At 41.9% G+C, this 72089-nt stretch overlaps 2 protein-coding genes across 5 annotated transcripts in view; one reads left to right on the top strand and one right to left on the bottom strand.

Annotated features, from left to right (window-relative positions):
- prss12 (serine protease 12) overlaps window positions 1–18228 on the top strand; it is a 20953-nt gene extending 2725 nt beyond the window's left edge. The window contains exons 3-13 of one of the 2 annotated variants that reach the window (XM_046414437.1): window positions 701–873; window positions 1092–1236; window positions 1840–2018; window positions 3037–3178; window positions 3273–3493; window positions 5972–6113; window positions 9154–9359; window positions 10029–10107; window positions 10784–10906; window positions 14412–14707; window positions 16934–18228. In XM_046414437.1, the coding sequence (XP_046270393.1) occupies window positions 701–873; window positions 1092–1236; window positions 1840–2018; window positions 3037–3178; window positions 3273–3493; window positions 5972–6113; window positions 9154–9359; window positions 10029–10107; window positions 10784–10906; window positions 14412–14707; window positions 16934–17265 (2038 nt within the window). In that variant the 3' untranslated portion in view covers window positions 17266–18228. Of the gene's footprint in view, window positions 1–700; window positions 874–1088; window positions 1237–1839; window positions 2019–3036; window positions 3179–3272; window positions 3494–5971; window positions 6114–9153; window positions 9360–10028; window positions 10108–10783; window positions 10907–14411; window positions 14708–16933 lie in introns of both variants that reach the window. The other variant, XM_046414429.1, reaches the window with a different exon arrangement.
- Window positions 18229–21485: 3257 nt separating this feature from the next.
- On the bottom strand, window positions 21486–61093 carry ndst3 (N-deacetylase/N-sulfotransferase (heparan glucosaminyl) 3). 3 transcript variants are annotated; one of them, XM_046414410.1, is made up of 16 exons: window positions 60545–61093; window positions 58930–59021; window positions 57498–58794; window positions 48296–48383; window positions 47092–47246; window positions 45601–45786; window positions 39747–39875; window positions 31809–31991; window positions 31232–31328; window positions 30185–30308; window positions 29431–29605; window positions 28660–28830; window positions 28339–28448; window positions 24942–25044; window positions 23795–23905; window positions 21486–22670 (listed from the first exon to the last, which is right to left on the bottom strand). In XM_046414410.1, exons 3-16 carry the CDS (start codon window positions 58494–58496, stop codon window positions 22641–22643), a joined length of 2661 nt encoding a protein of 886 aa, XP_046270366.1. In that variant the 5' UTR covers window positions 58497–58794; window positions 58930–59021; window positions 60545–61093; the 3' UTR covers window positions 21486–22640. The 3 variants fall into 3 exon arrangements, with proteins under 3 accessions (XP_046270366.1, XP_046270357.1, XP_046270374.1); XM_046414401.1 differs by lacking the exon at window positions 58930–59021; XM_046414418.1 differs by lacking the exon at window positions 58930–59021 and having other exon boundaries at window positions 21486–22675; window positions 60545–61092.
- Window positions 61094–72089: the final 10996 nt, after the last annotated feature.

The following is a 72089-nucleotide window of genomic DNA, read 5'->3' as shown; positions in this document are numbered from 1 at the left end:
TAGCTATTTACCTTGTTACCAGCTTTCTTTCTGGCTCTGTGTCTCTCTCACACACATACACAAGTGCAACTGCGTCTTATGGTTATGGTCTTATTTGCCGGGTCTTGAAGGAGCCTGTAGGCAGATCATACATACTGACGGTGCTTATAAGGCCGGGAGTAGTCAGTTGAGAAAGGGTCTGATTTCCCTGGAGAACAGAGACGTTCTGTGCGCTCAGTACACATGTTGACACTAAAACCAGCGCTGGCATGCATGGTGACATGAACACATGCCCGTGTGTGCAGATTCACACAGGAGTCAATGGATGTCCACAGCGGAAAGGAAAGAGGGCAAATGTCAGCCATGCGTCAGCTGGAGTTGTTGGTGATGACTTTCACATGGCCGATTATTGAAAGCTGTTGGGTGTAAAACTGCTGACCGTATTGGCCCCGGAACGGCAGATCATGAACATACAGATGGCTCAAAGTTACTGCTGCCAGGCTAAATGACTTCTTTTCTGCACTGAGATGTCACCTTTATTTATTTATCTCAGATGATATAAAAAAACAGAAGTGTCAAGCAACTAGCATTTAGGTTTAGGTTCTTCTGAAGTGTTTTAAAAGTCTTAGTCAACACCTCTTATCAGAAAAGACTGGGTTTGCTGTTAAAGAATATTTCAAATTAGTAAAAGTAACTTGTTTTGCTTATTGATCTCCTGCAGGGTCTCGGGTCGAGCACGCACAGTTCCCCTGTTTCGTCCTGGCACGGCCAAGCTCCACTGGCGGGCGGTCCATTGCCAGGGAGAGGAGCCAGACCTGCTCCAGTGTCTTAAGACTGCCTGGAATGGAGGGGAGTGTTCTCAGGCTGCAGCCATCACCTGCACCCAGCAGCAAGGTAAGCACCCCTCACAGGGAATTACAGGTCTGCGACATATGAATATGATGAGATCGGATGCCTCTAAAAAGCTACAATTCTACAATAGTCTCAACTGTTTACTTTAAAATGAAAAAAAGTCCCTGCATTTTGTGTCGACCTGCACAGAGCCTTTGCATCTGCCTGCAAAGAGACTATGTGTGAGTGTGTGTATTTGTGCTTGTGTGCTTTTTCAGTAGCAACGCTCCCTATACGGCTGGTGGGAGGTCGATCGCAGACAGAGGGCACAGTTGAGGTCTTCCATGCGGGGCAGTGGGGTTCCATATGTGATGACCAATGGGACGACAGTGATGCAGAGGTGGTGTGTCGACAGCTGGGGCTGAGGTGAGGGGGCACCCACCTACCCACACACACACACACACACACACACACACACAGATATTAATGCTCATATTAGCTTTAATTCCAGCTAATAATTAGCTTTAAGGAAGTCTGCTCTGTGTGTGAGAAAGTGAGGAAGATGTGTGATAGAAAGATAGTGAAGCTGAGATGAGTTCATGTGGGTGTCCAGCCGTCTGTCTCTCCGTCTCCAAAAGTATGAGAAGTATTCTTTCCATTCGGACACACAGCGAGAGGAGCAAGCAGTAAAGAACATCTGGGGGTCAGATAATGAATCAGGCTCATTGTTCCTGCATGAATTCTAGCACCACAGAGATATGCATATTTAGCAACTCTACATTCTCTGCAAATGTTCCTGTGTTCCTGTTTTGTGGTTTTGCAATGTTTATGTATGCACGGATGTGTGTGGCAAGCAATTTCTATAACACTGATGTGAAGTGCCATAGGTTTATTCCATCCAATTTCCGAATTAAACAACACAGTATCACACACCTGGTATTTTATAAGCCGAGGTCAGTCAGTATTTCTGTTTTTGATTGTATCAGAACTGGAAACCAAACTCTTCTCTACCTTCTCTTTTCTTTCTAGTGGTGTTGCAAGGGCATGGGGCCTGGCACATTTTGGCAAGGGTACAAACCGTGTGTGGCTGGATGAGGTGCGCTGCACAGGCAATGAGCTCACCCTGGAGCAGTGTCCAAAAAGTGCTTGGGGGGAACACAACTGTTTGCACTCTGAGGATGCAGGAGTGTCCTGCAACCCTCTTAGAGGTGTGACAACATGTGCATCAGCATCCGCAACCCACAATATTCACAATGACATGCAATGGAAATGCACACGTATTTTGCATGCACTGACAGGACTGGGACATGTGCGTGCGTGCACACACACACACACACACACAGAGTGTGCTGCCACAGACACCCATTATAAATACAAAACTATTTATTGATACCTGCAATATTCATCTATGTAAATTATTACATAAAACTTACTTTTTGTTTAAACTTTTTCACTACTTCTGTTTTTGATTTGTTTTGTTCTGTTTTAAATGAAAGTAGAGAGGCCATGCAAAATTTCTTTGTCTCTCAGACATTTGTCCAACACAGGTGTAGCTGATAACATCAACAATGGTTGCATTCCATATGCATTTTTTGGTGCTTGAACCAGTCAGTGTGGTGTGCACACCTTGTGCACACAGAGTTACTGCAGTGCCTGAACTGAGTAGAACAATTGTTGATGATCTTAGCCACTCCAATCCTTTCCCTGCTAAATGTTTTTTGTCCTGTAAATATTGCAAATTGATTTCAGAGAGAAAAACCAAATGAAAGACCCCCTTGAGAAAGGTGGAAACATCACCCCACATTACTTCCCTCTTAGAGTCAGTGAGACATTGAAGGGGGAGCTTTGAGGAGAGTTCTTGGTGACCAGGCTGGGAAATTCAGAGACTGATCGTTGCTCAGCCTGAGCAAACAATGTGGGAAAGGTTCTGTGCAGTTTCACCGCACACAAAGAGAGGAGTAAGTGTCTGGTGTGTTGCCAGGTGACCAGTTTGTGAAGGCAGAAGTCTTAAGGACTGGACACTGTGCAGACACTGACTAAGAAGAAGAATTTTTTTATGGCTTCATTGTGATCAGTAACAATAGCTTAAAACATGCAAGAGCATGATTATCTGTCATCTATTTGGGATTTTTTTTTATACAATGGAAAGTCATGAAAATATGTTTTCAGCCATGTCTTCATTAGAGAGGGTGCTGCCTAACTCTCTGTCTTTCTCTGTCGCTCCAGATGGTACTGTTAGGTTGGCAGGGGGTGAAGTCAGCCATGAAGGACGTTTAGAAGTTTTCTACCGTGGTCAGTGGGGGACAGTGTGTGACGACGGCTGGACAGACTCGAACACTCAGGTGGTGTGCAGACAACTTGGTTACAGGTAATTTGAAGTGTTCATGCCACCAGACAAGCACAGGCACATGCAGGCACTGTACTGCAATGAATGTCTGCATGTGTGTATGTCGAACTTGCAGATCAGGTGAGACTCTCCTTTCTGAAGGACTAGACATCACCCCAGTCCCACGCTTCGGGGTGGGGTCAGGGCCCATTCTTTTGGATGATGTGAGCTGCACAGGGAAAGAACCAAGTTTGCTGCTGTGCAACAGGAGGGAGTGGCTCCGTCACGACTGCACACACCACGAAGATGTTAACATCGCATGCAGCCCTGAACACAATGGAGAGAGTTTTCCATCTAGTAAGACATTGACAGACACTGCTTTTAATGTATGGGCACAAGTAGATGGTCATTGTTTTTCGTCACCAGTCACCATAATGTTATTTGAAGCCATAGGGTGGTTTGTTACAACAACACACCTGGGAATGTGTCGTCCATATGGGGGCGTTTGAGGTTAAAGGTGGGAGGCTTGCAAATTAGTGAGCACATGTGTGGGCGAGTTTTAAACGTTTCTGGTCAGTGTTTTGGGATAATTGGTCGTGGTGCAGGTATTTGCCTTTGTAAATGGTAACGGTATTTGCCAAGTAAGAGCCCAAAAACTGCTCTCAAAATTTAGAAGTAGTCTCTTTTGCTTCTTTTAGTCCATGTTAATGATTCGATAATGTTGATCATTTGATCTTGGATGGATTTTTTTTTCTGTGTTGCCATTGCTGAATACTAATCTTCCAGCCACTTTGAATTAGGGTTCAGACTACAAATTGCTGTATTTTATATTCATACGTCACATAATTTGAGACTAAATTTCAGCCTTCATTAATTAGCAGAATAAACATGTATTTCTAGTGACACTAGTGAGATCAGGGAAAGTTTTTTGTGAATCAAACAAATCTGAATTTTTTTTTTGCAAAGGTCTTTGTAATAATAACGATTAGAATACAAATTAAGACTAAAACAATGACTGTAGCCTAAGAGCACACATACTTTATAGACATACACTGAAGATCAGGAAAAAAATGATTAAAGTCTCTGTGCATTTCCCCCCCACGTCATAAATGTGTAAGGTGATCTGAAATCTGTTTCTAAGATCTCTGCCAGACTCAAAATGCAGTCGACTGGATCTCAGTTTACTTCAAAGAGGAAAGCCAACATTCTACAAGAGGCAGACAGAGGAGGATTTGAGTCATGCTAACTCTGATAGGCACAGCTGTTAGCTGGCTTGCCCTTCCTGAATAACCGGGCCACTTGTAAAGTCCACATAATTAAATGGACCGCCTATAAACCTTTACCTAAAGTAAGTCACTGTCACGCCACTATTCCTCACTACAAGATTGTGACTACCAGGCATCAGTTGGTTTATTAATTTTATGTATTTTCTTTTTTTTTATTAACTCCTGGGATCCACACAAAAGACAAGACATCCACAAATCACATTATGAACAATCCACAATATCAACGAAACAAAATAAAAGAAGTGAAAGTAGTAGTTCTCGCACATTCATAATGTCACCTCAGTAACTGCTAAACCATCACAGAACACAGTGTGAATGGAAAACTGCACTCCACGCCTCTTTATAAGAAGAGACAGAAGGAATCAGTTGTGTTAGTACATGCTAAAAGCTGGAGGAAGGGTTTAATGGTACCATTAATCAAGCTTATGTCTATAGCCCCCAGACACCAATAAAGATGTGTGAGGACGGGGCTGTATGGAACCAGTAGCGGCTAAGATTTCACCTCACACTTTATAGAACTGTTTAATTCTCTGCCATGTGTCTTGATGTTGGATGTAAGAGATACAAGTCTATTAAGTCTGGTGAATGTCACAGAAAGGATACATCATGGCTTTTATATCATGTCAGAAGTGATGATCATTTGGGTTTAGGTAGCTTAAGGTGTTTGGCAAGAGGCTGAGGGACAATCGCACCCCACACCCACTAAAGAATTATGTCATTACTATACACTGTCTGTGTGTGTGTGTGTGTGTGTTTGTCTGTGTGCTTTTGTTTGAGTGTTTATTTGGGTATATAAATCCCCCCCACCCAACATGCCACAGGCAGATTAGTTTAGGTTGTTTTTGGAAAAGGAGAAAAAGCAGTCACTCTCTCTTTCACTCCCTGTTGTGCCAGACCATCACAGGGTTATAACAGAGCTGCAATGTAACATTTGTGTGTGTGTTGAAAAAGCGGAAACAACAATGTTTGTGTTTTTAAGTAAAGGGACACAAGATGCTTTCTTAATAGCCAGCACCAATTAGGGAGTAAACATTCCAACAATTAACTCTTCCCCTTCTTTATCTCTCATGCCTACAACTATAATGTCCCACACCCAACACTTGAATGTGTGTGTGTGTGTGCGTGTCTGTGTGTTTGTATGTGCATGTCTGGGCATTTGTGTGCAGACAAACAATGATGGATTGTTTTAACCTGAAGCCCAGGCTGATTTGATTAACAGTGTGGGTGAAAACCATTTGAGAGAGAGAGAAAGAATAAGAGTGTAAAAATGTTCTCATAGCGACAGGAGTCTAACAACTTAGCCTTATGGACATACAAGTGGTTGCATGCATGAACACAGATGTTCAAGCTACCTCTTCTGTAGAGGACATGAGTCCACATGCCCCATTCACTAGACAAGTCAGCCTGGAAAATCAGGTTTTATCAGTGAATATGTGCGTGTAGTGTCTTTGAGTATTCCTAGCCTCTGGGGTTTTGGATAACTTTAGCCAGCAAGAGTGAGTCTATTGTTGTTGTGAGTGTTTTTTGCGTGTGTATGTGTGTTTCTCAGGTGTGCCAGTACGGCTTGTGGGAGGAGAGAGCCCGAGGGAAGGCCGGGTGGAGCTCTATCTGTCCGGACAATGGGGGACGGTCTGTGATGACGGATGGACCGATCGTGACGCTGAAGTCGTGTGCCGACAGTTGGGATACAGGTATGTGTGTATCTGCAGAAGTGTTGGAGAAGCCTGTTTGATAACAGTGTGTTTCAAAGGGACATGGAAAAAACTCAATTAGAACAATGACTTGCATGGAGTACGAGCAGGATAGATGAAGGTGCTGGAAGTGGCTGCTTCCACACACCGTTTACTGGTGTAGGCTCAAATGGGAGAAGATTACCCATGAGGTTTAGAGAGAGAGGGGTGTATGTTACATCTAAAAACAGTGATTATTTTCATCGATTGGTTGATGATTGGCTCGTTATTCATTATCTCTCAGTTAATTGAAAATAATGAAAAATACCCTTCAGTTTGCCAAAGCTCAAGATGACATTTGACTGCATTTCAAAAAGTTGGGATTTTCAACAAAAATTCCATTGGATACAGTAGAAAGAAAAGATATTTTATAGTCAAATTGACAAACTTTAATTGTTTTTTTGTGAATATACACTCATTCTGAGTTTTGATGCCAGAAGGCTATATGTCGAAAAGGATCATTCTGTTTTTATTTACGTATGTTTTCCACAACGTCCCACCTTTTTTTTGGCATGAAGGTTGTGTTTAAATTTCTTATTGCCAATAAAAGGCGAAGAAGACCTGCAAATATTTATTTTAAAGTAAGTGGTAAATTTATGGCAACTTTATTTCAAATCTGAGATGATGAAAAGAGCATTAACATATTTGACAATTTTCTTTCAATCAACCTAAATTAATCAACAAAGTGTTTTAAGTCCGATGCATTTTCACCTTTTCAATATTTTACAAGAATTTCAGATTGCAATATCTTTATTTATTTTGATATGAAGTTGAACATATACAATATGAGTGTGGGTGCATGTGCACCAGGAAACTTGCAAAGAGAGTAACATTCTTTCTTTTCCCTGTTTCCCTCTCTTATCCTTCTCAATTTGTATTTTTGTGTATTTTCAGCAGGATGTTGGGATGGATGTAAAATGTTTGGGAAAAATTCACTTGTGAGCTGTGGCATTGCAATGTGATCACTCTATACGTTCCACTCACTTAAGTGAATCCAGACTGGCTACTCTTTTTTTTTGCAAAAGCAATCACCACTTCTCAGACTTGGCATCTGTCTTACTCTCACTCCCACTCTGTGTCTGTCTTTCATCACTCTCCATCTCTCAGCTCTTCTCTTTTTTCACTTTGCACCTCATCATGCACAAGTCCAGTTATAAGCTAAACCACAGAATGCTTGGCTTTGAATCATTAAAAACAGCCTCTATTTTCTGAATTAATCTTTAAAATTTGTGCAGTAAATTTTTTTTAGCTCTTCTTTTGAGCCCTTGGTGTGTTACCAGCTGCTTTCATTAGAGGCTTTAGCTGTGCTCTTTTTGCGGGGCCAAGGTAAACATCCAATTAAAGGGCAGGCCATTCGTGCAGATGACCCATTCACAGCGACAGATATGTTGAGGCGAAGCAAACTACCTCATCTCATTCTGTCTGTGTCCCATTGTCTCTTCCCTCTGAGACGCCGTCCCATTTTCCAAAACATTCCAAAGGGGTGGCAGGGGAAAACTGTAGCAAACAGTCTTCATTTTCTCTCACGTGACTCCTCAATGAGGGACACTCACCTAATTTTCTGTGACCCAACCGTTTGTAGATGAAAGTCACATCTGGAGTGGATAAGCATAAGAGTATGAGGGGAAGCGTGTTGGAGGCATGTAAAAGCCATGTTAAGATCATCATTCTGTCTCACACAGGGTGTGGTGAAAGCCTGTTACACACACGGCAGGTCCCCAAGGGTTAGAGGTGGCTCTGGTGGTGATAAAATAAAATATACGCAGACACACACACACACACACGCGCTATCACACAATTCATATTCAAAGTCAACAGTTTGACCCAGAATGGGGACTCACCAGAACCTGGACAATGTACACACACACAGACACACATGCACGCATGGGAAAAGGTTTTCAACATAAAACTGCAAAAAATAATTTATAGTCCAATTGTATATCTTATACACTGAAATGCAAACAAATTCAAAAGCAGTCACAAATTAAAAAGATATATGACAAGAACAGCAAGACTTTTTGCTTAGATTGAGGAATTTTTTTGAGGTTTGTTTAAAACTAAAGTAAGTAAAGTGTCTGCATCTTATTATCCATTCACACACCTTGGCTGCGTTCTTTCTTTCATCCCTCCTTATCCCAGGGTTATCCTGAATTTTAATTGTACAAATGATGACAGAGAACACCTTTGAGCATTTAGTATTCAAAGGGATGATTGCAGATTATGTTTCATTTTTGACTAATGTTGTGTTACTGCATGTTGCCACAGAAACACACCAAGCAGGCTTGATGTCAGTCTCTAGGCTTAGTTCCAAGTGACTTGGAGGGTCTCTTCTGCATGCTAAATAGTGCTCAGGGAGCTATTTGAGAGGCGGACACAATGCTAAATGTCTCAATAAGAGACATGAGATTCCCTTTGGATGAGTACGGATACATGACCTGCCACCCATCAAGCCCCAGGGACGCAACATGATATCCTCTCAGCTGGTTATCTATCAATCTTAATTAAATTCATAGTTGCACTCCATACATGCACACACACACACACACACACACACACAGCCTACAGGCCTCTGTGTGTGTTAGTTAGCTGCTAATTAAAGTCAGAGGTGAGATCATGATACAAATACTGTTGCTATCAGAATGTAAAAATGCTTTTACTCGCCTTGCGTCATGGCCAGAGAATGTCAAACCATAACATCTACACTGACATGTCATGGCCACATATACGCTTTCATACACACACACAGGCAGTGCGGGGAGCACATGTCTCTAGTGTGGGCCTTTCTCCACCACCTGCTAGTGGAGTTTGGAATTTAATTTAAAATTTTAAGTAGTCAGTCAGCTATCAGTTTCTAGGTGAGGAACCTGGGTCCATTTTTGGATTGTTGTATCTATATAGTAAATTAATGTTCTGAAGGTTGGCGAACCAGTTTCTGCTTTTATTGTGAAACACTTTGCAACTTGGCAGTGGCAGTGAAATATTTTCTGTCCTTCATCCTCAGTGGGGTGGCAAAGGCCCGAGTGATGGCGTACTTCGGGGAGGGGACAGGACCCATCCACGTGGACAATGTGAAGTGCAGCGGCGAGGAGCGTTCGATAGCAGACTGCATAAAGCAGGCACCTGGCACCCACAACTGTCGCCATAGTGAGGATGCTGGGGTCATCTGTGACTACGGTGAACTGCAGCCCAGCTACAAAGAAGTCAAAGGTTAGTTTTTTGGGTGTTTTTTTTTTTTTTTTCATATGTGGCTCTGAAAAAATGGAGGCCCTGCGATTTATTTGGAGCATCCGCAAGTGCATTGAGCATGCGTGAGACGATAGTGTGTTTAGTAAACATTTCCAATATGTCATACACACTGAAAAACAAATGAGAAACAAATGACGCATCAGGAGGTAAGATTTTGAGGGGAAGGCAGGAAGGACTTCGGTGTGTGTGTGTGTGTGTGTGTGTGTGTGTATCCAGATGGTGAAATGGAGAGAGCGATGTTATTGCTCCATCCTGTCTGTCACACATAAGGGCAAACTCACATCATGCTATCCATTACCTGCACACATGCTATTACTTCCATTTCTCACGTGCACATACTGCGGAAAGTCAAACCAGTGCAGGAGAGTGTTTAGTCTCCTCAGTATGATAAATTACATCTTCTGAAAAAGCATAGCATAGCATCACATAAGCAGAGACCGAAATTTATTTAATTTATGTCAAGTTCACATGTGGTGGCAAAAGATGAATTTCAAACATTAGTATTTTTTCGATCAGTCTAAATATTTAATTAGAGCAACATCTGAGCCTAAATGTATGGTTTAACAATCATCACCCTCCCACACACTCTCGCATATACACACCCAATGGTTCCTCTTTTGTCTCTGTCAGACCCTGTCAACTCAATTTGTGGTCTGCGGCTCAAACAGACTCGCCAACGCCGAATCATAGGAGGAGAAAACTCTCTGAGGTAAGCTGGAGGGGACAGGAGGGATTAATGAAAGCGCAGAGGACGCCTGTCAGAGACATATAGAATAAGGACTATTGGACACATTTTCAAGTCACTAAGTCTTAGATGGAAAACAGCTGATCTGAATCTTCATTCAGAGATATCCATCTGTGTGCACTTACAAACGTGAACATGCACTACATGTGGCTAAGTGAGTAAAAATGTCAGCATTGATGTCAGTATGTGAGTGTCTCAACTACCAGGAATTAATTTACATTAAAGAGAAACAGGCCTACATGGCCCACATTAACAAAGTAATTCTCTGGTTATGAATGTGTGAGTGTGTGTGTGTGGGAGACAGAGAGTGTTTGGGATAAACAAAGAGAAACACAGCATTTCTGCTTATTTGTATACAACCAGGAGCATGTGGTTGTATTTATGGGTAGTTGATGTCCTGCAGGTTTACTTAAAATTGCGGCATGTAAACTAATTCTGCCAACCAGATATGCTAATGTTTACCATCCTCCAAATAATTATACAAGATGTATTTGGCTGTATTTGGCTGTTGGCTACCTGTTTTGGGCTCCGCTCAGCAATCAAGACGCAGTCATTCCTGTTTTATGTTTTGTTTGTGTGTGTGTGTGTGTGTGTGTGTGTGTGTGTGTGTGTGTGTGTGTGTGTGTGTGTGTGTGTGAAGGGGTGGCTGGCCGTGGCAGGCTGCGATTCGTCTGCGAGGATCTCGAGGAGACGGGAGGCTGGTGTGCGGAGCGACTCTCATCGACACCTGCTGGGTCCTCACTTCGGCACACTGCTTCAAGAGGTCAAACACACGTACTCACACTGACAGCACTCACACACTTACAGTAGGTATGTGTTACAGTGTGAAAGCTGATGTTATTATTATTAATCTCATACAGCTGGTTTGGTATGGACCTCAAGGTTGACAAAAACACTTCAGGTAAATTTATTTTCAAATTTCATTTTCAGGTAAAAATATTAAACAATTTATTCGCACAAAATAGAAAAAAACAAGACAATGTAAATGCCATACAAACTAAGATTACAACAAGAGTCAGTCCAGCCAATTAAAACCAATTTACAGCCTGACTGTCAGGAAGGTTCTTCCACTCTGGTTAGCAGTCCAATATGCTGCCTATATGGACAGTAAGGGAATATCTGACACACAGCCAGCCAGGAAATAATAACATTCCTTCACTTATCTGTTTACTCAGTACACTTCATGCGTCTTCCCCGCTCATCCTGACAACCACTCCTCTCCTCGTAATGACCATGACGTTCCACATTACATGAAAGGCAAACAGGCGGCACTCTGCTCACATGTTAAAATGCACTCTAAAATCACTCAGAAAAATACAATTAATTAAGACACATGGGGCAATTAAAACAATGCAGTTATTCAGTGCTCTAAACCCACTTTCAAAGCTGTTTTTCCGACAGACACAAACACCTATGGCTTTTATACTGTGTGTTTGGAGTTTTGAAGTTATCTTCATTCATGGAAATGTGGGTGTGCTTATGCATACATTTTCCTCTGCCTGTAGTTTGAGTTACAGATGAGCTATGCAGTATATTTACCTCCTCGATATATTCAAGTCCGACAGAGGCATGAGAACCTCCGAAATGTGAGCGGTAATCAGTGATGTGGTTTGGCTGTGGTGCAGACAGCAAGGAGACGCAGCCAGAGTTACTTCGTCTCAACTTCCTCTGCTCTGGGGGCCTCCACATGGCAGCACCAACATGAAATCCATCACCTAATGCATACAGCAGAAGGCAGGGGAAAGGCTTGTGCACACACACACACACGTACACACACACAGCTGAATAGACACACTTGGCATATTTGTGAAGACTTGAGAAACTTGAGGGCTGTGAGAGCACTAACCCTACAGTCTGCATTTGACATCTATAAAGCACATGTCAAGTTGTCAGGCGGTATTCTAAGATATATCTTTTAGTTACGTTACTAAGTATTAGTTCCAAGCTTTGGGTTTGGAAGGAAAACCAGAACTGCAGCAGCTCCACTATTATAAATCATCCGCTTTATTTCCACATTAAAGAGAGGAAGGGCCAATCCACTAAATCCTTTCCACCACCACATCTTGAGCCATTCCCAGGCCCCTTGCACTAACAAAGTTGTACTGTACAAATGCAGGAACCTCTGTTTTGTAATGTGACCCTTCCATCTTCTTCGTTTATGTGACGCACACAGAAAACAGAACGATGTGCTCGGCTACAGATTAGGACCACTTGGAATGTTGCAATCAGGATTTCTTGGGCTGATTAATACAAACAGTGCGATTAGTTGACCACTAGTGTAACTGCAGATTGATATAATGAATTGACTCTCTGCTATCAGTGGTGAGTCATTTAAAACCGCACAGTATTCACTACAGTAGCCATAATAATTAGTCTCAAATGTGACAGTCTGAATGTTCAACAGATTTTTCTTCAGGCTGCGAGCCAGAACATAAATGATGGTTTTGTGCAGGCAAAAATAATCATATATCTGTCACTCATCTACTGCTTCAGGCATTTGCTTTTTATACTGAACGTCTTTTAATGATTGATTGCAGCCTGTGAAATTCATTTGTCAGAGCCAGACTGATGATATTCTACTGATTGCTGCAGAGTGGCACATGATGAATAATTATTTCTGATATACTTCTGCTTCTGTTTGTCATTGCCCACCACATATTAAGACGTGATGAAATTGTGAGAGCTATTTTTAGCCGTACATGGGATATTTGTTAATATGGACATTGCAAGCAGACGAGAAAGGTCAGACACAACAAAGTAACACCTGATCACAGATCAGTCTTCAGAGCTTCGACCTGTTAACTCCAGCTATGACAGCTTTGAAAAGCAATTTGCTGCAGCCAGAGCTCGCAGACCAAGGCGGCACTTCCGACTTTGCGGTGTCACCTTTCATATGCGCTGACCAAAATAGGGTGATACCCACGCAAGCACACACATGCACATGCACTTGCACACACACACACACACACAGCAACAAGCAAACAGACACACTAATGCTGTCACACAATACACAGAAAATACATCGACAAGCTGTCATACCCGCTTCCGATCGTTTTAATTTTTACACAACAACATAAGATGTTATCCCCTTTGCAACTGCCAGACGTAACTGACAGGATCACATTACCTTTTCTCTCATCCCATTACAGATTAGTTGGTTCATAAAAACTGACCTCAGGTCAGCGGTCACATGCTGACAACATATTAAACCTATTTATTCCTTGGAGCTATAGAGCTGGGAGCTGGCCAGCAGTCACAGAACTCCCACAGATGTTTTTTTTTACTGCTTTTAGCAACACCACCAATGTGTGAAAGGTGTCTCAGATTTTGTCTTTCATCCAGAATCAAACATGGGATTCTTGTACCCAGTGAGTCATTCTAGCTCCTGTCGTGTGTGTGTCCATGTGTTTAGATGGGTATGTACTCTACATAGTTGAGTGGCCAACATGTCTCTACTCTGCCAGGAACGTTGTGGCATTCCCAGGTCAGATCCTCCGGAAACAGTCTACCAGTTGTAACTGGACACGGAGACTTAGCTCAAACGAAAGGCCTCCTTCTTTCACTCCTGTCCTCTTGCTTCCCCTCTCCCCTCCTCCTCCTCCTCCTCCTCCTCTCCTGTCTTTGTTCCTGACTTACCCTGCTCCTCTCTTCTGCTCCTGTCCCACTCCATTTCCAAAAAGCCAAAAGAAGAAACGGAATGTGTGCAAAACACTTCATTATGTCAACCTGTGCGTGAAAAAAAGCATAAACACTCAGACACGGTGACAGATTTATTGTTATCATGCTTGCCTAAACTCTGTCTCTGTCCAAGTTTCCATTTTGTTTAGCCCCTAGAACCAGTGCAAAAGCATGAAATCTTTTTTTATGATTTAAAGTGCACTGATGGAACGCAACGCATAACAGCATTACAGCACTGTTGTGCTGAAGGAGAAAGTACAGCAGAGGAAAAGACATACAATAGAAACACAATCTTTAATACAAATTTTAACTAAAAATAAACACAAAATTTTAAAACAAGGTCACAAAAACTGTAGATTGTTGAAAGAAATGTACTTCATACTGATTAGTGAATACTTTTTCCATCTCTAGATGACCTAATACTGAGGTAACCCCTACCAGAGCTCCAGAGCTCATAATTTTACTGCTCATGGTTTAATGTATCCCCAGCGGGCTTGTTCCCCCCCCCCCCCCCCCCCCCCCCCCCCACACACACACACACACTTTGTGTAATGGCCTTTGTCGATTTATCCGTCTGTTCCTCTCTGCAGATATGGAAACAGCACCAAGCAGTATAAAGTCAGAGTGGGAGACTACCACTCCCTCGTCCCTGAGGAATACGAAGAGGAGTACGCCGTTGATCAGATTGTCCTCCACCCAAGCTACCACTCCCACAGCAACGATTACGACCTGGCTTTGGTTCGTCTGTCACCTGGGGCTGTGGGCCAGATGCCGGGAGAGTGCGTGTCCTTCAGTCGTCATGTTCTTCCCGCCTGTTTGCCCATGAAGAAAGAGAGGGTGCTGAAACAAGCCAGCAACTGTCACATCACCGGCTGGGGTGACACAGGTGAGGATGGATGTGTGTGTGTGTGTAGAGGGGAGGTGAGTATGGTGGCTCTTGGGGTGCAAAAGAGGACATCACTTCATTTCATTTGTGTTTATTTAATTCCTCATGTGCTGTACCATTTATGGCCAGGGGGAAGGACCTATTAGTTAAGGGCAACACAGAGAAACTAAGATTATTTTATCTTTAAAGTAAGCTCCAGTATAATTTCAGTTGGTGCTTATTTATACTTTTTGATGTATAATGTTAATTTCGACAAACTTTATAAGTCATGTGCCATGACGAGGGATATTTTATGTCTCTGTGCTGGATGTATTGTGTTCTTGGGGTGTCCCTTCATCCTGTCGGGAAGGAATTTCTTCAAATTTGGCACAAACGTCCACTTGGTCGCAAGGATGAATTGTTTAGATTTTGGTGGTCAAAGGTCACTGTGACCTCACAAAACACATTTTTAACCATAACTCAGGAATTTATAACGTAATTCTGACAAAATTTCAGGCAAATGTCCAAATGATGAAGTGATGGCATTTACATGTAAAAAGTCAAAGGTCAATTTAACTGTGTCTACGTCATATTGTTCACAAACATTATTATCATTAGCATCATTTAACAACATAACTCAGGGACAGACGATCAGATTGTGGCCACATTTCACAATCTGAAGCAACCACATTTGAATTTGATTTTAAAGGGTGATTGTAAGGTAGAACATACTTTACAGTTAGTAAAAAAATAGAAGGTTATTTAAAAAGAAAATCACAGCACTCAGTCTGTTGTACATTTGCACAGACAGTAAAACGATCATGTGCTGTAACCACAATAATAATCCTACCAAATGTAAGTTATATTGAAAGTCAGGTGCAAATTCAGATAAGAGAGAGGAGAATCCTCTGCCAATAATTGCACTTGTTTCACTTCATGCTCTCTGTCCATACACGCACATGGACACATCTGTTAGTGATCTTTAAATCACATGCTGATGTCATTAATCATAGCAACTTAGTCACAAAGGGCTACAGAAGGTCACAGTACATGTTTATGTAAAAACACGTACTCCCTGATGAAATGTCAGTGTGTCTTTTTTCCCTTAATGTTGGTCAAATTCACATGATGAGAGTGTGAGTGTGTGGGTGAGTGTTTTTTATTAATGTTATTCATGCGTGATGACAGCATGCACACGCGTGTGTGTTTAGAGAGTGTGATGCTGTTAAAATTAAGGCTGAATGTTTGCTTTGTACAGCTGTTTGCATTTGGCAATGCATGCAAACAAATCCTGCACATGCATAGAGCCCTAAAGCGCTAAATCCTCTCTTAGACTCTGCCAGAAACTTTGAAATTGATTAACTTCTAAATTAGATCCCTCTAATGCCTGAAAAGGTCAGACAGCCTTTGATAAGAATGTAAAAAATACAGTGGATTTAAGGGGAATCTGTTGCCCACTGGCAAAATATATATTTTGAACAAGTCATGCACATGGGGAACAATGTGTGCTTCACATTAACAAATGTCAAAACATAATGATTAGAAAAGATTACAATGCACAAAGGACAGAACTGCCCGACATTGATTTTCAGCAGGTATGATGTTTATTCTCTCAGTTTGGTTTATTAGCCTGCTAATATTAATTAACACTTAACACTAAGTCCACCTGAGGCTGATGGGAATGCCATTTGTTTTGTAGGTTTTATGTCATGAACATACAAACACATGTATATGATGAAAAGGAAAATGTGATCTTATGATGGCACTTGATGAAAAGTCAGGGGAAATCAAAGTTCAGTTCATCTCTAGAGACCATGAACAAGCTGTACCAAATATCACAGGAATCCAGACACGTAACTCTGCACCAAAAATGTCATCCTGCTGTTTGTTCCAGAGCAGGAGTCTTCAAACGTTTTCAAGTACTCCAAGTACTAAACAACTAAACCAGCACCAATCAGACCATGAACAACTATTTGATAACATTTTTGCTTTTATATGTTTGTATGGGTTGGCACTGTGGCATGGTGGCTAGCATTGTCAGCAGTATAGGAAATGGATGGATGGATGTTTGCTTGGCTGAAACACAAATATTTAATTTCTTGGCTGCAGAAAGTAAAATTTATTATTTCAATCTGCAGTCACCCCGGTGGTCAACTACGCAGGCTCTGGCCTTTTACAAGTAAACACAAAGATGCTCAGATTCACTCTTCTTAACCTCTCGTCCTAAACTTTTTCCCGCTTTCTCAGGCCGCTCGTACTCCAAGACCCTACAGCAGGCGCCCCTCTCCTTGCTTCCCCGTCGTCACTGCCAGCAGCATTTCCACGGCGCCTTCACGAGCCGCATGCTGTGTGCCGGCAGCGTCCAGCCGGAGAGGCGTGTGGACAGTTGCCGTGGGGACAGTGGGGGCCCTTTGGTGTGTGAGCGTCCAGGAGGGGGTTGGGTGGTTTACGGGGTCACATCCTGGGGCCATGCCTGCCGGACACAACAGTCCCCTGGCGTCTACACCAAAGTATCTGCCTTCAGTTCCTGGATACGCAAGGTGATTGGACGTGAGGAGAGAAAAGAGAAAAAACGATGAAAGGTGACTGACGAACTGAAATAATTGACCTCTACATCACAGAAATTGACTCTCAAAGACTTACTTGACTGGTCAGGCGATGCTATGACCTGATTATCCAGTGATGTAAGTTATAACTTGACTTTCATACAGAGAGGACAAAAAAAAAAAACTCTGGACTATTTCTCCTAGAAACTTTATATATATATATATAAATATATATATTGGATGACATGTCTTTGCTCTCATTTAGGTCATTAGCACTTATTGATTTAATATTCTCACGAGTAACAAGATTTTGGATGGCGTTAAATCTCAACTCAAGCAAATAGCATAACTTAACAATCTTTTTGTTGTCTCTTGTGACATTTCACAGTTGTCTTTTTTGGCTTGCTTTTGTTACATTGTAATTTATGATATGAAATGTGTTATTAAACATGTTGAAAAGGGACCACAGTGTAAAAGCAAACAACCAATGTACATGCATGCACTCATGCATACACCGAAAATGACGGCTTGACATAAATTGACCACCAAAATTCCTTCCTTAGGCACCTAATGCATGATATTCAGTGCTCTGTGTTAAGAAGTCTAGTCATATTGACACTTGCCTAAGTGAAATATGTCTTTCATTCTCATTTCATTCTTGCTGGAGTAACATTTCTGCATTGCATTCTTTGTTTTACTGAATAAAAAGCACATATCAGGTCTTAGTAACCACTCAGGCTTTTCCAGACAGTATTTGTCCTTGTCTCAGTGATACTTCACATTAGTGGAGAAAGGAAGAATCAAAGCACAGAACTGATTTGTAATACTGACGCTGTTAGTTCACGTTATCAGTGGGATGGTTTAGTGTTGCAGAGGTCCGGACAACACTGAAGGGAGACAATCTGCTACACTTGAAAAAACTTTCTTATTTGGTGTTTACTGACTTTGTTATGTTTTGATGTACTGTAACTTTTCCTCATAAAGGCAGATTTTATATAAAGTCTCTGTGTGTTGTGTTTAATCAAGACATTTAAAAAATAATTTGTTTATGTAAAAACATGTCGGTGTTTCTGCATATACCTTCTAAGTGGTTGTTGCACTTTGTATTACATGTTCTGTAATTCTCAAACATTTGAAACGTGGAACTTCCAGATCTCTTTCAGGTTTGTTTTTGACAACAAACTGTCAAAGTGAGCACCACCATGTCAGACAATGTGTATGCACACGCACACACCCACACACAGTGCATGCAAAGAAATGGCAGCCACTTTCTGAGGTTGTCCTCATTTACAAGGCAAACGAGTCATCCTGACTCAACGCACATTTGTGAACTGGGACCAACTGTTACAATGAGAGGCTGCATGAAATCTTGGCAACATAAATAAAAATATTCTCATGTTTCCAGCTTTGTCTTTTGCTCCTTATGTGCTTCAGAAATATGTTCAGTTAATTTTTGCTTAGCATATTTTCTTTCCTTGCAAACCAAACACGTCCATCCAGTAAAGTATGTTTTAATATCAACAGAATAGCACCATCGTTTGGTTAAACCATCACATTAAACTGAATTCTACAGCTCTGTACAGATGAATGTTTCCTGCAAGAGTGAAAATTGTATCTCCAAATAGTGTTTTTTTGTTTTATTTATTTAGTTATTTTTCACGTTTTGTGCTTACTTACTTTCCACTCACATACACATCTATGGGAGATTATGATAAAAATGCCTTAAAATGTATATCATAATAAGGCAAGACGGTGCTTCAATTTATATTGAAAGTAATCATAATAAGAATTAAGTTGTCTAGCTTTGAAGGTGGTGATTAATGTCATTTCTGCCATGGCTCTACTTTCACGATTTCAAAATATTCCATTACTGAGTAATTTATGAGCCAAGTTGCTAAAAATGAAATGCCATCATGCATTATTGTCTTTGTATCTCTGAATCCTTTCTTTTTCACCATCATAGACTTTTGAATAAGCACAGTGAACACAGCAGATTTGAATCAAAACTGGATTTTACGTCAAGATGCGATGGTTGCTCAATGGTACTTGTGCAAATGTACTTTTGTACACACAAAAACATAGGCAGATAATTAGTTTAACTAATGAGTCCAGTAGGTACAAAATGCTGCGGGGAGAATTTTTAATTCCATAATGATTCTTGTTTTTGTTCTTGATCTTGCTTCAAATCTGATCAAAACCGATTGTCACTGCAACGAGCCAGTTGTCCTTCTTGTCTGAGAGTGCCCCCCTGTGGTCATTCTCATGCATTGCAAAACATAGAAGTCCAGTTTTATATTGTAAATATTTTTAAAAATCAAACATCAAAAGCTTTATTATTTTCAGTGTATAACAACATTGTGATGGAAGTCCTATGAGTGTCATTACATTACAAATCATGGGGGAAATAATTGCATATTTCTTGAATTAGATGTGAAATTAAAGTTCAAAATGCTCATACTGTCAGTTATAGAACTGTCATGCTAAGTTTTTCATGTCAGCTGATTTTGATTTTTCAATCCATTCAGATAAACAGAGGGAACGGACAACATTGCCTTTTTTCCGTCTTCTACTTTTTTGTATTCGCGCTGAACCTCCAGCTGCAGCTCTATGCACTAATGAGCTTAAATTAGATGTCACCAGCAGAACAGAAGGTCTCATTACACACGCATAATTTATTTCTACTCATATCTGATTCCGTCCCTTAAAGTCTGGCAACACTTGGGAAAACCAGTTGGGAAAGTTCTAAGGATAATGATTAAACCTCAGTGAAAGTGATCTCATGCACATCAAGTTGGCAGCTAGAAAACTTCCTCCTCAACAAGCTGCTTTGGAGGGCTTTTCAGACTTGGGGTTTGTGCTGTTGTGTTACTACTGATTATATCTTGATTGAAATGCCTGCGTTGGAGTACACAATCCCAAGCCTATTTTTTTTGTCAACAGTGATGTAGTTTATAATTGAATATTCCCTCAACAACCACATCATTACACTCCTTTCTTTGTGAGCCAACTGTGTGCTGTTACACACAAAACTGAAAAAATGTGTAGACTTAATTAGTAAAAACCCTGCCTGATTTACAACTATTACCTGCCCGTGTAAAGTCTGCAATAAAGATGAAATCCTGTTGTAGCAGGAGCACCTGAAATTATTTTATCCCTTTACACAATCAGTTCTGGCTCCTTGCAAACACATGAGGGACTGATGCAGGGATAAACCTGCTGTAGAAAAAGGCAACAATTTATGGGATGTCATATATTTCATCCATACCTGCCAGAAAAGGGTTCATCGAGTTGAAAAAAAAAAGGGACTTGTTTAAAAGTGGTCAAAAATTGATCTTCAGTTCAGTTCTTTTATTTCTGCCTTAGTGGTAATGAATATTTTAATTGATTTCTCATACAGTGCAGTCTTCCAGTCTGATCTTCCAGACCTGTGTGGGCAGTGGTGTTTAAACTCCCAAGGTGTAAATCTGACCGACTCCATGGCTAAGTGTCATACCCTGTTGCTTCGGTAATGTCAAGGCCCTCTATCACATCCGAGGTTTATTGCAAATGTTCTACATTTTATGATCACAGAAAAAGAAAAAAGAAAAAAAGGCAGTTTGACAAATACGATCACATCCAGACATTCTCTGCAGTAAAATCAAACCCCCTCTAACACTGACTGGTATCTGAGTACCATGTTGTAAAGTATAAAACATAGGTTTGCATGTTTTTTAAGTCAATCTGAAAACAATGTTCAGGTGTACCTTATGAACATGGATTTTATCCCTCCTTTCTTTACACAAACATGTGCACCAACCTCAGTGTTAACAGATGTCAGCAAGTGGCAGAATGTAGAATGCAGAGCAAATAGGGTGTGGAGTGTGTGTTTGGTATTTGGTCGTTTGTCTTTCACTGTCTTGTCAGATTTGTCTAACAGCACTCTCTATATTTTGCATTCTGGCGCGATGTTGTGTGAATGGTAAAACTATGCTGTTTAAACAGAAGTCAAGTCACAACAAAAGGTAGCTTATGATCCTTTCTAAACAGAGCAGGTCTAGACCGCGCTTGTTACATTATTGTGTGGCGGTTCAGTTCCCAGTGACCGGCAGGCACACATTCTTCAAATCATCGTCTGTTATGTTTGTCATTAGAGGATAAAAAGCCTACTGTCAACCATTTAAGCCAAAGATGATGGGATGTGTGTGTGCAGGTGTGTCCCTGCAAAATATGGTCCATCTGTGATTCTTGGTCAAACAAACAAACAAACAAACATCTTATGTTGTCAGTCATATTGGTTTCTTTAATTTTGGTTTCTGTGTTCGACATTTAAGGGTTTTTTTTTTTTTTTTGCAAACTGAAGTTTAACAACGTAGGCCACTGGTTTTAAAAAGAAAAAAAAAAGAGGTTGAGATTTAAATGAGACCAAAAAAAATAAAATAAAATAAAAAATTGTTTGCAGTTACAGAAGCTACTTAAAGGGTTTTGGAATTAAGTGTCATATCCATTAGGCTCATTTTGGTCAGTTTTCCTTCCCACAAACCCACATCTCCTCCGTCCTGGGCAATGAAATCATCAGCACTCATTCTCTGTTAAACAGGCACAGCGTTCTCCTTCATGGCTTGTCACAACGAGCAGGCAATCCATCTTGGCTAAGTAATTCATTTCCAGTCTGTACTTTCCAGGGAAAACCTCAAGTGACATCTTGAAGGGTGAACAAGGGTAGCAGATCTACCAGAAATTAGCTTCAAGTTAACCTACAAAACAATAAGGAGCTATAATGGAAAGTATGAGCCTGTCAGTCACCCTGAGTCTATGCACTTACCCTTCCTACTTTTTCATTCTTACTGTGATAAAAAAAACCAAAACAAACAAAAAGAAAAAAGGTAAGACCAAGACACAGGGTGCATTTTTTTTTTGTCTTGGAGATACATGAAACAGAACTTGTGCAAAGTCATCTCTAAAGGAACCGTACAGCTGACCAGCGCTGTTCTGGCATCATAAATCAAAGGTGAAAATAAAATGATAATAATAATAATGATGATGATAGTAGTAATAGCCACCAAAGTCACTGCAGGTCTGCACAAGAGTTCACCACAGTTCAGAACAGGGTTTGGCCATCAAAGACTTGGCAAATGCACCGTGTCTTCCATAGTCCTGTGCTTCTTCCTGTTGAGTCCCCCTTTCTTCAAGGCTGTCTGAGTCATTTCTCCATCCATCCCTTCATTCATTCATCCATTCATCCATCCATCCATCTTTTCAAAAGTTCACTCTCAGCCCATCAAAGTTTCTCTGCACTTTCATGACCTCTGCTCCCTTCAGCAGTGTCACAGCTCCTCAGTGAAACAAGGGACCCCGTCCTTGCTTTCACCTCAGTGCATCTGAAGGTCAGGTGCTCCTGGTTACATCCTGGTCTTCAACCCCCTTGACCTTTAACCCTGGTTCATGGATGCAAAGGTTATCTAACCTTCAGAAATAGGTAAAGAGCGAGAGGGAATGGAGAGGGAACATAGAGAAGAGGGAATGGAGAAGGGAAAAAAAAGTAATTTATTTCCATTTTGTTTTCTTATTGATTGAAATGCCAGCCATGAAAAAAAAGACAAAAAAAAAAAACATGCTGTGCTTGCTGTGAATGAGCTGGAAAAACCTAAGTTTACTTGTCGAGTGGCTGCCTCGGATTCATGAACAGTGACGGTAGCATAAACAAATCCTCAGACAAAAAGACAAACAATGTTGAGCACTGCAGAAGAAAAAGGGCTCTGCAGAGATCAATGTACGACGTCTGCCTGCAGCAGCACTTACACAATGAAGCCTCATTTAAGTGCATGCTTTGAATGACTTGATAGGATTGCAATGTCATCAATTCCAGAGGACTTTTTCTTACATGAGTGAAAAAAATATGATTAATTTGCTTTCTGTAATAATTCAGGACATTTTACCCAAAACAAAAACCTCCAGCAGCATGAAAACTCAACACGGGACAAGCTGAGACACGGCCTCTTAGTGTGGCAGGGTTCAGTACTGCTGCTAACTCATCAGTCTGGCTAAGGATAATTTCCTTGGGCAAATGAAATTAACTGACAAAGAAGTTCATTGGGGTTATAAAACTCTTTCCCTCCTCATTGGTCACGTCACAACGTTTTTAGCAAACCACAAATTATGAGCCATGTTGGCTAACTTTTAAGGCTTATAATGAGCCTTAAAAGTTAATCACTTAATCAGCCTTGATTGCATTAAACTAATCTACGAGCATAAAAAAAAGACTGGCTTAATACTTCAGACCAGTCCAAAGTAACATTTCAAAAACCAGTTCCAGATCAAACCACACCCACAGAGACCTGATTAAACAGATCAGATGAGTTTTGGAGAGTTCAATGCTGCTTAAAAAAAAAAACAGACTCAAAATGTAACTGTTGCGTATTTAGTCATGAAAATGTAACCTTTGAAAGAAATTCTTTTAAGATTGGAAAACTTGTTTTAAATGCTTTTTTTCCCCCCACTATCCACTGATGTAAATTCATTTCCACGTTTTATTTTGCATTTATAAACAGGAGAGATGAGTGCCACAGAGTTTAATGGTGCTGACCTTCTGAAGCTCCTCTCTTAGCCAGGAGGGAAGCGGCTGTCCGAGGCGATGCAGCAGCTTTGACAGCTCCACGTTGTGTTCCCTGTAGTACCTGGAGAGATATGCATGTGCCTGAAGAGCGAAGGGGAGGGGGGGGGGGGCAAACACAGAGAAAGAGTGAAGAAACAAAATAATACAAAGGAAAGAATATGAGTTGGTGAACCAGGATTTGTTAAGTGGTAAATGGAGAAGACAGAGGCAGGAGCAAGGAGGGGGAGGCAGGAGAGGTGTGAATTAAGTGGAAAAGGGGTTGTAAAGAGGAAAATATAAGAAAAACAGGGCATGGGAATATGGGGCAAACAAGATATTGAGAGAGATTAATGATGTGTCACTATCTCTAGATTAGTTTATTTCTCCTCAATAGGACTTTAGGGTGTCTAAGTGCCAAGTGGTGTGATCAGAGCTAAGAAAAGAGAGGTAAAAGAGGAGGGAGAAAATCAAATGAAGGATGCATGAGCTCCATTATCTCTCTGCCTACAGTGCGCATCCCTCGTCTCTGCCTCTCTTGTCTCTCCTCCCTGGTGTTCCCTCCATCTCCCCCCTCCTCACCTGTCCTCTCCTTCTGTCCCCCTGGTTAAAACTCAGTTGCAGTTTAATTACAGGTGACACTGAGGCTCAACCATTAGCCATGTGTGAGCACATATGGGAAGACAAATTGTCTATATGTGTGTCTGTCTTCACGTGAGAGCAAATGTGTGATTCATTGTCTGCAGGTCTGGTCTCTTCTCTGTGGAATCGGTGGCCAGGACAAAGATTTATGGATTGGATTTTCTGCCTTCCTCCCTCCATCCTAATCCCTACCCCCCCACACCCCCAGTCGTCGTCCTCACGGATGTTGTGTCACTGCTGAGTCATAATAATTAGGTTGTAACTTTCTGGCTGTATCTGATTGGCTGACAGTTTCCTCCCCAGCGCTGAGTCCTGTGGGAAATTTTGCCACAGCAATGGAGGCCACTGCAGGCTGTTGCTGTCAGTCAGGCTGCGGCTTTTCCTTTTATATTTGTATCAATCTCGAACATTTCATTCAATGAATATATCTGTTTTTTTTGTTTTTTGTTTTTTTTTTTGCTGAGCAGATATCTTTTTTAATTAACATGGGTAAGTTTACCTCTGGTTCCATAGGAGGGTACTTTCTCCCTTTGCTCTTTCCCAAACATTTTGTCTTTCCTCCCTCAAGGAGTTGGCACCAAAAGCCCTTTTGAGGGTCAAACCTGAGAGAAAAGAATCAGACAGAAGAGAGGAAGAAAAAAAATGTAATTGTCTTTAAAGAAATTACAGTTGAAAAAAAATGGGACCATCTTACACTCAGCGACCAGATATAAAAATCAGGATGCATTCAACACACTCTTTGTCTGTCTCGTACTTTCTTGCCATTGATGTCTCTCTGACTGTCGCGCTGTCTCATTTCATCTCGGTGTCTCCATGGCCCTCTCTCTCCTTATCTCCCCTCTCTGCTGTGGAGCCTCTCTCTCCTTATCTTATTCTCTCTCTCTCTCCCTCTCAATGAAGACACACAAGAATCACACAGTAATCCATTGGTAATGGATTACTGCATTACTGGTTCTTTATGAGATGGTAAATAAGGAATATGTGCAAGCTTTACATTGTTTTGTTGCTCATTTCGATGCAAATCCAATTTGAAAACGTGATTACTTGTTTATTTGAGTTCATTGTGTATAAAGACACTCTGAGGAAGGCAACTGTGCCAATGTGGCTTGATGTATTTTTTTTTATAAAGCACTACTTAATACTTATTGATTTTATTTCTAACCAAGCAGAGTGCCTGGCATTGCATTATTCATCCCACAACCTGGATGCATAAGCATATTTTTGTCTTCTTTATTAATTACTTCTTTTGCCCTCTAAGTGTGTGCGGTTATTGATCCTTTTCTTTCATTATTTTATGTTGAGTATGTTTCTTGTAATTTGTATTCATTTGCTGCTTTCTATTTTTTGCAAATGTTAAACAAGATATGTGCAGTTAAGTGTTTCTTCATCCCATGACAGACCGTGTAAAAAAAGACAGACAGACAGAAAATCACAGTGGAGGATTATCTGACATGATATAAGGCTTACAGGTACATGAACAGGTGAAGGCAGTGATCACTAACTTACTGCTTTAAAGAGCAGACATGACAGAAAACATGCCTCTCAAAGAGACATAATAACAATGAGATAAGCGAGATGGAACTTCATCCATACCTGTAAAATATACAGATCTGTTAACAAATTTTATGCCTCCATAACGTTCCCATAACGTTCCCTTGTGAAGCTATTACACACCAGCACCATGTTATATGACAGTTTGCCACAGGCATTGACTGTCAAAGCACAGCACTGTGTTAAATATACATGCTAGTCGTCATGTGAATAAAAGGGTGCATGCACACACGCATACATACAGATATACAGTATATGTGTACGTGTAAACAGTATGTATGCCTCTGTATGTACTGTTTGCATCTGCTGCATATATAATGTAGATTTTTTATGTTCTGTGCATGTATACATACACGTATGCATGTTGCTTTTGCAGAGCAGTCATATAAAGTACAGCCAAAGAAAAGATAAAGCGATATATATATATATATATTGTTGTTTACAGCCATTTGGCAGTCAGAGTATAAGGTCTGATGTGGATGTGACTGAAAGATGCAAATATTGTTCTTTATCTGCATGCATCAGTGGGTGAATAAAAGGAAAAAAATGAGTTAAGTGGTTCTCCTTCAGTTTTCCTCTGACAGGACAGGAGAAAGTAGAGGGGGATTAAATAAATAGGCTGCAGTGTTGAGGATCTGTCAGACCGTCACCATGTCAAAAGAATGAGAAGGGGAAAAGAAAGATTAGGCTTTTGTGTAACTCGGTCTTCACCCAAAACACACACATGCACTTGCTCACACACACAGACACACATACACAGCTTCCTTATTATTCTGTCAAAATGCATCACTTTACAAATTATTTGTATGCATGTGGGCCTGTGATTCAAGACAGAGGCACTCTCTGTCCCACTCTGAGCTACAAATTCTAGATGTCCCTGTCTGGAGATTTGAGGGCTCTCAGGCAGATTGCATTTTGATGAGTGGCGCTTGAGAAATAAACATTTTACCACTCTCCCCAAACACACAAGCAAAACATCTGAAGGAGAATGAGTTGAAAGAGTGTCAAGCTAATTCTCTTGAGTTGTATCAAAAATCTTGCGAATTTTGTTGATGTGCATATTTTATATGTATTTTATATGCATATGTGTTTTATATGTATGTTTAGTTCACTGAAGCTGGATTAGTTTTGGTACTTTTATTTATTCAGACAGGCAGGCTGTGTAAGTGAGACAGTCAACACTCTGTTGGGATTTGAGCCCAGGCCAGCTGAGGCTTCACCACTTGACTTTCTTTTGGCAAGAGTATACATGACCCCAACCAAATGCAAATTATTATTGCTCCAACAAATCCATGTGTTTATTATGTAATGCAAATATTCTTCATGAACTATCACTATGTCAAAATTGGAGCGTCGTAGCAGACACAGAAAAAAGGCTGAACCCCGATGCAGAGTCTTATAAGGCTGAGCTCTGAGCAATAGTCTTTATTCACAGAAATCACAAAACGTAACAAAACAGCTCCCACTTACTGTGGCAATAATTCCTGGCATGAAACTCACAACAAAATAAAAGAAACACAAACACTCTGACAAAGGTGGCTGGGAAGACAAGGACTAAATAGACATGACAACGAGACACAGGTGACACACATTATGAGGGAGAAAGCAATCAAGAAAACCAAAAGCAAAGCTACCTGAAAAGAGGACACACAGGGGAAGTGACGCTTTTCAAAATAAGACAGGATGTGACAAAAACCTTGAACATAATACATGGAAACACAAGACACACAAGAAACAGGACACATGCATTCAAAAACAAAAGGACAGAAAACCAAGACGTGACCAAAACCTGAACATAAAACATGAAAACACATGAGAAACAAACATGAAACATGGCACGTGGACTACCAAAATCAAAAAACAAAGCATAACCAAAACACCCGGCATGACACACTATTGCTATTATTCTCTCTCTCTAACACACACGTATGAAATCAGTGGCTTCACTCTTTCTTTACTGCTTTGCTTGCTGTTTAATTTCTCTGTTTTATCTCACCGTCTCCTGTTCATCCTGTATTGATATCCTCTTTGCTCTTTGGGTTGTGACCGTGTTTCTTAAAATCCTAAAAATAGTCCAAACATAAATCTGTGCAAGGGCAGACACGTAATGGCTCAAAGCAAGTAGCGAACTGACCATCTGCTATTGGCTGATCTTTGGTGCCAGGTGATGTCACCGTCCGTGTGTTGATGGCCGGTTTAAGTACCCTGCTGTTCGCCAGTAGATGTCAGGCTTCACACAGATTTGGGTTTGGAGTCTATCCTTTCTATAAAAGTGTATGTCAGGTGAAAAGTATCCCATTCTCCAGGACGCCAGAGACTAAAGAGAGAAAGTTACAGGCACTTACGTGAGTGCCTGGGAGTAGTTGAAGTGAGGAGTGACTCCCAGGAACTTCTGCACTTCATCCATCACTGCTGCAGGGTCAGTTCTCAACTGATGGCCATCTATGATCATCACCTACACACAGATACATCCATACTGTGACACTGGGTACTATTAACTCGAGGGTGCATTACTTGCTATTACTTCCTGCAGACCATGTGCAAAGTGTTACTGTCTGAAGTTCCCATCTAAACACAAAAAATAGGAACATTTTAAACAATATAAACTATTCTTATGAAAATCTAACATAGGGCTTTAATATTACATACTCTGTGTCCGTGTCTACCTGGTTAGCAGGGTAGTAAGTGAGCCACCTCTCTAGGTGCGTCGAGTAGAGACCGGGGATGAGGCAGCGGCTCTGGAGGGATCGGAGCTCAGCTGGTGCTCCCGGTCTCGCACTGATGACATCATAGAAGGTGAACTGCAGAGCTGCGTGGTCCTCGTGAGCTCTTTGATGCTGGGGAGGACAATGGCATAACATTTGAGCTGGCACGTTGTTGACATTCATGTCTCATTTATCAAACGGAGTTAAGCAGCAGATTTCAGGATCTCATGGCATTTCCCACAATGAGACGTACAGATAAATCAGGCTCATTATCTCCACATTTGAAGAGAGGTAGCGGACTTCACACACATTCTCGGATGAAGGACTTAAAAGTAATACATGTGCAGTCATTCATTCATTCATTTTCTATACCGCTTATCCGTCAGGATCGCGGGGGGCTGGAGCCTACCCCAGCTAGCTACGGGCGAAAGGTGTGGTACACCCTGGACTGGTCACCAGTCGATCACTGGGCCGACACACAAAGACAGACAACCACAACTTACACACGCACACCAGGGGTAATGTAGAGTAGCCAATTAACCTAATGTGCATGTTCTTGGTATTGTGGGCGGAAGCCGGAGTACCCAGAGAAAACCCACGCAGGCACAGGGAGAACATGCAAACTCCTCACAGAAGGGCCCAGACCGGGATTCGAACCTGGAACCCACTTGCTACAAAGTGAGCATTGCAGTGACATCTAATATATACTGTGTGGTTGTGTACTGTATGTACCTGATACCAGCTGTAGGCTCTGTCAGATGGGTTGATGAGCAGGGTGATGATCTTGGCCTTTGGCAGCAGGGCAGCTGCTCGCCGTGGGGACTCCTCTGACGGGAAGTAGTTAGCGCTCTTCTCAAACAGGAAGTCCGTGGTAACATTAGAGGGCACAGGGAAAAACTCCATGTACCTGAGGCAACAGACGCAGAGAAAATTTCCAAGAAAAGTGAATACACACGCACACACTCATGATGCACCTCAAACCACAGCGTTAGTGCAAACTCATTCACCCTGAGTGTACACCACAGAATTTTTACACATTTTTCAAAGTCAGACGCAAGTTTTAAAGTCACCAAGTTACGGACTTTAATCTGTGTATAGACAATGAGCCTAAAATAAACTTGACAATATAATTTGAACGATGCTTCATGGATAATTTTCAAAGTTAAATCTTTTCTGGATGACTTCGAAGTGTGCACCAGCTGTGTCTCTGCCAGCTAAGTAACCCTTTTATGGGTCTATTTAGGTGTCCATATGTCTCCTGGCTTATGTTTTCAGGCTTAAAAGATCATTTTGAAGACATTGTTGAACTGTTTTGATCTGCTTAATGTATCACTGAAGCCTGCAAGACACATTGCTGTTGCTAATAACTTGAAAAAGGGTTGTTTAGAATCTCTCAATTTACAAATAGAAAGACCCAGAGAGAGAATAAAAGGCGGCTAAGTGTGTGTGTATGTGTGTGTGTGTGTGTGTGTGTGTGTGTTCTCACCAGTCAATTCCTTTGTGGTAGTTATTGGTGTTGAAGAACTGAACCTCCTCATAAGTCTTTGGACTGGGGAAGTTACTGGAGATGGAGGGATGCATGAGTAGGAAGAGATAAAGAGCTGTCGTTCCTGGAAGAAAGGGCATAATTCATAAATGGCTCGTTAATCCAGATCTGCAGAGAGTAGTCTCTCTCTCTCTCTGTGTGTGTGTGTGTGTGTGTGTGTATCAGTAAGTGCAAGAGCTGTCATCCATTGATCCATACTGGATGATTTTTCCCTCCACAAGATTTATAACTCGCTGAGAATACAAGTATACGTGTGGTGTGTGTGTGTGTGTGTGTCTGCAAAGATCACAGGCCTCCCCATCAAATGATTCAAAACCATTTGACACCAATCAGCTCTGGGGCTTTGGTCGTGCCCTCTGTCCCACCCTTAGCAGCTCTGCAGCTCAGCAGCTCTCGTTCATCTCACACTTGCTTCCACACATCCTGTTACACCCCCACTCCACTACCACTCTGTTACCTATTTGCTCCAACATCTCTGACATGTGGGGACGTATCCTGCAATAAAATTTATAAAACTCAATGCGATCTAGTTGCTGTTGGAATGCCAATGTTGCTAAAGAAGTGACCTCTCCTCCCATTTAGAAAATTTTCATCTGGTTAATTAGCAGCCTTGCACGACCTCCTCACATCTTAACCAGCAATTAGAATTCGGGAATCACACGAAGGCAACGATATGGATCCAAGCAGCGTATACAGCTTCTTAATAATCTCCTCTCCTTTTTGTCTCTTTGACAGAGAAAAAGTAAGAAAAGGAAAGGGAGAAAGGGTGGTAGTTCAGTACTGTATCTCTATGCATCTAAAGTAGATAGCATGTGGGTGGAAGAAAGGAGGTAAGAGCCTACTCCTTTGTCTCCCTTTGACAGGACCAAAGGAGTGAGGGGGATTAAATGAATGGGCTCTGATGTTGAGGCTCTAGACACCTGGGCACACAGAGGCAGTCTGTTTGTTGGATGTGCATGTCGGAGTGTGTTTCTGCATGTAGCTTACCTGTTTTCTGTGGTCCAATGACCATGAACTTAGGTAACCTGTCACAGGTTTTCTCTTTAGACCAGATGTCTTTATGCCGCTTGTCATCGCACGGATTCTACGCAAAGATGGGCGAAGAATTAGAGATTGAGTTAATTATCTATATATAACACAAAAAAAGACACGCATGCCCATACATCCAGCACATGGAAGATTTACTACATAAAATGAATGCTTGCAAGTTACTGCCATCAAACCAAAAAAATCATGAAAGCCTGCATATGCACTAAAACATATAGTCTGAAACATTTAGTCAAAAAATAGAAAACCAACTTTCAACAGTTAAATCCTCAGACTTTTTTCTTTTGAGACAACGTTGACATTGTGACAAATGAACTTATCGCCCTAATTTGTACAGTACAAAAGAAAATGGAACTCACTTCCCACATTTCACACAATATGTTTTCTATGTTGTTTTCAATATGTTTCAATATGTTTTCTTTCTGCATATGTTCGAATAACAAAATGCATAGTAAAAAAACAAAAAAGTGCAGACACACAAGCCCATACATATGGGCAAATACCCACACATACACACCTGCCAGAGTGGATTCCTTTGTTCGGGAAAAAGCTGGAAATACTTGTGTGCAAGCTGCAGGGGTGGGAGCGTGTGGAGTTTCAGATTTGTCCACGAGCGAAGGAAGGAGGCCAGGTGGACAAATGTGTAGAGACCCAGTCGATCATTGCCGTAGTTAGACAGGTGGGTCATGAATATACTGATCTACAGTAGAGGAAACAAAGAGGGAGTAGAGGGGCAAAGGAGAAAATGGAAAGGAATGGAGAGAAGGAAATAAATACTTACTGTGTTGTGCAAAATTGTGATAAAGACAAAATCTCATTTCCCAAGTTCCCATGTTTGTTGCAGTGCAGTAAATCTAATTACCATTGTTGTGACTGCAGTGGAAAGCAAACAGATTATTTCTCAGTGTGTGATGGTTTTAAAATCAGTTCCAGAGCAGCTGTCCACCAGGTATCAATATTTGCCATCACAAGTGACACATTCACTTTTGTTATGTAAGTTTACACATTAACTTTCAGCACAATACACTCAAGTATAAAAAGGAAAACAGATAAACTGAAATGGATGTATTCACCACTCCTGATAGATAAAGCTGAAGAGGCGGCACAATACTCATACCCGCTGGGTGATGGGAGAGCTGCAGCTCCATGCGGGAAAGTGTTTCGGAGTGTGTCGGCTGTGTGTTCATGACTGTTAATGTTTGTGAGGGAGAAGGAGAAGCTCAGAGGGAGTGAAGGAGCAATCGTGTGTTGGTCCAGGCTATCTGTCCACGCCTCAATGCTTTTATAGGCTGATCAAAGAGACAAGCTAGGATAGCTGCTACAGACAAATGCACACACGCAAGCACGCACGCACGGACACACACACACACACTTAAACACACACTCACACATGCTTCTTTTGTGATTGGAGGGAGCTTGGAAACGTGAAGTGTCTGGATGAAACGGTACCATCAGCCATTAAGATATGAATTATTTGGTAGATGTGAGCCTCTCTGAGTGTGTGTGTGTGTGTGTGTGTGCATGCGTGTGGATGATTGTGTGCCAGTATATTTGGGAGAAAGTGTTGTGAATGAGAACACATACGGACACAGAAACATACACACACACTCACGAGCACACACAGTGAATTTCCCAGTGACAGAGGACTGTCGGTGCTCCTCTTTAACGCTGAAGGTTGCCGCAGATACAAAGCGACACAGTGTCAGGGTTTGATGGATCAGCGTCCGGCCGACCTGGAAAGCTGTTCAGAATACTGATTGGCCACCGAATACTGATGGGAGGAATGCGTGTGTTTGTGTGTGTGTGGCAAGTTGTGTTTGGAGAAGGCAACAGAGAGAGCAGAGAGAGGAGCAGGGGCATGCATTTCAGAGTCATTTATTTAAGTGTGTGCATGTGCAATTACTTTACATTTGTGTATGTCTGCGCAATTGTGTGCATCTGCCTCCGCTCTCTTATCTTGTGCTCACTCTGAGAAAACCAGCAGCGCACCATTCAGCCTCGTCTGCTTTGTATCAACCTAGATGTTTGAGCAACAGTGTGGCAAGCACTCAACCAGGAACTACAGACACAAAAGCCTGTAAGAAACGTTTACTTGCTCCTCCTCTCCAGTGACTTGTGATGTCACACCCCCCCCCCCCCCCCCCCTGTCTCATGCTCAAATGGAGTGCTTGAAGCGCTACACACAAACGTCATAAATTTTGTTTCTACAGTGTCTCACTGGAAACATCTATTTACCTTTGGGACTGAGAGGGAATACTTCTCACAGCATGTTGCAGTAGTTTGTGGGGGTGTGTTGGGGGTACGACAGGATCATTATAACATGAAAAGGTTTTGGACAGATATGCAGTGAATGGAGACAAATCTAACTTGAGGAAATAAGATGCTGTAAACCATTTCAAAGTCACCCTCCTCCCCGCCCCCCTTTTTTTTCAAGGTGATCAAAAAGTGATTTGTGTTTGCTTCTAACCACTCAATACTCTGTTATGTCTGACTCAGGCTATGAGGGGATGTGGTGTGCTGTATGCATGTGCGTGTGCGGTGTGTGTATGTGTGTGTGTGTGTGTGGATGATAGACACAGGTTGGGGCGGGTATGGAGGGTGAACCTGAGCGTTATTGAACATGGAGACGTTCATTATGGAGCCTGAGCACTGGCTGCCAAATTAAACAGAGGAGGAGACAGAAGTTGATTTGTGTTTGTAATTGAAGAACCGCAGACAAGAGAGGGAAAAAAAAGTACAGAAAGGTGAATGGAAATATAGAGAGCGTGACCTTGGCAGGTGAGTGTGAATTAAAAAACAAGAAAGTCACTTGAGAGAGTGTTAATCTCCTGACACAGTGTAAGCCCCAAAACCATTTGGTGGAGGAACTCACTGTGGCTAAGAATTCAATTAACTGAACCATATAAACCTTTTCTCTGTATCCGCCGCCACGTCTCATTTCCTGAATACCGGATTGCTTTGAGTCCCCTATGTGCCTTTAATAAAGAATACTGTGCTAATAATTTAACACCAGAATTGGGCTCAAATCACACTTGGAACTCGGCTGGGGAGAAAAGTGTAAAAATGAGAGGAATAAACGCGACCCAGCAGCCTCCCCCTTTAATCTTTGTCCCTTGTCTTTTCTCCTCATTGCTCCTACGCAGCCTCATTTCCTCCCTCTTCTCTCGTCCTTTTAATGTCTTGCTCTCTCCTGTCGGCTCCAAAAAGTCACTTCATGTTGGCTTTTTTTTTTTTTTTGCCCCCCCCCCCCTTCTCTCGCCGATCTCATGCTGACCTAGATGCTCTGATGTAGCATGTCAGTCCAACATGGAGTGATGTTCTTCAAAAATCCACGCACACATGAAAGCATCCAGGCACGCAGACACACACACACACACACACTTACAAATGCAACGGCTTGGAAGATTAAGAGAACCACCAGTCATGTATTTGAGTCTGTGACATGCTTCAATCCTCTCTGACATGACTGCATTTGTTAAGAAATTACTTGTTTTACTGGCTTTTGCTTGAAGATGTTTTTTTCCCCACTGTTTTATCTATCTATCTATCTATCTATCTATCTATCTATCTATCCATCCATCTATCCTATTGCATCTACCGCTCCCCCACTCCGTCTCTGCCCTCTGCTGCTTTCTCTCTCCTCCAGTGTGTAGCTGTAGCAGCTTGTTTCCCATTACAGACCACTTAGTTCCACATACATTTCTCCTTGATTGAATTGTTATTGCTACTAAAAAGAAGCCTACAACTCCCCCTCTCCTCCCTGTTTCGCTCTCTTTCTCTCCTTCACCATCATTGTCCTCTTTCCCCTTCTTGTTCTTGCAGCAGCCCTCTGTTTTTTTTCTCTGAGTCCATCTTGCTGTCTCTGTCTCATCAGTGAATAATTGAAAGCTGAATGTCAATACAGCACATGATTTCATTTCAATTTATTCTGCCTGCTCCAGTCAACATCTTTTGGCCCTTCCCGTTCGTCTTTCGCTGCTTTGCTCTCACTTTGTAATTTTCCTCCTGTTTGGATTGGAGCTTATTGTGGGTGTGTATGAGAGAGAGCGAGAGTGAGAGAGAGAGAGAGAGAGGGAGAGAGTGTGTATGTCTGTGCTTGAAAGCCTGTATGTGTTGATGAGCTGCCAAAGCCTTCAGTAGCAATCAGCAGGACTCCTGAGAAAGAGAAGTAAGGAGTGGAAATGAGACAAAAAGAAGTCTGGTGAGCAAAGTGAACATGAACGAGTTGAAAATTGGGAAAAAAAGGATGAAAAGAAAGAGACAGAGGCAGATTGAAGGCCACCAGAGCCTTGGATAGGAGAGAAAAGGTGAAATATGCGAGTGTGAGTAAAACAGTGGGCTGGGAGGAAGGGAGATTGTGCTGATATTTGGTGTTTGGCTAATAAGCTTAGTGGCAGAGCTAAGCGCTAAATGTCAGCCCTGATATATGTCTACAGCTCTGCTTATGTCAGCTAGATACACATTTATGCAAACATACACATGCATACACAGGCAGATACTTGAATGCTGACACACAATCATATGCGCTGGTGTGTGTGTGTGTGTGCAGTCCTGTTTGTGCATCACTTCCTCTCTGTATGTGTCTGGATTCTCAAGTGACACAAGATGCCGTGACCTGAAAATTAAATCTCAATCTGTCTGCCACCTTCTCACCCTGCTCTCCGTGTCCACCCCCTCGACACACACACACACACACACACGATCTCTTCTCCATCCTCCCCTCTCCCCTCTCTCAAAATCTCGCTGGGCATTTATTGGGGAATGACTTGTGCCCTAGGTCGTCCAATCGATTGTCGAGCTTATGTGAGACGGGGAGCTCAATGATCGCTGATGCAGCCGAGAGTGATGCAAACGTATCCAAATGCACTGACACTTGCACACGTGTTCTCTCACTCACACACACACATGCAAGTACAAACACATGCCCCCCCCCCCCCCCAGTGGTGAACTGCCACCACAGGCCAAATGTGATTTAAAGTCATTGAATGGAAAGTGACAATGTTACCAATGAGCAGATCATCAAACAATAGGAAACCCCCTGGAGGGCTAAAGCAGTGAGCTACAGAACACTATTGATTAAATGCACAAAGTGCACTCTAATGAAAGCTTTTGTGTCTGCAAATGGAAACATAGTAGGGAGAAATGAAAATACAGCGTCAGTCTGTATGAGTGGACGTGCGTCACAGCAGATAGCTCTCGTTTAGTGCTTAAAATACTTTTGTGCCTAATAGGTCTCTTCATTAAGAGATACAGCAAGAGGAGAGTTTCATCTCTTATTGCACTAATTAAAAAAGGGAGACAGTGGGAGAGAAGGACAAAGAATTGTGGAAACAGAGCAAAAAATGGAATTAGCCAATTGTGTGTTTCTGGCTTTCGAGAAGAAATTTTAACCCTTATGTAATATATATGAGTATGTGTGTGTGTGCGTGCATGAGGGACAGTGAGTGTGTGGAGGCTTCCTGGATTGTGAGCTCATATTGAGATGACATCACTAGTGATGTGAATAAAAACGTTGTCAGGTCCTTCGTCCTTTGACACAGACACAGCTGCACAAATGAAACACACACACACACACACCCTGTGGTGAGACCTAATTTAAAGTGGGGATATGAACACAGCTCCACTGTGAGAAGCAGCTCTCGACAGGAAAAGACACACTCACACACACACGCACACACATACTGTATACACAGACATATACAAACGAAGCCATGTTTGTGGGGACATTACACAGACTTACATTCATTCCCTGGAGGTTGAAACCACCACCTAACCATAACAATAAACATCATTTGCCTAATCCTAATCCTTGTCTTAACGTAACGTCACAACAGTGGGAAACTGGATGGCGTGCTTTGATAGGGGATAATACATGAAGTATATTATTATGAAAATTTTTAAATGAAATAAGAATCACAAAACAGAAAGACACTATTTCAAACAAAGCCCAATGTGCAGTGAGGTAACCAAAGCAATTTAGTTAGGGAAAATATATCTTTAATATAATTTGTGTATACAAAATGTATAGAAAAAATATCATTGTTACGAAGCAATGTTATTTAAAAATAAATTTTCCTGTTTTCAACAACATTTAAATTAATTTACAGTTTAATTTACTTCAATTTACAGCATATCATTATATTGATATAACACTATTTTAGCATTGCAATATTATAATTATAATGAGCAACAACAAACTTTAACTTACAACATTCAGGTTCTTGTTACCTCCACAGCACTTTGTCTCCGTTTGTCATCATTACCAGGACCATCAGGACCATCAGCACAGAAATCAGAAATTATATGAGAGAGGAGCTTCTTAAAAAACTAATTAACATTTTAATTTAGTGCTTCTGCTAAGTTCAGCTAGCTATTTAAAGCTGTTTAAATATTCTAACTTCATATACATGTGGTGCAATACCTGCAACATTTTAGTACTGAAGTGGTACTTTCTTGGTATGGGCTGTGTTGTTGAAACAGAACTGAAGAACACCAGGCAGAAGCAGAATGAATGATGGCTCCTTCAGTGCATTTGAACTTAGATTTGGATAACTCTCTATTGGACCCTTTGGAGCCTTGAATTTATGGAGCAGGAGTGTTTACTCTGGAGGCGCTGAGTTAAGCCATCAGGTAAGAAGCTCCTCTCAGTTTGCTTTCAAGTGATTTTAGGAGCCGAAAGGCAGTCGTTTTAAAGGAGGAGGTGGGCTGATTTTAATTCTGTTCAAACTGGCCATGTCAGTCATTTTTATGGACTGAATGCTTCCATGCCCGTAAAGATTTTGGCATCCTTTTAAATCTCCAGCTAAAAAATATCCTCATGTTGCCCTATGAAAACCTGGGCATTTCCTTTTTACCAGGTGCTACAGGGAGTCTTTACTTCTGCTTTCCCCAAACATAAAACATTGGCCTAATATTACATGTCCTCCTTAACAGTATTATGTTTGCTCATTTTGCTGCTCATGCTAACCACAACAGTTTTTTTGCTAAAGACGACCTAAGTACTAGTCCATATCACAATTCATCTGCTGCGTAATGTTCAAAATAGCTGACGGGATCTTCTACAGGCACAGGTGACCATTTATGTGGTACATTTTCCCCACTAATAATACATTATAAGCAGTTCAGCTCCCCAAATCACTACAACTCCCTCACATAGAAAAAAGTTAAATTGCACTCCCTGTAGTTTTTAATTCCAACCACCTAGAACTCTGCCTTTTATTAGAACAACATGTGAGGGGAAATGTAGAGCACTTCACCTGGTGTGTAACAAAGGACTTATTCTTCCAGGTAAATGCTACTTTATAAAGAAATTAGGAATAGCAAAATAAAGCCATTAAAGTAATTCTTTTGAACTGGATTTAAACTGCTTCTGTTACATCAGCTGAGAGTCTGAGAGCAGAACAAGAGGCTTTTACAGTATTTCTATTCTAATTTCATGCGCTATTATCATTTTAAAACAGTGAAAACACTGACAGGCAGAAACAGACATGCACTGACATGTGGAGACGGGGAAAAAGGGGAAATGAATAAAACAGTTAAGAAAAGAGGACAACAGAAAGAATGGCACAGAGAAAGAAATGAAAGAAATAAAAGAAAGATGTCAGGAAACACAGACAAAGAGAAAACACAAAAGAACTAAGAAAAACAAAAATGCAGACAGACAAAGACAAAGTGGTGCAGAGACAAGAAAGGACTAGATTGGGTTGTTGTGTGAAGCTGCATTTGATTCTATGATGTTCGCTGCGTTCTGACAGCTCCTCTAGTTCAGCGCTCCTCCACCTGACACTTCAATACAGCCTTCTGCTGGTCTGCGAGTGTCTTTGCGCTTGTCTGTGCATGTGCACATGAGCAGTCTGAGTCAGAGGGAGATTGTTCGGGGATAATTCCTGGGAAGTTCTGAGCCTACGTTTAAATGTGTGCCCGCACGCACTTGTGAGCACATGCACGTGGACGAGCATCTTAACCGCCACCAAAACCTAATTCTGTTCCTTAATTCAAAGCAGAGTCGAGTTGAGCTGACACACACAGCAGGGGTAAGCGAGAGGGGGAGGACTTGTGTGTTTGTGTGTGAGGTGGGGGAGTGGGGGGGTGACAGCAGGCCCCCTGTGGTGAGACCTAATTTAAAGTGGGGAGATGAACACAGCTCCACTGTGAGAAGCAGCCCCTGACAGGAAAAGACACACACATACGCACACACACACGTACACACGTATGCACATACACACACAAAGCAAAAATGAAAAAAGAATGAACCAGACAGAGAGGAAGTTACCTTTACAGCAAGTGGAGTGCAGGAAACTCAGTTGGTGCCTCTTTAACGTGCAGAAATCAAAATAGAAAGTAACAGCCTGCCCTGTTTCTCACTCTCTGCATCCATTTGAATGTGCAAGTATCTGTGTGATAGTCTCTGAGTGTGTGTGTGTGCGTGTGTGTGTGTGTGCTTTCTCTGACTCACTGGGTTGAGTAGCACAGTGAGAAAAAGCTCTCCCCCCCGGATGCTTTTGTCCAGTTCTTTAGGTCCACCGGGGTATTCCTTATAGTAGATGGTGTGAGTAAACAAGCCACACGTCTGGCGAGGCAGCACCTACACACTCGCACATAAACACAGAAAGAGGAGTTGTTAATATCTTTAATATTTTTAGACTACACAGGAAGTGCAAACAAAGAAATAAGTGAACGGTAACAGCCAGCCTATTGTATTCATTCAAAAAACAAAATTAACCAAAAAAAGCAAAAAATGTATTAAAGAGTTCTCCTCTGACTTAGCATCATGCTAATATTGTCAATGTCATGGTCAGGAATGATGAATGAGGTTGTTTTATTTATATTGGTCAGAGTCCAGCGCTCGAGCCTAGTGCTTATGACTCACCTATTTCAAGGTCAAGGTGCAAACCAGATATAAAGATGACTTGAAATAGCAGAATAAAAATGTACAGCTATAGAGTCCCGCTGGCAGTTTCTGAATAGAAGAAGCAGGCAGCTGCGCGGGTCAGGGATATTCTGATGTTGTGTCATACAGCATATGGCAGTGTTACATTGCAGTGGAGAAGCACATCTACAGATGTTTCAAGTTCCATTCTTGCAGAGCATAGAAAACCTTTTCACAGCTGGCATTTTGACTGGTCACAGGATAAAAATGTGTAATTAATAACATGAATGATGGCTCTGCTCTAGTTAGGTGTTGGAGTTCCAGCACTCTGATACTGTGAAAGCTGGCTCACTGGCCACTTGAAGTAAAGGGAGCCATCATTAATGTTATTTGTTGAACCAACGCTATATAGACAAAAGTTTCCAGACACCCCTCATTATGAGGCAGTTTTTCAGGCGTTGGGCTCAGCCCCTTACTTCTAGTGAAGGGAAATCTTAATGCTTCAGCATACCAAGACATTTTGGACAATGTTATGCTCCCAACTTTGTGGCAACAGTTTGGAGAAGGACCTTTTTCTCTTCCAGCATGGTTGTGCCCCAGTGTACTAAACAAGATCCATAAAGACATGGCTGGAGTTTGGTGTGGAAGAACCTGACTGGCCCACACAGAGCCCTGCCCTCAACCCCATCAAACACCTTTGGGATGAACTGAAACAGAGACTGTGAGCCAGGCCTTTTTGTCTAACATCAGTGCCTGACCTCACAAATGCTCTACTGCACGAATGGGCAAAAATTCCCACAGAAACAGCCTTCCCAGAAGAGTGGAAGCTGCTATAGCTGCTGAGCTGTTTATATATTTAGAATGTTATGTCATTAAAGCCCCTGCTGATGTAATGTTCATGTGTCCCAATACTTTTGTCTGTTTATGTGTGCCTTTCCTGTAATGTCTAATCAGCATGTCTGCTGTAGAAAAGTCCGTAAGAGTCAAATAAGGGTTGTCAAAGGACACACCATTGACTGATTTTATAGAGCTTCGGGTCCAGGAGAGCTGTCCAACCAAGATTACATCACCACAGCTGAACAGACCTCATTTTCATGCAGGTGCATAGCACCAGGAATTGATTTGGACTGGCGAAGTCAAATCTTTTCTAGGGCACTGTTCAGTTTTACTTCCTCACCTACACCTGTTTTGTATTTTGGTGACTCACTGTTGAAGCAGGAAGAGATGTTAATGGGTTTTAATCCCACCTTGAGCAGGTGCACTGTGCTCCCTTGGTCACAAAAATACCAAAAACAATGTTACCACGCCCTCTGGGAGATGCCTGCTCTGTGCCTTGACTGATGAAAGCCGGGTCCTACATATCAATTTCTCTGCATCTCTTTATTTGCTACAAGTAAATGCAAAAACGTTGGTTGGATAAGCTTTTAAAACTGACAGCAGCGACTGATTCAACTGCAATGCAATGTTTCTGGCTTTATATTTTAGCATCATAATCATCAGGGAGTCTGTAATAGTGTTTGTCAAAAAGTACCTATTGTGAGTTAGAGAACCCCAAGATATTTTGGCTGTAAATATATTTGAATTATTTTATGCAGTATGTAAATGATGAAAGAAACAATGTGCCCAAAAACACAAACCAGGAGCAGAGAGCTGGATCAAGTGTTTAACAGCTGATGAATTAATCGTCTTTTCGTTACATCATTGAAGAGAAGAGAAGAGAAGAGAAGAGAAGAGAAGAGAAGAGAAGAGAAGAGAAGAGAAGAGAAGAGAAGAGAAGAGGAGAGGAGAGAAGAGAAGAGAAGAAAATGAAGACGAAGGTCTTTATTGTGAACTCCTTGTGGAGCACTTCTCTGTGTGAAATAGAGAGTAAAGGCTGGAAGCGCAGATATTGGTTTATCTATAAAACACTGCAGAGTCGCACACAGACAAGAGAGAGAGAGGAAGAGAGAGAGACAGAGAAGGAGAGAGGGCCACCAGAGCCACAGACACTCAGCACTATTTCACCAAACCAATTATCCACAGAGCTATAGCTCAAACTGATATAGTACATTTTAAAAAGAAATACACACAAGTATGCATGTTTGTGCAAGTGCACACACACACACACACACACACAAAGCGCAAACCCATATCTCAGTCTGATTTGTTCTGATACTATGGGTCCAGTGGGTGGCTCTCAATCTGCTGACAGAGACACCCAAACACCAATTTTACAGCCTTAAGACAACTTCCTGTCCTCCTCTGAGCAAACAAAGATGGAGCAAGAGGCAGAGGGGAAAGAGATTAATAGACAGAAATTGCAAGAAAAATTGGAAGTGAAAAAATGCGAAAGGTAAAGAAAATGGGAAGGTTTGTGAGGGTGTCCCTGAGTAAGGTCAGGAGGCTAGATGAATTATCGCAATCTAAAGGCTCACCTGCTGGTTTATAGCGACATGATTTAAAATCGCACACACACACACAGACAAACCACCACACAGACTGCCTCTCGGAAAAATGTTCCGCTTCCATGAGCTAAGTTTTTGGTTCGTTCTCTTTTTCCAAGCCTCCCCTTTGTATTTAATCAGCGCAGCATGCAATGTCTTGCAGCAAGAGATGAGTCTTTTCGCTATTTTCCCACACTGCTTTGCTCCCCTATCTTAATATATTCCACAATGATTACTATTACACATTTGTGTATTTCTACAGTTTTGTACAGGAATTTGATGGAAAAATGTCACCTCAAGGTCCATCAGTCACATTTGCTTAAAAGCTGAGTTTTAAATTTCACTTCAAAGCAATCTGATCTCAAGGTCCATTAAGTAGCTGCTCTGGAGCTTTTGATCATATCACATGATCTTCATCTGATGACGATGTCGATGTTCCCGCTTTTAGTGTGAATTTGGAGACACAAAAGTCCCTGTTAATTAGGCAAACTCCATCTACTGATGAAGATTGTGTGTCTTAAAAATCAAGAGTGAACTGTGACACTCCACCAAACTTCTAAAAAAACGTTTCCCAGAGGTTAAGTTCATCATGACATTTCCCTCAGCGAATCAAAATAACAGTCGACTGTACTGAGAAGTAGTACATGTTAACTCTTTAGTGAACATGTAAACCAGCTTGTATCAGGGCAGGGCTGCCTCTCTGCAGAGTCTCTGCCTCGAGGCATTTTAAGTCCCTTCATTTCCAGACAAAGTTGAGAGACAAGGACAACTCAGCTCATGAAAGCTGACTTTATACACAATCAACTTTTGGCAATGAATCTGATTTGCAAGTGTCCTTGCTCCCCTTCTCATGTGTTTTCAGTGCACGGGTAAACTTTCAACGAGATATTTATTCCAACAAAAACTAGTGTCTTACGTTTTATTTGAAAGATAGTGAGAACGAAAAACAAAACAATGTTTGTGGAACAGCTGCATCCGTCATTGGGCTCAATGGTGAAGCATGAGAGTAATTTTTACTGAGGATTTGATTGATTTCAGTTTCTACTTCCTCTTCAGCTTTTCTTCAAAAAATATTTTCTTCTTGAAAACAAAAACTACATGTTTTGATTGTGACAGTTTGTTCTTTGTTGTTTGTCTGGCTTTCTTTCTTTCTTTGTGATGTATCATGTTTTAAAGTGTTGAATATGTGTTTTTGTTGAGTGGCTTGTATTTAATTCACCCATTCCCCCGATGCTTCTCAATACCTTACAATTAATAATGTATAATAACACAATATAGCCTGTCAAACTGTCAGCATGTTATTGTATGGAAATAAAGTTTGATTAAGTGGCTGTCTTTTATGACGCTGTGACAAGATGTCAAGAAATGAAAGCAGACTTCCAGGACTGACTAGGAAATTGACGTAGCTGTTTGTTCTAATGGTTTGCTCAAGACCCAAATGCGGCAGAACAACATGGACCGGTAATTTTGGTGTCAGATGTGATTGGTTCTTTTGTCAATAAGGAAGCAGTTGTGCACACTGACAAAGAGCCTGACTGACAAGTCAATGAGGGAGGAGGAGAAGCAGAGACGTAGGGAGGGACGAAGACAACTTGCTTAGGTGGAATGGGTGACAGAAGTTTTATTCTACCGCTGTCTCAAACCGTGACTGATGAATAATTTATTGGAGCATGTGTCGCAGTCATGCCCTCTACCTCTGTCTAGCCAGGAGTCTCTCTCTTTCTCTGTCTGTCTGTCTGTATGTTTGTCTGTCTGTGCCGTCCTCTGAGTGGGATCAGATGTGCAGGTGTCAGGCTGCAGCACCTTCAATCATCTCTGCTTTAAATACGGGCACTCAACACCACTTTTGCAGATTGTAGGTCATAATACACAGTCTAGTAAAATAGTCTGTAAAATCTCTTTGCTCGCTTGTACCTTTGCTAACACTTGTTTCCCTGTAGCATTCTCTCACTGCGAGAAGTGGAAGTATGAGAAACTTATTCTCATCCTGCACACAAATGCACACAGATGCATACACACAGAAAAACCCAGCCCTTTAGCCGCATTGAGAAGCCAAATAAATATTGAATCAACATGAAGCTGAGCATGCTGTGGTGAGACGAGGTCAAATAATTCATATCGCACACATGCATACGCATGCACACTCAGCGGTTACACACCATGCCCGGCTTCATTGATTTTCTGTTTAAGACCACAAGAAACAATCAGCATGCAATTTACTATTCAGCCAACACATGCTTGAACAAAGAGACAGTAAACAAAAACAGTTTTTCAAAGTAGGACAAAAGAACTGAGCGGCAACCAACATATCCAAACTCTTGTGACTAAATGATTCTGCATTTAAGCTTTCTTTGATTTAGTAACTGAATGAATTTGCAATTCATAGTTTTAATTTCAGTCTGAAGAATTAAGCGAATCATTCTTCCTACTGGCGAGCAAGGACACTACCTCACATTGCATGTTAGGGTGGATTCAAGACTTCTGCATGATCAATGGTGCTGTGTAAGCAGCTGGTAACATATGGGAATTCTTCGAAGATGCACTTTGTTGTGATATTTATCATGTTTATCTGAGTAATATGACTAAACTCTTTTTTGTCAGACAGCACACAACATCTCTGCATTTGTGTCTGCCCAGCCACCATATTTTATAAAATGTGTCTACCTCAGGCACCAGCACTGACTTGGATCTAAGGATACCCACAACCACCGACCGATTTGCCTGAAAAATATATTTTGAAACGAGACCTGTGGCAGGCCTTTCAGCATTCAGCTCAAGGAAAAGAAAAGGAAGATGAAAAAATCATGAATATAACAAATATCCAGTGGTTAGCTGTGAAGGTGCTCATCAATTTTCATGCATGTGCAGAAACATGACAGCTGATCAAAGCATATTCATGGATGTGCATGTGGATGAGGAAATATGTATATGTGTGTGTGTGTGTGTGAACTTGTGGGGATCCTGATCTACCCCTGAGGCTTTTGGTATATGTGTGATTAACAATGTTGTCTCCTCACCATGATGTTGTTGTGGATGAAGCCCTTACGGTAGCGGGCAGGTTTCAGATGGGGGTACTCTTCAGTGCTGGTAACCTGGATGTTCCACACACGTCTCCAAGCCTTGTAGAGCTGCAGATGAACCGGGTAGACACCTGAATGGTGAGGGGCCACGGCGTAGCCCATGTCCACTGGGATGTTGTGCTCCTGGAGGTGTAGGACGTGCATACACGGGGAGAGACAGACATGTATGTGAGGGTTATACACATAAAAACAGACCTCACAGCACATTTACAACTCTGACAAAGGATAAAGTATCACATAAACACACACGGCCCAACAGTCTGACCTTGTAGAAGAAGGTCCGTGGTGTGTTTGTTATGCTGGCCTTCGGGTTGGAAATTACAAAATATATATTTTGTGCAAGCACGTGTATGTGTGGGAGTGTGAGGGTGGATGGTTGCTGGGTGCATCTCTCAGAGTGATGGTGTTGTCCTTCGCTCTGACACACACCTACACACACTGTCAAAGCTAAGCATCAGCAGTCAGGGGATGAAGGAGTAGAGCATGTATGTGTGTGTGTATGTGTACAGTAGAGGTTAGGGATCACACTTTATGATCACGTTCACCTTCAACAACATGGCCTCCACTACCACCACCACCACCACCACCACCACCAACACTCTGGTGTGCTCACACAAATCATCTCCACTAACTCAGACACGTACTAAACAAGCACAGGAAAACAAGGCAGAGCAGAGCAAGAAAAGCACTTGACCTTGTGGACTTCATATTAAACAGGAGACGTTAATCAGGGCTCAGGTGTGCCCATCAAAAAAGTGCATCACTCCCGGGGATATTAATATTTTGTTTGTTTTGTTTTAGAAAATGAGTACATGATGGTAAATTTTGTGGAAATATTCTTACTGTTTTGACAGTACAACTATTTTCCTTCTGCATTTTCACCTTGTGGCCTCTTAAAAATATGTTCATATGCAACTAATTTGCATTTGCAAATATGTTCTGCAGGACATGTAATTAGACTCAAATTATACGTTCTAGCAACAAAACAAGGACTTTTTTTATATAATTTACACATCTGCAAACCATTTACAGTCAACATCTTACATGTTCAATGCCCTACAGTATTAGCTGAAGAAAAACGCACTTCAAACTTAACAACATGTAAGAAACAGGACATGAGGCCCAGGTTCTTGTGTCATAACCCAGGCAGCAATTGTGTTTTCTTTAGAACGTATACTGTATGTAACCTGTTTTCTGAGGTTCAGCCCAGACTTAAAGCACTTAAAGCAGTTCCAGTGCACTGACCTGTGAACATCATGTGTTCAATCTGCTGTGGCAAGGAAATAACAATTACTAACAGCAACAGACATCCTTGAAGTAATCATGGGAAACAAGCGTGATTAAAAGGAGACATGAGAAGAACAACAACGGAACAGACAGCTGCGTGAAATGTGAGCGTGTGTGCGCATGTGTGTGCTTGCATCTCACCAGAGCGAACTCCTTGTTGAGGACCATCTGCTCCAGCAGTGAGGACTCGTTGTGGAAAAGGTGAGGCTGCATGTGGCTCCACATGTGGGGGAACCACCAGAACTCATCCACATACTTCAACAGTAAATCGTCTCCTTCGTCCTCCTCGGCTGTGCCTGCACACACAAAAAACACACACACGTAAAACACATACATGTGAGGACAGGGAGGACAAATGACATTAGAAATGCCTGCATGCATGCAGATTTAGAACAACGTTAAATAAAAAGTGTTACTATATACAACTTCTCGCTTGCTGTAAGGTTAGACTATATCACCAGGCAACTGTGTTGTTTTAAGGTTGTGCTGCTAAATAAGGTGGCAGTTCGATACCATAGTGATGAAAAGTGATACAACAGCAGGAACAGATGCTATGAGAATATGTCCTGTTCAGAACAAGATTTCTTTTAATTCTAATTATGCTCATTCTCACCTCTATTTTTCTTTTTCAGTGTGTCCCATTCCTTGCTGCAGATTTAGAGACTTTAAATAGAAATCAATAAAAAAAAAAAAATCTGTCCTGAAGTGTAACAGAGCTTTGAATGCGCAGCAGTATGTCACTGCGTCACAAATATTTCTGTATGAATATTACTACATAGCTCAATGTCTGCAGCGTGTATGAGATAGAAATATGTTTTTCTTCACTTGTACACACTATGACCCTGTGGGACTAACTCACTCAGTGCAGCCAATTCATTTCATCTTCAATAAATGTTTCTATAGTTTATTCAAATATATTTTTGCTACTGTATATAAAAACACTGGATTTACCGCAACGTATAAATCTGAAATAATTCCTGCCTTTGCTCTCATCTTAACAGCATTTATTCATTCTACATAAATATGACCTTACTCATAAAGTAATTATAATTTACATAATATCAAGGTGTCAAGAGTTACTTGTACTGAACTGTGAAACATTTGGTCCACATTTTCACATTTTGCTGTGAATTTGAATATTTCAAATTAAAAAAAAAAATAAAAATTCATCCTTCATTACAAGATCAATAACAGTTTGTTTAACCCCCGAAGGTCTGGGCATGACCTTTGAGCAAACATAATGTTTTAGCATCAATAGTCAAAGTGAAAATCATTATTTTTTTTCACTTTATTTTTAAGTCACTGTGTAAATCTGGCACAGCTATGAAAAGCAAACAGAACACACCTGTGTGGTAGAACTTCCCAGAGAAGCCCAGGTTGAAGGTAAAGTTGGAGATCTGAGAACGCAGCTGTCTCTGCGTGTCAAGGAGAGCCTGTAGACAGACAGACAGACAGACAGACAACAGACAGATAGAACATTAGTGACAGAAACAATCATCCCTTACAATCAATCACTACATCAGATTCATTTCTCCTGGGCCTGCACTTGCACAGATAAACACCTGATGTGTCTGATTCTGGTCTTAGGTCTCCTTGTTGTATTTAACTCGACTTCCTCAGAGAACTGTTGCGATGTCTGTGTGTTCATCAATGCTCATCTTGCCTATCACCAACATGCCGTTAAGGTGCGTTTCATCATTTTGTCTGCTGCTGTGTTCCAATGGCTGCTCCCTTCCTTAAAGTTACCTCAACTCGCGGGTTCCAATACTTGAATCGGGATTTTCTCCACTTATTTAATGACTTCATTAGTTTACTGGCCTTTAAACAAAGACTCTGTAATGAGTGTTAACTAAAGAGAGTTGCACTCTTGCACACACAGTCACACACACCAACAGTAATGCGAGTTAATGAAGGTCAGTGCATTAGTAGCCTCTGGAGGGAGTGGACTAATAACCCCGCACACACTCCTCCTCCTCATCATTCTCTCCATCCATCCTTTTACATTACCAAGTAAAACCCTGCATCCCCCCTTTCCCTCTCTTTCTCTCTCTCTCTCGCTCCTCTGCTGCTACCCCCTTTTTTCCTGATTCTTCCTCTATTCTTCCATCTTCCCGCTTCTGAGAACCTGCAGTGGTCCCTCTGCCCCCCCCCCCCCACCACACACCATTCGTCTTCCACCGCCCCCCCCCCCCCCCCCCCCCCCCCCACCACACACCATTCGTCTTCCACCACCCTCACCCCACCCTTGTCTGAACCTCCATCTCTCCCTCGCCTGCTCCGTGAAAATGTCACATTCTCAGGAGACGCGGCTGCTCTAATTTGAAAGGAAGGCTGAAGCAGCATGGAGAAAGATCTCTCTCTCTCTCTCTCCCTCTCTCTCCCCCGCTCTTTCTCTTGCACTCTCTCCCACCCCATCCTTTTGCCACCGCTGCACTTCTCACCGTTTGCTCCCACACAAATGTTTTGTTTATTTATGTAACTGTTATAATTATCTGTATCTTTCAGTCTGTCTGCTTTTTTCTGTTAGGCTACTCGCCACATCTGTATCACCAATCTTTGTCATGCTGCTTTTAATCGATCCCCAGGAACCCTGCCTGATTTACGAGACCTGAGCAGCTGATGTCAGAGCGAGGAATCGGTTCCAGGCAGTTTCTCTCTCTATCTCTCTCTCTCTCTTTTCTCTTGTGTGTGTGTCCCAAACTAACAAATATACAGACACATGCACAGAGTGTCTTCATTAGCTCTAATCTAATGGTGTTGAAGATGGCTGCATGCTGACAGATGTGCACAGCTCCCTAATCTGATCCCCTGTCTCCTCTGTTATGACATCCGCTACATCTTACAGACACACACACACACATTCAGACTTGTCTGTGCACAGGCAGGAAAACATTTGAACACAAAGACTTAAGAATTAAATTAAGCTTGAAGCTGAGTGCTTTGCATTGTAACTTAATATGCACTCCCCAACGCACTTGGTCGAAATGCATTATTAACGTGTGTGTTGGTATCTGTGAGGGTTGGCGTAGGTGTGTGTCTAAATCCGCAGTATATTAGTTTAAACGCCTCATTTGTATTCTTCTACCAAACACCCATAGCAGAAAAGAGGAAAGCCATGCAGGACATTGTTGTGATGTGTCAGTGAGCCCCAAATGGCAGTTGGGTTCTTTTGCATATTTAGCCCTTTAACTGTCACAGTGAACATTGGTGTTGCCTTTATTTATTTCGTGTGAACGTTAACGTTGTCCTTGTGCAGCTTATTATGTATGCTCTGTCATCAAAGAACAGGTACCTGACTAATCTAGAACACCAAAAAGCAAATCTTTCAAAGGATGATGGTATGAATGGAACAGATGATGGGAGAACATTTTCTGCATTAAAGAAGCCAAATCTAACAATGAACAAGTTTTCAAAACTTATCCGGTTTGAAACTGCAGCACTGATTGTGAAACTTCATTGTGAAACAAGTTGTTCACTGTGATGGATCAGCTTTCTCAAGCAACTTTCAAGTGTCTGCATAGTGATTTGCATTCGAAACATGACAGGTTTAATAAAGAGTTTTACAATTTACCGATTCCTTTTAAGTCAGTTTAAGGAACAAATATAATATAATAATATAATAATAATAAGGCTGAGGGACACAATAAAGACGACACAACTGCCAAGTAGTTCAAAATAGTAGTACTAATTCAAAACAATATAATATTACCTTGTCAAACATTGTCTCATATTCATATAATGTTCTCCTGGAGACTTGGTCTTGAATAGTGACATTATATAAATTTTTATCTAATTATTAAGTTTCAAAATATTCTAAATTTAGCTTGTTTTTTCTGTGTCTTTCAAATTTGAATTTTGGGTGACTTTGTCCATGGTTTCTTTATCATAGGTTTTCTCTGAACTTAAACAGGCTCTAGCAACATACCCTCTTAGATTTTGCTTCATCTTGGTCACACAAAAATGTATTCAAAGTGTAGTGCTTGGCTCTTCACATGAAAAGTGGCAGAAATAGTCAAAGAAAGAAGAATGAAAAAGAGAACCAGGTGGACAACTTCAAAACCCTGTTCCATTCCTCACCTTAGCACAGCTGACTCACACAGCATAAAGTGCGAGTGAATGTCAGGTTGTTGGTCTTGCAAAGTTAAAGAAATGACAGAACGCTGGCTGCCTCGTCTGCAGTCAGAAAGGTGTGGAGGGAGGACATTTTCTTTACATTTATAAGGTAGCCTAAACTCCCTGCTTTCACAACGTTTAATGATGATGATGTGTCCTGCAGAGGTTCTCTAGACACCAGGGATGAGCTTTGTCAGGCAGCTGTGTCACAGGCAGCAATCAAGTAGAAAAATCTGTGCATTATGTGCAAAATATTCATAACACAACCGCATCAGTATACCACAACCACAGCAACAGTAACAGGATGTTTTGTAAAACACCTAAATTGAACCAAAAACAAATGTGGCGGTTTGCTGCCCTCAAACTAAAGACCTACTCTTGAAACCTTGAAGTAGAACTGTGGCTACAAACTAGAAACACACTGAGCATATGACAAAAGCCTAACTCTGGCTCTGAGGGACCGTGAAGTCCTCTCCTGCTGTTTTCCTGCAGCAGATCTGGGAAAATGGAGGGCTTTGAGCCAATCTGCCCACTGGATACTGAGCTCAAAGCTGGAGATGGTTTTAAAATGGGCCATAAGAGATGCTTCATAAGAACGAAGAGGGGATTTGGATTAGCAGGAGATGGGACTATGCGAGAGATCTTGACAATCCTACTGATGAAGGTAAACACACACAGACTGTGATTAGTGTGTGGTTACCGATAGCCCTCATTTCTGTGCCCAATCCCACAGCTGCCTAACACATCTAGTGTCAGAAGCAATGCCAGTTTGCTTCTGTGGACGTGAGAGCGACAGCGGTTGCGCGCGGTGGTGTTCTTGCATGTGTGTGCGGTAAGCATTGGAAGAGGTGCCAGGGAGATGTTGGGGTTCAAACAGATGGGAGACAGGCATCTGGACAGCTGGCATTCACCGCCTCTCGCAAACCCTTTACACCAAGCACCTCACCGCCATATCCCCATTCTGTCATCCTCGTCTTTGCAATGTTTCTTTTTTTTTCTCCTTTCGCAGCCGTATGCCTGGCTGAGAGATCAAAAATAACAAAAGTGATTATGAAATAACTTATTTGCCGACAGATTTGGAGGCGACTTGAGAGGGTAAAGAAACCGAGTGTAATTCTTGTGCAAAAGCAGGTCAAAGTTCGTGATTCATTTAAAGCATGCATGTGTTTGTGTGTGTAGCTGTGCATTTAACGTAATGTGAACACCAGACCAGCAAATTTAACTGGGTCAGGCATCTCTATTTGATGAGCAGGAAGAACGTTTTACCAGTTAGTGTCAGGCTTCCTTTTGCTTAGTCCTCCCCTTCTCTGTCTTACTTTCAGTCTCGCTTGTCAAATTCAAGACTGTTTTTGGTTTTTCTAACATAGCGTTTTACAAAATCATCTATTCACTCGCATTTACGGATCCAAGGTACTTGTGATTGCTTTGGCATCGCTATACTTACACTAAATTCAACTTGGCAGTCTTTCAAGGATTTTGAGTTTCAGTGATTGCTGTGACCACAAAATCTGCTTCATTTTGTGGAAGAAAATGCATGGCACACAGCCACAGTCTCAGAGTGAATTTGGAGTAAAAAACGAGAGCACTGACAAAAATTGTTAATTAAACAACAAAAGGATATTAAGATCATTTACGTGTTGACAGGTGTGCTTATTCTAATGACATTGTGACGTCTTTTTTTTTATACTGTATGTTATAAAATAAAAATGAAGTCCCCTGACACATTAATACATTAAAAAAAATAAATTTCTGTAACAAAAGACCAAAAGCAGTCTCTCTCCTATTTCTGTGTCTCTGCCAAGTGGTTTTCAAATCTTTTCTCCACTGTTTATGTCTTTTCTTCATTACTTATGTAACAGAATTTGGCACAGTAATAAACGGATATGAAATGAGCTCGGTTCCATTGACTTAAGTCGCAAATATGCATCATACTTAATTAGGTTTAAAGATTAACTCTAAGTAGGGACAATAATTTCCAAACTGCTAAGCCAGAAATCTTCAATGAAGTCTGAATACTGGCCGTTTTGTGTATTTCCTTTTTTTGTTTTGTTTTCACTTTTAGGTGACTGTTAGACCAAAGTGATCATGAGGACATGGAAAAACATTTTAGCCTGTACATTTATACACGTCATTTCCCTGCCACAGTATCCATTCACCTTAGTTACACATTCCTCAGCGCAGTACAATAACACGTAGGATGTCTTCTGGCTGGATAAGACATTAAAATGTGCTTCATATTCAGTCATAAAGGCAAGATGACATTTTATGGCTGATTAGGCCACGTGAATGCAGCAATTATTTGACTTGCCAAATTAAACAAAGTAATGAAATTGTGAAAATGGCCCCACTGAATCTTTGGAATTGCATGTTTTAATCTTATTTATCTAATTATTCCTTTTAAGGGAACAATTTAACAAACTGACTGCCACAACATAAAATGGGTAAGAAACGTCTTTGCACATGCTGATTGTCCTGTATTATACACTGATACAAATGAGACAAGAATGTGCCACAAAGCCGCGCAGAAAGATTCTGAGTTGATATGAACTATCTGTGCCTATCACTGAGCCACAACCCTTCCTTACATACATTAAAAACTCTCAGCATCCAGTAGGTTCAAGCAAATGTAGCACCATGAGAAAAGAGAACGTTTCTCGGCTTATACAGTATGTGTGTTAATATGTGTGTGTGTGTGTGTCCTCTCGACTTAGATGACACCGTGTCAGGAAGCACCTTGGGGAGGAAAAGAGTGAGAACGAGTTGAGAGAGAGGTTTAGGGAGGAATACAAATAGGCCGGAGATAGTGATCAATGACTCGGGCCAGGAAGGGGCTTAGGAGGACGGTGAGTAAAGGAGGAGGGAGGGAAGAAAGGAGGATGCGATAAAGAGGGATCTGAAGATGAGGATGGGATACCTCCCTAACGACCAGTCCAAGGCTGAGAAGAAAACCTACAGGCAAAAACCTGAGCAGCGACATGCGCGTATCATCGATGGGAGTTTTTGACTGGCATCATCCCTCATTTTGAGAAATGTCATCTGTGGGGTGCCTCCCTGTGAATCATTTTAATAGAGGAAATACAGCTGTGTGTGCGAGTGTGTGTGCAGACAGGAGGGGGTGTAGGTATTGTTTGTCACCAGATGAACTCGTGGGGTGAGACTAATGAAGAGTGCAGAGAGAAAGAGGGAGGCATTTTAATTGGCTTCTCTTTCGCTCTCTCTCTATGTCTCACACTCCCTCCCTGAACAGGAGATTGAATGTTGGCTTCAAGGAGGTAAAATGGGATTTCTAACACTGGCACTGCAAATGTCTTGTCCTACTAATTGGTCAATAACCCCTCCCGTTACGTACGTTTGATTTGTTACACGCAAGCGGTTTCTGTAGCCCGACGGGGATAAGAGAGGATTTACGTTTTCACACAACTTGTGTGTCGTTCATGATGAATCAGCTCAGAGATGGGTAGAAACGAATTACACGTAATTGGGATTATGTCATCAGATTACAACAGTAAGTAACTATAATCAGCTCAAATTACATTTGAAAAAATAACAAAGTGCAGTTAGGTTATAACTTATATACCAAAATAAGTTACTCTTCTCAGGTTGCCAGCTTTGTTGGTGGTCACTTAACTAACGTATGGGTTCATTTTAATTAATCCTCCATGTGGGCTTTGATTGAAAATACAATACAAACTTAGACAAAAGAAACCGCATCCCATTTGCTGGAGAACACACACAGCACACCTGTAGTTGGTGCCAGTGCTGTTTATGTCGGCGGACTTTGATTTGACCAACTGTAAACGCTGACTACACAAACTGCGCTGTATTTGCATTAGAGATAATTAAAGAATAAAGCAGAATATTTGTAGAAGTTTTTTGTTCTTGTTTTTGCAATAAGGCACAATATTTTGTTTGAATTTGAAGTAATCCATATCTGTAAATGACAAACAATTGCCTTGTCATTTGTATACAGTAGCTTCTCAAAATACCCAATCCTGATTTTGATATGTTTGTGCAATGGAGTCTTATAACTTTTAATTCAAGGAAATCATTTTGCACTGCTAGACATCTTTGTGAAGCAAGGATGAAATCATAGACTCAGGTCAATAGGTTTTGCTCTGAAATGTCATCTGTCAGTCACTCTGTTCTACTTTGTGACAAAACCAAAAATTTTAAACTTTAATACCAGCATAAAAAACTGATAGGCCTACTCGATATATATGGTTACCCCCGGTTACCCTAGTCTTAGGTTACAGAAAAAAATAATTAAACTGCACACTGATACCGAAAAGGTTACTGAACACATACCAACACATTTACAACTTTTGTACTTTTGACACAAATAATGATATTGTGTCATTTTAAATATTTAGTATCTAAGTATTGATACTTTTGATAACGTTAGTCTGTTTTGACGTAAATTTCACCTCTGGATGGTGTTCTCGTTTCATATAAAGCTATCATCTATCCAGCTGATTTCACACGACGAAACACCTTCCTGTTCTTTGGCTTACACAAAGAACATCCTTTCAACGGCTTTTCAATGAAACTTGGCTAAAAAAGGGAAATACGTCTTCTCTTCTAACCATTTGCTAATCAAATATTAATGACATTTAGAAAGGACAGCAGTAAAATAAACTGCTTGATGCACCTCATTATGAACATACGTGGTTTAAACATGCATTCACACTTGTCACTTAAAATGAGCCCCAAAATGTAATCTGACAACGCTACCTGAGGCTCTCTATCTCTGGGGGAGTGATGAAACAAATCACCATATCCCTGCTCCTCCAACTTCCCTCCTCTGCTTCCACATTTCCCTTCAGCATTTTGTTTCTCTGAAATCACAAAGTTGGCTGCTAGCTCTTCCCCTAGGCGCCATACTCCACCTTCCCCTCCCTCCCTCCCTCCGTCCTCCCAACTCTTTTCCTTATTTTCTCCCCTGCTCTTCCTCACTGTGATTGTCAAATATCCTGAAGCTGAGAGAGGAAATGTGGAAGGAGTGTGTAAGTGTTTCGAATGCCATCACTCTCTCTCTTTCTTCCCTTCTATCTCTATCTCCCCATCACCCTCTCTCCACCTCTTTCTCCATCCTCATCTTCCTGTCCTTCTGTTATGGCACTGGTTCATCCTCATGTATATTTATGCCACAAAGCTGAAGAGTCAGGCAGACTTAAAATGAAAACTCAAACTAGTGCGCACTTTGTGAATGTGTGCGTGCATGGGGATGTGTGTACTCTCGCTCTCTCTGTATGTGCATATGCACTCTTTTATCCCTTTCGGATACAAGCATCTTTTTTATATTCAAAGGTGGAATTCCTCTCCACTTCACCACCCACTGCCCTCCTGTTTCCTTAGCTGCCCGATTCCTCTCATCTCCTCCCCATGTTTCAGGCACAGACAGGCGCCGTTTTCTTCAGTGCCTGATGGGACAGGTGTCACCCATTGACGGAAAGTGACATTCTAATCTAAAGTAGTGATACTGAACGCCCCCCCCCCACACACACACACACACTTCCCTATCATGTATATCCTGTGGCTGCAGTGGGACGGCAGATGCTCATGGGCTTGTCTCATGCACATCACTGAAGATCAGCATAAATCTCACCTATCTTAAAGTCCACCAGTGCCCGCACACGCACACACATAATGACACTCGCAAACAGCCCTGAGTGAGGACGCAGTGGGAGAATGTGACCACCGATTTCAAACAAAATTCCTCATGCAGAAGTGTTTTATCCACACTTCTGTAAACTTGACGTGTTCTAAAAGATATAGAAGTCCTACAGAAATTAGGGTTTATATGCATGTGAGTGTCTATCTGTGGAGGTGCATGTCTAAGCATATGCATTTGAGTTTGTGTGTGTGTGTGTGAGTGTGAGTGTGTGTTTGCTCATGCAAGCGTGTGTGCTGAGACAATAGCTGTCTTGAGAGGCGGGCTGCATGGCTGACTCTCCTTTAGTTTCCCTTAGAGGAGGAACGTGGGAAAAGTGGAATAAGTGCCATTCATCTTTTCACTGGCTGATTCACTACCCCTCTTTCTCTCACTCATCTCTCCTCTTTCTCTCTTTCACTCCACGCCTTTGTTCCTTTAAATGGCCTCTTTGCTTCTTGCTAAACCTCCATTTGAGAAAAATAGCCTCTCGCTGTACCCCAACATGTGTGTGCTTGGGGCCCAACACACACAAACACGCAAGGGCTTTCCAAAATACCCTCTCTGTGCACCCTTGCCCAAGCTTAAATCCTCAGAAATATATTTGAGATATAAGGACAATAAGTAAACATTCCTTATTATCACCCACTAATTACTGTTTTTTAGAAGTTGACAGCATGATAAAAAATCTAATCCAACACCACTGGCCTGTCATGAATCCATCCTTTGTATTCTATTCGGTCTAAATTCATACACATTATCAAACACCCATCACCCTTAATACCTTCACATCCTTGGCGTTCATGCGTGTTCCTTCCTTTCCCACAAAAATGTCATCTATATCCACCAGTATGTGCCGGTCCAGACCCAAAGTAAGCTTCCTGTCTGTGAGGTAGGAGATGGCATCCACCAGGATGAGTCTGTGTAGCCAGTAGCCCAGTCCTTGGCCAAATAGTACTCTCCTCACCCCATCATAGAGTCCCATGTCCTGTACCACAGTGGCCTGGAGGCCTAAACTGAAGCCAGGCCCTGCATTATCTCCGCTGCCTGCCCCTGCTCCCTCCTTGGCCCGTGCATGCAGCACAGCCTGGTAAGTGGAGTGATTTGAAGAAAAGGAGGTCCAGTCCTCCCCAGGTAATGCCCCGCGATCTGTGCCGGGCTTGGTCAGGTGGAGCAGAGGTGAGCTGGACACCACACAGCAGTCCCAAAGTGCCTGGTTGGTCCTGAGCACCAGCGGGAGGCCTCGGAGTTTGAGGAGAGGTGGGGAGTTCTCATTGGAGCGGTAGAAGCCTATGATGCCCACTCTGTACTCACTGCAGTATTGATGCAACAGCTGTCTGTTCCATGTGTCTGCATGTGCATACTTTAAAAGATTCTCATAAATGATGAGTGAATATCGGCCGCGGCCTTTTTCTGTCAGTGGCGGAAGGTCGCCCTTCCCTGAGGCGATCTCCATTCGGAACTGGAAGTGTGCTGACTCCAATATAGCCACAATGTCCTGACCCAGCTGGGAATACTGGGACTCCACCAGCACCAGTACTACCGGGTCAGTGTGGACATGTGTGTGAGGGGGGTTGGGAGGGTACGGGTAGGGGAGCTGATGGTACGTGGACATGGAGAGAGGCTGGGAGCAGGCGGGTTCGGGGGATTGTCCGAGCTGCATGGATGGAGAAGAGTTTGTAAAAAGAAAGTAAGCCGAGAGGAGGAGGGAGAGGAGACAGCAGGAGGCCAGCAGGAGCAAGAGCCTACGCAGGTGGCGACGGAATCGCACGGCCACCGTCATCGTGAAGCGGGGAGTTGTATGTCTAGTGGGAGGAGATGTCTGTTTTTAGCCTGCTGGATACTGCTGGAGATTTTGTGTGTGAGTTTTGAGGTTTGAGGAGTCCGAGAGATTGTCTATGTGTGTGAGAAAGGAGAAATGCCACTCAGGGGTGCGTCATGTCACCATGGCAGGTGGAGAATGGAACTGTGCCGAATGTTGGGGAACAAAGGTCTTCATTGAGTAAAAGTGGTCAAAGTAGTCTCCTTCCAGTCCTCACAGAGGAATCACATGAAGAGATGGAGCGAGCGGTGATTAATGCCTGCGGAGAAAGGGGACAAGGAGAAAAGAAGAAAGAGTAAATTTGTTGGGCAAGGTTGAATAGTATGCATTAGTTCTCCGTGTGCATGCATGGGTGTGTGTGTGTGTGGGTGTGTGCGTGCACGTGTCTGTGTACCTAGGTTGTGCCACCCTGGGGAATGTGAGGGCACAGCTGGTAACTACAGAGCTGATTGAAAACAACTTGCATCCTTAGGGCTTATCCAACCTCTGGCACACATGCACAAAGTGACACCACAGTTAAAAGCACAAACACAACACACAAGTCAATCCTCACAAATAAACAACAGCTGGTTGTGCGTTAATATGGCAATGCGGGGAGGTGGATGAGAGCTCAACTAATCAGTCCCATAAAGCTCCACAGAGAATTCCTCTAATTGCGCCAAACTCTGTGCACTTCTGTCCTATTTCTGAACCTAATCATCTGAAATACCACAAAATTAGAGTTGGAATCCTTTTGCCAGGAGCACTAATCTGGGGGGAGCCCATGACAGTACAGAGGAAATGGAGAGCAAGAGAAAAGTGCAAGAATAAGAGAGACAGAGAAAAAGAGCAGAGCGAGGAACAAAATGCAATGAATTATAGAAAGAGACAAAAAAGACCAGGATTAGCATCTTAATGTATGTGCCGGGAGCCAGGGAGAGGAAAAGATCCCACAGCATCTCTTTCTCTCTCTTTTCTCTCTACGCCTCACTCTCCTCTCACTCTATCTTTCCACAAGCCCTCTTTCTCTCCTTCTGTCTGTTTGAATATCAATAGTCTTTCCTCACATTCCCCATCCTTGTCTCCTTGTTCCTTGCCATTTGAGAACACATGCAGTGAGAAGGTCATAGAGGAGGGACTCCAGTCATACTCAGAAAATGAAAAAGAGAAAGAAAACAGCTTTGAATTGGTTTTTTTTATAGCAAACAGAGGGGAGTAACTACTTTTTACTAAACAAATATGTGTCATCTTAATTGGTACTTGACTAGACTGGGCTAATTCTGTGGGAAACCTTCTGTGGAGTTTTACTGAACATTAGATATGCGGAGGAAACTGTCTGTTGTACAAGGAAAAGGACCATACACTGATTTTTACATTGAGGGTTAACGGTGTTTTCGAAACAGGAAAAACAGAGTGTCTCAACCGCAGGTGAGTGCTGGTTTAACCTGTTACTTGAGGTATGAATGTGAATCACTCTTAAGAGCCACGGGAGGGCGCTGGAATTGGATTAACACAAGGGATTTGACATGGAAGTTTTCCTCTGTCATTTTAATAACTAAAACTCCCAATGGAGCTCTAAATCAGGCAATATTAATAAAGATGAATATACTATTCACACAAGTCGTTTTTGGTGCATTTATAGAAATGCTTTGTGAAAAGAAAGTTTTTGTTTTGCTTTTTTTGGCTGTTTTTTTTTTTTTTTTTTTTTCAAAGATCCCAACTTCATAATCAGAAGTGTGCATTCACTGGTCTGATATATTTTTCTTTATTACAAAAAAAATTGAGCTCCCACAAAATAGTGTCGGAGGAACAAGAAAAGATCTGAGAAAAAAAGTGGGAGCTCTAATAAATCCAGTCTGCTGTTTGCGCCGTTAAATCTCTAACGATCTCTAAAGAAAGAATCCCGCAGCATAAGAACAGCCCTGATGAGAGATGAAGTCAAACCAACAGCAGATAATTCCAGAGAGTTTTCCACCTAGCTTCCTGCACCTGAAGTTTATATAAGAACGATCTCCGACTCGCCCACTTACCTCTTACCGAGGCTGAGGCGCTGCCGCTCGGGGAAGAGGCTCGACGGGAGAGCGGTGAGTGTGATGCTGCTTTGGGTGGGTCCAGGGTTCCGGTCTCGGCGGCGCACCATTCCCGTGTCTTTTGGATGCTGAAGCGTTGTGCCATCTCCCCTCTCTCTCTCTCTCTCTCTCTCTCTCTCTCTCTCTCTCTCTCTCTCTCAACCCTCCACTACAGCAGTTGATGCGGGCAGCCGGAACGATTCGCTCTCCTCCCCCTTTTCATGGCTCTTCTTTTTCTCTTACTCTCGCCTCCCCTGTTGTCCTCACCTCCCTCCCACTATGCCCACTTCTCCCCTAATCTTCTCTCTTTAAGGTGGAGATTTAACAGCCAGTAGACAGAGGAGCGCCGATATCAGGCAGCCCGTTAACGACTGACTGCCGTGCGTAAATGCTCTGCTTTAAGAGCGCCTACACAAGTGGAGGAGATCGAGAGAGAGAGAGTGAGAGAGAGAGAGAGAGAGAGAGAAGAGAAGGGGAGGGGGCTCAGCTTTGATTGACACAAACTGTCTTTTTCTCGGGCATCAACGATAACGGGCCCGGTAAAAGCTCACGGCCCGTTAGTTGGTGTTTGTCGGATGAGGTATGTCACACACCGATACGCACCGGTGCAAGTTAATGGCGCGCCTTGCTGATTCTGTCTCGCTCACTGCACAAGTTGTAGTACTCAAGGATAAAAAGAGGTAGAAGTGAGAAGGAAGTGGGAATGAATATAAGTCTTTTCTCTTATTAAAATGCACTCATTCGTGCATGTTGGGCTTACTTCTGCAGAATGTCACTCAACGGAGCACTGCGTGTCAATCATACAGTGTTTTTAACTTGATTAGGTGCTCCCTTCTCCCTTCATGCTACTTCATCAATCTTGCTAACCTACTTCCACTGACACAAACTCACTCACACAACTCTCAGTGGAACTGGTGGGCCCCTCATTCACATTGTAATGTCCTTACAATAGAGCTTATTTAGTGTGTGTGCATGTGGTGAGTGTGTGTGTGTGTGTTTCAGAGAGAGCAGACATCAGAAGTGTGACGAAAATGTATGAACCCAGAGAACCACAGACACACGGTTGTGCTGTCAGTTCACAGACAGACTACATACAGCACGTGGATCCATGTGCAAGTTAGCCACAAACAATGCACATAATGAACAGAGAGGCCATTTTTATGCTTGTGTGTCATGTTCCTTTTACTTACCCATTCGTTAGTTTGAAACACTTAAGACATTGTTGGGTCACATTCTCACTGGAGACGTCCCTATTTGTGTCCTTCAGTTAATGTAATGAGTGGTGCTGACAAACAGAGCTTGAATGAAAAATAACAGCCTGAATATCATGCCCCACAGAATGGAATCCAGAGATAATGAAGGTTTGGATCAGAGTACGATTGTGTTTGTATGTAAATTAGTGTCAGTGGGTGAAGTGTAATTAGAGAGGCTGTTCACCCATTTCCTCCACATTATAAGCTGAGAACCACTTCTACCATGGTGCTAGTTGGGGACAATAAACCAGAAATGAAACCTAGACAGCTGTGCACAGGCCACAGCGTGGGCTACGTGTATGTGTGTCCATGCAGGTGTTAATCCTAAATTATAGGGAAGTTGACTGCATGTCACAACCAAAACAATAATGCACAGACCGATTTAAGCATAAGGTGATCCTAACACACACACACACACACACACACAGTGTGACACAAAGGCCTGGGTGCAGGAACAAAAAGCACAGACATTTGGTGCAAAAGCAAGCCCGTGCTACACACAACAATACACGCAAGGATGCAGCCCCGCGCACACACACACACACACACATGTAAGAGCACACACAACAAAGAACCAGAGATGTGAAAAGTGTCGGAGCTGCCATGTTCAACTAGCACTCTGACAGTTAAACAGAGGAGAGCAACAGACAAATGAGAGAGAGCAAGAGAGAGACAGAGAGCGGCAGGGGGAGAATGCTTGTTGTCTTCATCAGAGGCTTTTGTTAAGTGAGAGATAAGAGAGGAGGAGCGACTGATTCCCCCCTCTTCTCTATCCCTGCTGAGAGCTAAATGGTGGCTCTGTGAGTCTCTCGTCCTGTGCGGGGCCTGAAGAGAGCAAATGGAGCTCGAGTGTAAAAACAGGGAAAGACATTATCATCACGATGCATCACATCATCCCAGGAGTCAGGGCAGGAGGCATCCAGACAGCCCAATGTTTGTGCTATACCCCCCCACTTCCGATTAAAAACAAAACATTGGACAGATTGTTGCATGCTCACACTGAATACATACTAGACCCTGGGCCTTGGCACTAATAATGTTACTCTTCTGTCCTGGCTGTTCCCACAAAGCACAGGATCCATGGCTCAAAGTAGCAGCTCTCTGAGATGTATCAGCTCTTTGCCTCCCACAGTGTAAACAACAACAAGCCTGAGCTTTGCTTAGGTGTGTTGGCTGCTTGATGTTGTTGCTATTTTAATGATTCCTGCTCCTTCTTCTGCGTGTGTGTGTTTGTGTGTGTGATCGAACCATCTACCCACTCCTGACCCCTCCCCATGCCTGGAAATGTTGATAGATAGATGTTCTCTTAAGAGCTTGGAGGCTAAGTGAAAGCTGCCGACCCCCTCCCTCCCCAACTCCTCATCCCCAAGCACATTAGACGGAATATCTTTTGGCCAATCAATACAGTGCTTACAGATTGATAAGGCAAAGATACACATGCACAGCAGCACACACACATACACATACACATATATTTTTTCTTCCATCTTTGTGTTGTAGTGTACAGAATAACTAGACCCAAATCAATCTATTATTGGAATGCTGCCAGTAGCAGGATTACCATAGCAACATACAGCAGCAAACTATATACTGCGATGAATAATATCAAATGTATTCTTTATTTAACAGTCTTTATTTAACTTCTAATTTTAATCAAATCCATCCATCAGCATAACATGATACTCCTATAGCAGGACTATATGCATTACCGAGGGCGTAGCATAAAATCCTGCACCCTGTACATGGGCCTCTCCCCACATCCACCACTTTTCATTCTGGTATCTGCCCTTTCATGCTTTGCAGCACAATTAATTTTTAGAGAAAAGGCATAATAATAATAATAATAATAATAATAATAACAGATAAACATACTAAAAAAAAACAAATGATTTTGCATTTTGTGATTACATATTTTACAATTGTTTCTCCATCAGCTACTTTGAAAATGCATTAATGCTCTGTGCCTCTTTGTGTTTGTAGTTTTGGTTTTGTATTTCTAAGTACATGTAGAACTCCAGTAAAGACATTTTCGTTATGCAATATTTTTGTTGTCACTGAAATCTTCCCTTTTATACATGCTTACATGCTTATACATGTTTATCAAATCAAAGTAACACAAATGAATCAGTTTGCACACATTGTTAGTTGGGTTGATGCAATGGGATTAACAAGATTTATGCAAGAACTGCATCGCCTGAAATATTTACAGAACAGTTAGTGGTCAGGAAATAAAAAAGAATCACCGCATAGCTGCAGTTCAAGCCAAGGTATACGTGAGTAGGATCGTAGTGGTGTGTTTTGGTACCTGTGTGTTTTTCTCTGTGACTCATTGAAAGACAGGATGTGGTTCGCCAACAAGAACATAGTTTTTGACATATTCGGGAACAATATTGTCTCCACACAAACAGAAACACACATAAATGCGCACACTTACCCACAAGATCATGCTTGACACCCACACATCTCTGTAAACAACCCAATACTCCCATACTTTTAAAAGCCACAGACACTCTTGGGCTTGTTGTTAGAGTGACAGAGTGCACCTTCATTTCATATCATATCAACACTTCATCTCAGCGCTGATTACAAGTGATACCTCTGAAAGGCAACAAAGATGGCACGCATGGAAAGGCTAAACATATGCATGAGCGCTGAAGAAAAGAAACCTGAGTCTGCTCGTGTTGAACAGAAGTGCTCACAGCATCATACGGTCACATGAGGATTTAAAAAGTAGGAATGAGTGGAGAGAGAGAGAGAGAGAGAGAGAGAGAGAGAGAGAGAGAGAGAGAGAGAGAGTTAGCGAGCGAAGGACGGGGGAGGATGTCAGAAAAGCACAACCGTGATCAGATCGCACGGCAGTCAAGGGAGGAAGGGAGGGGTAAAATGATCTATCTCTGTCTCTCTCTGACCTTGTTCACTCTCGCCAAAAACCTGACTTACAACCCCAAACTAAATATGATACCTTCTTCTTCTCCCTCTCTAACTCCCCCATCCAAGCCCCCCCCCCCCCCTCCTCTGGTAATAAATCGCTCTGTAATTACCAGGCAGGATCGATAATAGTCACATCACTCCTCTCCTCTGCTCGTCTCCCTCGTCTGCAGCTGACACTAACGTGTTCATCCCTCGCTGTGTGCCACCGTTATAGATCTGAGAGTGATCGCATCCTGTTCTGTCCTGTCCGTGCACACGCAAACACACATGCAAAACACAGGTACACACTCAAGGGCCTCTGTACACACCGAGGAATGAATACTTGCAAACACACACACACACACACACACACGGACACCAATAACCACAAGCATGAGAGCTGGACGCCAGGGGAAGAGAGGCCATAGGTCTCAGTTGCTATTGGAGACGTCTCCTCAGCTGAGCAACCAACAAAGAGTTACCGTTTCCTCCCAGAATAGCTCGCTCAGCCCCCCTGTCTAATGAAATGGAGGACGAGGATGAGCATCACTTGGGTAGTCATGCAGCATGAACTTGGGAAGTTTGTCTTTGTTAAAGAGAGAGGGTGCACTTCTGTGTGTAGTGTGTGTGCATGTGCATAGATGTCGATTCCATGCATAATCATGCGAGTGTAATGATGTTTAATAGGAAATTAAAAATATCCTGGAGAGCAATTTTCACACCTCAAAACTGCTGACTTGTAATATTCAGAGACACTCACACTTCCGTGCACACTTGTGTGAATGTGTGTGCGTGCAAGAGAGAGGGAGATCATGTGTGTCCATCAGCGTGTCATATAAGCATGAGGGAGAGCAAGGATGGATTGACTAAGAGAAGCATTTGTCTGCAGCTTTCAGTGTAAAATATGAATCATGAGAAAATAAGTGTTTTACTAGTTGGATGTGAAAATTGTTTTAATTCATTTTCTTCATATTATGACCAAACCCATCACTTAGGAGAACAAACAATTAAGCTAAATTATGTGATTTGATGATGTCTGTTCTGCAGTATCAGTGCAGTTACAATCAGGGTTAGAACTAAGGCTAATAATGATTTTATTATCAAAAATAACACAATTGCTAGCCCTAATCTTTGATTCCCAAGGAAAGAAATAAGTATAAGAAGGTTTTAGAAATACATATTTCTCTATTTCACTAAATAATGAATTAAAAAGGATAAATATAAAAGTGATAGCAATCTAAGTGGTATATTCATGAACATTACATTAACTGATGTAAAGTGATGTATGGCAGACAAACATCACAGCCTATTATCACTCAGCAAGTAAAAGCAGTAATATCACACTATTAAAATACTGCATTACAAATAGAAGCCCTGCATTCAAAAGTTATGAAGTATGTGTGACAAAATGCACTTAAAACATTCTTATAGCACTCATTAGGCAAGATTGTTCCTCACTGTTATATTATCGGATCATTATTAATGATGTAAAAATATCTAAGCAGTACTTCAGTTTTGTAGTTGGTGAAAATGGAGCTAATTTAGAATTATGCATTATAAACCGGTGCAGCAAATCCATCTTCAGGAAAAAATAGTAACTAAAATTATAACTTATGAACCCTAACCCTTAACCCTAAAGTAGATATGCTCAAGTAAAGCACAAGAAATTCAAAATTGTACTTAAGTACAGTAATTGAGTTACTCACCACCACTGTGGCTAATGTTATATTCATTGTTAAAAGAAAGTTTCATTGTTAAAAGAAAGTAGTTTTGCAAAGTATAAATCACATGTTCAGAGTAAACAGAGCAGCTGACCACTGAAGAAATGAATGCTGTGTGTGTGAAACAGTGGCAGGTAGTCTTTGACTCCAGTGCTGCATGTGTGGGGTGTGTTTGTGGTGCTTCCACTGTTCATCTGGCTGGATGGCAGAAGTGATGAGAGAGTTAATGGTGGTGTCCAGCGTTCAGGCAGATGGTGGGACAAAACTGGACAAAACTGGTCCTGAACCTCAGTCTGCAAACAGAGGTGACGTAGCACAGGTGGGTTGGATCTGTAGAAATGTTTATGGCTTCCAACATGTTGTAACTGTCCTTGATGTCTGGAGGTTATGATCTCATCTTAACATTCATACTGGTATTATTATCTTACCACAGTTGCTGTGCACTGCATTTTTGGATGGGAGCATTTACATCATATTTACCTGGACCAGCCTGGAGTTTTAAATATAAGAAGAATGTTCCTGGTTATCTTCATTATCTCCATCATCAACATTAACATTACTGTGCAAAGCAGCACGACCTTTTTTAGCAATAATTTTTGGATACTTGTATGCAGTTATTTCAGATTTTTTTTTTTTTTACAAATCTCTAAAGCAAAATACTTTTTAAATCATATTTTTTTTATGTTTCCTTCCTGTGGTGGACAGCAAAACATACAAGTCAGCACATTAACCGTGAATGGAGACTCTGTAGAGTGGGTTGATCAGATAACCGTGACTTGTCAGGTTGCTCCTGTCCTGTCTGACAGTACAAATAAAGTCCACTTAAAACTGAGCCAACATACTGGAAGCGACACATTTCGCACCACATTTGTAGTTTCACGCATCAAAATCAAGCATACGCCCCGTAGGTTCACACTTCACTAGCTGAGATATTTTTGAAGTCTTGTAATGGCTGATTCAAATGAACTGCAGGCTTCCACACAACCCTCCATAACAACTTGCCCATCTTAGCCGAAGACCTCTCACCCCAGGCGAAGGGGACAATGTTTCAGCTTTGAAAGGGGCTTCTTTCTGGACTAACATGGAATGAGAAATCCACTATGGACCAGAGTTCAAAGCATTTCACTTCTGATTAAAGAGACACTCCAATGATTTTACATATTTGGATCAGTTTACTCGTCCATGGGGAGTACTAGTCTGCCTGTGACAAATAGCTGTGCAACGTCCTCTGTGGCTTGTCTCAGTTTGGGACTTGAGGACTACAAATTCTTATCAGAAAGTCTGCATTGTAAACTGTGGGCAGGAATTTGAAAGCTGTGGGTGTTTATGAGCCAGTGAGAGTCAGTCTAATGATGTTAACAAGTTACAAGAATTGTTAAATCTAACTTTTCTGGAGCTGTAGAAGGGACCAAAAGTTGGAATGGAGACATTTTACGTAAACATATCACCTGTGAATCCGATAGCTTTTTGGGAAAGCAATATTAAAGGGTAGGCTAACAATTTCCAAATATGTCTAATCAGTTGTGCATATAAACACAGATGCCACATCATGCTAGCCCTTAAAAGATTCAATCAGTGTGATAGGAAAAGAAAAACAGTCCCCTTTATGTGACGTCGATATGAGACCGATATCTCTTCCAAAACGAACAAACTTCCCTTCTTTGTTTCTATCACTCCAGTGCAGTCACAGGAAAACATTGGCTTACACAGAGTGAGGACTGTGGACTTTGTCACCCATCACTTCCAATGCAAGTATGTCAGGAAGTGATCTCTTAATGTCCCTTATGAACAGGAGGACTTACTACAGCAAGGAAAACACATTTCAGTGTTTTAAATGGCATTTAACTATTGTTTTAAGACAGACCTGAAAAATGTGAATCCATCCTATAAATTGTTGGAGCACCTCTTTATGGGATGTCACTTCTACCACAGACCTTTTGTACACATAGCCTTAAAATGGTGTTGGTGTTTTATCTGTGCTCATATCCCCACTTTTAATATGAAGCATTATGACAACACTGTCACAGACTACAACAACAACCATGCATTGGGGTTTAAATACTGGAAGCTTTTAAAGAAGAGTTGGAAATAACGAAAGGAAATGAGTGAAAATAGAGGTGAGAGACAGATCTTCCATGTTGCTAAAAATGAAGGCGTACATCTGGACACACACACACACACACACACACACACATAGGATGAGACCTGCAGAGAGTGTATGATTAACTGTTCTGTCAGAACTGAGAACTCTCTGGGGCGGGAAGGGCAGAGGAGGGGGAGGAACAGAACAGAGGAGAGGATGAATTGGAAAGGGATGGAGGAGCATTAGGAGGGAGTCTAAGGTCTCTGGGGGTCTCTGAAAGGAAGTCTCATGGGTTTGGGGAGGCAAGCCAGAGCCAACTGTTGCTCCTGCAGCAGTTGTGTGTGTTGCTTTTCAGAGTGCACGTGCAAGAATGTGTGTGTGTGTTTGTAAGGGTCCCTTTCCCTTGACACTTCAGCAGAACCCTCTGCTTGTGGACTATCTTCGTCGCAATCTATATGCAGAGCAGAATGGGCTCTGCAGTATGGGATGCAGTTACTATTAGGTGAATGATTGTGTGTGTGTGTGTGTATGTGTGTGTGTGTGGCCCTTATCACAATTCTGGTGTGCAATACAGTCAGAATGGTCCACTGAATCTCCTTTCTCAACAAATCAGAATGGCAAACGTGTAGCACACACACGCTCACACACACACACACACACACACACACGTTCACACACACGCTCACACACACATACCCAGCGCGACTCCTCTATTTTCTCCCATTCGTCACAGGGCTTGTTGTTCTAATGCCACAGATAGGTCTGCGTTCAGGGTCCACATGCTGGGCAGCTCTGCTCATAATGACTCGAGTCTCAACATTTCTCACCAAGTGTGGGGATAGGCTGACAGAGAAAGTGAGAGGTTGACAGAAAAAAATGGATGAAAACATTAGGTTAATATAAACCTCCACATTTCTGGTTGACACAGCCTCTTGTTACCAAAATGGTTGTCAAGTTATCGCATGTCTTTACATTTGGAGTGGTTGGGAAGGTACTGAACATTGCTCAAAGCTCTGAGGGAGACGGGAAGCTAATCCCTGGGAACCTGCAGCCAGCATAGAGAGCCTGGAGATTATTTACAATACTACCCCAACCACCAAACACACACACACACACACACACACACACACACACACATACACACACAAGCCCCAACAACACAGCTTTGTGATAATTTTGAACACAGTTGATCACGCCACACAGTCTTTTTATCTCAAAAAGACTGTGCGGCACACTTTCTAACAGGGACAATACCACACTCAATTGACACATTGGTTAAAAAACATTGTGTTAAAAACTGAAAATAAATGAGACAAACATCACATCCGAGCCTGTTCAGTTTTCACTCTTTTTTTTTGTGGTCTGCCCCACATTTGTTTTTCCTCTGTCTCCCTTTTTCCTCTCTGTTGAAGTGTGTTTGAACATAACCACAGACTTCCAAAACACTTCACCCCACTTTAGATCCAGAATAGGACAGTTCTACACGGTCCTTCCAGTTGCTGAATGTTGCTTATGAAAGGGTATTGTTTGCCCACTTCAGCAGATATGGCCTCGAAGCTGTAAATTACCAGTTACTACTTAGCTTACTAACACTCCATTCAGGAGTTGGACACAAAAGATCCACAACACACTCATTCACCCGCTCTCGCACTCCCGCCCTCCTGCTATTCAACTATACTCTCCTCCCGCGTTCTCCCTTTTTCTCTCTTTTCCCTCCTGCTACGCTAAGCTGTTTTCTCTCCTTCCTCTTCTTTCTTCTGTATTTCTCTCCCTCCCCCCCATCAATTCCGCCATTCTAGTTCCTGATGTGGTTTTGTCTGTTGCAGGGGCCAACAGTTTCCCATGCACCTGCCTGGTTGTAGATATGTCAGAACGCGCGCACACACACACACACACACACACACACACATACAAAGCCAGCTTTTATTTACCCCCTGAAAGTTCAAAGAATTTGCCCATCTCATGAATTTTAGCCAGCAGATTCCATCTGTTTGAGTGTGTGCCATTGTTGTGCTTGCAAAAAAGGACTCAGAGATAGAGATCCAAACTGCACCGCAGAGAGGAGTATCACTTCTTATTGGTCTTGACATTTCAACAATCTTTTCTTATTGGCTGTGGCACTTCCAGAGTATGCAGTTTCACTCCCTATCTGTTGGGTGTTAAAGCAACGATAAGTACACACAAACTCACACATGCACACATAAACATGCATGCAAAGAACACCAGCATTGACTGTCACATGCAATCACCTCAAAGTATGCTCTACGTCCGTGCAGCAGGTAAGAGCAAGAAGGGGAGAGAGAGGGGAGAAAGAAGGCAAGAGATAGAAAGAGAGAGAGAGATGCCAAGTAGTGATTTATGACCTGAAAAGACAGATTAACTCCACTGGCTGCCTAACTGGCCCTGAAACAAGCTGAATTACAGCCCAGACCAGGAGGAGAGGAGAGGTAGAGAAATGGAGGAAGAATGAAACTGAAAGGTCAGTAGTATGGCAGGATTGAGAGAGAGTGTAGGCGACAAGATGGAAGAGTAGATTGCTATGGAGGAACTCAAAAATGAAAAGGTCAGAGGTAAGGAGGAAAAGATAGATTGAAGACTGCAGGGGAAAATAGAGATCGAGAGGGGTTGGAAGTGTTCAAAAAGAGACACTAGAAGATGTGGATTTTGTTCTTGTCCCTCAAGTTTGTGTGAACTGATGAACTCTATCAAGCCATGTGAATCACATCAGATTCCATTTCCTTTGCATGCTGCAAAAAAAAGCAGTGTTACGGTCAACCCCATTCCACCTGCTTTGAGGCACGTGGAGAAACGCCAACATGCAATGTTTGAGCAATTCATTTGAAGGCAAAGGCCCCCAGAACCCAGCCCAACCCAGCCCCTCAGTGAGTTGCACTGAGGCAATTCTTTGCTCAGAGAAGAGAGGAAAACCAAAGAAAACTGATCTCAATAAAACAACTGGTATTTTAATCATTTAGCAACTGGCCATTTTGAAGGGCTACACTGTAACTGTCTTTGCAGATGAAGTGGAATAACTAGCAAAAGTGGCTTAAAAATGGTAAAAAAAAATTGAGTAACTGAAATGCAATCATCGCAATTAGTCAGTTTGCTTGTGAAGGCAAAGTAAATCTGTGCAGTTATTTCAATCAAGGTGAACTTTTAATTTGTACAGTTGAACAGAAGTGATTTGTCTTGACAGTGCTGACCTCTGAAGGAAAGGAGAGTTGGAGAGTCCAGAACAGAAGAAGCTTTCATAACTTATTCACTGTGTTCCACAATTAACTTTAATTTGACCTCATCTGTTGGGGAATAAATTTAAATGTTCCCCCTAAAGAGGAATGGTTTGCTGTAGGGATTCACGATATTCATCAGCCAATAAGGATGATGATAATTATCTGCTTCTCATGGCCATGAATGCGGTAAATAGTGAAAAACGCAGATCTGGAAAACAAACAGAAGATTCAGGCAAAGCTTTGGATGAAGACAAAATAGAGCAAAGGGGGGCAGGAGGGAAACAAGGAGGTGTGCATTTATCAAAGATG

This window comes from Scatophagus argus, chromosome 2, assembly GCF_020382885.2.
Source record: "Scatophagus argus isolate fScaArg1 chromosome 2, fScaArg1.pri, whole genome shotgun sequence".
NCBI lineage: Eukaryota > Metazoa > Chordata > Actinopteri > Scatophagidae > Scatophagus > Scatophagus argus.
The sequence above is the reverse complement of the archived record's forward strand: the minus strand, read 5'-3'. Positions and strand labels throughout refer to the sequence as shown.

What these genes read in the sequence shown, in the direction of transcription:
- ndst3 (XM_046414410.1), bottom strand. Translation starts at nt 58,496, where the DNA reads ATGACGGTGGCCGTGCGATTCCGTCGCCACCTGCGTAGGCTCTTGCTC. An exon ending in CATTGGACCACAGAAAACAG is followed by an intron (nt 30,309 to 31,231) that starts GTAAGCTACATG and finishes CCTTTCTTCCAG; the next exon opens with GAACGACAGCTCTTTATCTC. An exon ending in TACCACAAAGGAATTGACTG is followed by an intron (nt 29,606 to 30,184) that starts GTGAGAACACAC and finishes CTGTTGCCTCAG; the next exon opens with GTACATGGAGTTTTTCCCTG.